We start from the raw sequence: 72089 nt of genomic DNA, 5'->3' as shown, positions 1-72089 counted from the left end.
AATGACTATACTCTTTTGCTGGGTAGGCAATTCTTGGACGCAATCCTAGCTCTTTTGCTCTCTGATCCCTTTAACATAGAAATCACTAAATCTTGTCTTATTCTGACAGTGGCTCCATAATATCTGAATTGTTTCTGACTGCTTGCAATATTTTCTCCTTGACTTGAAAGCTCTAGAATTTGGCTATAATATTCCTGGGAGTTTTCATTTTGGGATCTCTTTCAGGAGGTGATCAGCGTATTCTTTTGATTTCTATTTAACCCTTTAGTTCCAGAATATCAGGGCAGTTTTTTTTTTAATAACTTCTCAAAATAGGATACTCAGGCTTTTTTTTTTCCCAATGATATATTTCACATTTTCTTCTATTTTTTTTTCACTCTTTTGATTGTGCTTGTTTCTTGACTTCTAAGTCACTAGCTTCCACTTGCCCAATTTTAATTTTTAAGGAATTATTTTCTTAAGTAGCTTTTGTATATCCTTTTCCATTGGGCCAATTATGCTTTCAAGGGACTCTTTTCTTTATTGGATTTTTGTGCCTTTTTATCATTTGGCCTGTTCTGTTTTTTAAGGTCTTATTTTCTTCATTATTTTTTTGTGCCTCTTTTACCAAGCTGTTAACTTTTTTCATTATTTTCTTACATCACTCTCATTTCTCTTCCCAAGTTTCCCTCTACCTTTTTAAAATTTGATTTTTAAAATCTTTTTTTTTTTGTAAGTTCTTCTAGGGCCTGAGAGCAATTCATATTTTTCTTTGAGACTTTGCAAATAGCAGTTTTGCCTTTGTTGTCTTCCTCAGAATTTGTTTTGATCTTGTCACCACAGCAACTTTTTTTTATAGTCAGGTTCTTTTTCTGCTCATTTTTCCAGCCTATTTCTTGACTTTTAATTCTATGCTTAAAGTAAGGCTCTGCTTCCAGAGTAGAGGGGGCACTGTCCCAAGATTTAGGTTTTTGGTACAGCTATTTTCAGAGATAATTCCGGGGATCTGCAAGTTTGATTCTTCTAAGGTGGTATGCTCTAGAAAGAGGTGTGTTTACTCCTCTCCTAGTCTGTGCTCTGGTCTGTGAGTGACCACAAACACTTTTTGCCATCCTAGAACTGTGACCAGGGTCCCAGATTCCTTGTGGCCACAAACTCTGGTGTGCAAACTCCTACTTGCCCTGGGACTGTGACCCAGATCCAAATGTAGAGTCCTGTCCTGTCCTCCGTGCTAGCAAAGAGACCTTTGTAATCTCCTAACTAGTCTGACTACCTTACTTTTTGTGGGCTGCAAGGTCTACAAATTGCTACTGACTCAATCATCCCTAAGGTCTACTGTTGATTTGCAGAAGCACAGCCTATGTTGGACTGTGCTTCACGCTCACTCTGGTACAATACACCTTCCTGCCAAACTTCTAAGTTGTCTTGGGCTGGAGAATTGTTTCACTCCATTCTTTTGTGGGTTCTGCCAATCCAGAATTTGTTTTGAGGCATTATCTGAAGTTGTTTGGAGGGGTTTTAGGGAAAGTTCAGATGAGTTCATGCCTTTTCCCTGACATTTTGACTCCCCCCTCTCCTTTACTTTCAAAACACTGCTTAGTGAATTTCCCATGCAGGAACTACCTACAACTCTCTCCCAAGCAGATGAAAATTAAAAGTCTATCAACTGGTAGATAGGAGCACATACACACAAAGATTAGGTATCTTGTCACTCAGCTATTTAGTGTCACTGGCATCATTTGAACCAGGCATTCCTGACTCCCAAATCCAATTTTTTTTCAACTACCAATAATTCACATTTTCTATCTAATCTAGGAAAGCAATTAGGAAATGAAACATTTAACATTGTGTACTTAATCATATCTATTACTTAATACATTTTCCAAACAGAACAGAAAGTATGTGCTCATTATAACTTTCATATCTGCAGAACTCTGAGTGGTTTGTGCATGGAAACACATTATTAAATATATTATTACCAGTAATATCACAGCAGGAATGTTAGTGACATTCCCCCTCATATTCTCCAGGAGTTGAAAATGAATCTGGAAGGAACAGGCAGCCTTGTACTAACAGAGTTGCTTTGTTCAGAAAAATTAAGTTGATTGATTCACAGCAATTAGCCAGCCTTAACCCACATCCAACCACTTTGAAAAGGTTAATATTGGAATTCTCAAGCTTTTTCTTACCATAAATTTTTTAAAATGCCTCACTCATCTTATGTATCTGTAGACAAATAAGACAGGGAGACAATAAAGTTCTTTCATATCCTTTTAGCTACCATTGCTGTTGTTCAATCATGTCTGACTCTTCATGATCCCATGGAATATAATGCATCAATGCTGTCGGTGAGGTTTTGACAAAGATACTGGAGTGGTTTGCCATTTCCTTCTCTAAGGGATTAAGGCAAAAAGAGGTTAAGTGCCAGGGTCACATAGGTATTAAGTGTTTAAAACTTAAGGTCTTCTCAATTCCAGGCCCAGCGGTCTATCCACTAAGCCACTAGCTACCTCTTCAGCAACCAAAAATATACAGACTACAATTGATCAATATTAAGATATATGTTGCAAACAATTATCAGAAAGGGCCTTAAGACCTAGTGACTGGTAAAATCAATATAGTACACTTCATTTCTAGTTTTCTATTAATTTTGGAGTTATTTAATGCTATTTTAATGTTTGGTCTAGATGTCATCTGACGACATAAGCACTTCTATTATCAAGTTTTATTTTTGTGATGTTCCCAACAGTAATATTTTACCAGTAGGTTGCACCAACTTGTATACCTTTGGAGAAAAAAAGAAATTTCTCCAGAATTAAAGTTAATTTTACTTTAAATTCCAGGTATACTTAATTGTTAATACAGAGACTTTCAAAAGAAATTTCAATGTACGAAGCTAGGAGGACACTGAAGAGAATTACAATTTAATATATTTATATTATCATTTCAGAATGCATATTTGCCCAATCATTTCCAATTGCTACATCAACATCTTTAATAATTGCTATTTCACACCAAGTTTTAAAATAAGTTTATTAAAGAATGTTCATAAGAAGGCAACAACTTTTGATTTGTCATTTAAAAAAGGTATTTTTCTTCATGCTATATAATAAAGGTGATGTAAAACACTACAGAAATATGCTTTCTACTAGTATTTTCAGAGATAGTCTAGCACAGTGTAGTCGTATCTGCATTGCTAGAATAAATTAAACAGTCTCTTCCTTGCTTCTCTTCACAAGTGCTGCATATTAACAGAAAACAGCAGACAAACCATTTTTCTATTCATTCTGCAGTATTGGAGCCAGTGTCTAAAAAAAAAAACAGAGGGGGGTAGGGTAGAAAGTACAAATAGGATATTTTTAGAATAAGAATTAACAGAGCAACTTGATTTTCATGTTTAAATGTTTAACTAAGTACAAAAAAGCTTTCTTGAAAGAAACAGGTGCTATTAAGGAAAAAAGCCTCAAAGCAGTAAGAGATGATTTATATAATTTGTCAAAAACAACATTCATTGCTAGAGGTGGATAAAAGCATTTCAATGAAGTCTAATGTGAACATTTCAGAGAATAGCAGTTTTACATTTGTGAAGAACAAGTTCTTTTACCTTCTCCTTCCAAAATTGTGTACTATTTACATTTTTTAGGTTCTCTTCCCCATTATTTTTTTTTAACCATGAAAGGCTATAATTGGGGATAAATTTTGTTAAGATATCATACATATATAAAAATAAGTCTACTAACAATTCAATTAACATTTATTAAGCACCTATTTTGTGTAAGACACTGGGAATATAAGCATGAGTGACTATTCTGGTCATGAGGGAGCTTATAGACTAGTACAGACTAATAGGAGAGAATATATATAACTGAAAAAAACAGGAATAGAAATAATACATAGTCAAGGAATAGACAAAAGTGCTGAGAGATCTGAGGAGGGAAACAACACTTTGAGATGCAAAAATTCAGGGAAGAATAGCATCAGGAAGGTAGGAATTAGAACATGACAGGTAAAAAGAGTGTAGCTAGAATTTAATAGGGTTAACTGGGAGGCATTACACTGGAAAGTAGGTTGGAATCAGATTGTGGAGGCAGAATGTCAACCTAAAGAATTAAGACTTTATTCAGGGGTAATTAAAGGTTTATGAGCAGGACTGATACATTTTTCTTTTAGCCAGATTTTTTTTTTTTAAACGGAGATATATTTCACAGTAATGCTTCATTTATCTTGTTCTGTCAAGGAAAGAAGTATTCTACACAAGATAATTAAAAACACTAACCTGTTTTTATTTAATTTGGATGGAATTCTTTCTAAAATGTATCACATACTTCCTTACCTTCTAAAAAGGGCTATGTTAATCAAAACTTTTCTTAAGTACTTAGGATCATTATGAATATTACTTCATTACACTGTTATATGTTAACAGTGAGATCCTCAGGGGCTATGTTAGTGTATGATGCTCTTTAATCCTACAAGAAATAGGCTCAAACTATTTTCTAAAATGTTGTCTTTCCTTTTATATTTGTGTCTCTTCCCCTGCTACCTACTATCACATATTGAGTTCAGTGTAACCCTAAGCAACCCATCCTAACTTGTTGTTTCTAATTAGAAAAGTGAGAATGTGTCTAAGAATCAACAGGCTCTAGGTGAGAAGAAGAGAAGGCAAGCTATGAACAAAGTACATAATCTTGAGTACATAGGTTTTGGCTGGGTTTTTTTTTTTTGCTTATTTTTTGATTCTTGGATATTTTCAAAATAGTTGGAAATTGATTGACAAGTCAGCTTTTAAAAAATGAGATCTTACTCTACCTATGTCAATATTGTTAAGTCACTTTTGTTATAATAGACTACAACAGTAAAGTTATTGTACAAGAGAAACTTGATGAAGGAAGAGTTATAGGCCTAAATCTTATATAAGAACCTATATAAAATACCCTCTATAAATTCAGAAATTCTCTGATCCATCAACTATAAGTGTTTACTCTATGCCAGGCACCATGCAAGGCACTGAGGCTACAAAAACAAAAATGAAACAACCCTCAAGAAGTCTACTTTCCATTAAGGGGCCTATGTGTGTCATCAAAGTAAAACAAGGAATAAATATTTTGTTAAAAAATATTATTACCAAAGCAAACTGTTTCTTATAATAGCTACAACATGTCAAAGATATTAAAACCAGAAATTAAAGGAAAGCTACATGCTCCTAGGACTATTGAAGTAAAAGAACATAAATGTTCTTTCCTGTAATGCCAATGAGGTCAGAAAGACCTCAGAAGGTAATCTGTTCTTTGAAGACTGGGAACTTTATTCCTCTCTTCCTTTTGCTATTTGATTATGTACTTACAGGAAGACCACATTCTCCACAATAAAATTATGAGTCACATTTTAGCTCCTCTTCCCCTGTACCCAAAAGATTCAGACAAATAAAAATAAATATTGAATACAGTAGGAGAGGAAAACTGACTAAATGGAGAATGTAAAGCAACCTACAGAACATTTAATTACTAAGTTTGCTACTAGGAGTAAATCTACGATGATGGAACAGATTAAATAAACAACTTTTATTATATAGGGAATTTTACAGTAATACAGTAATTACCTGGCTCTAACCAAATGTCATAAATTTTTTCTTTTCTCGTTTATGGGTTTCAATTGCCCTTAACAACCACTTACAAAAGGAAACTATATTTGCAATTCAACAGTTTTTCCTTTCATACAAGGGAGTTAAGTATCATCAACTCCAAAATATATTGTCAGATAGGAAACAAAAACAAGATAAAAGAACATTAAATCACTGGAACTGAAGCAGAAATGGAATTCAGTAACAACAATGTGGTTCATGTAAACAATACACATTTAAAGTAGATATAAAAGATTTTTGGTGAAGAACAATATAGACATTTAGGCTGAATAGAAATGAAGGCTCAGTTATAGTGAAGAGTAGACATTCCAGCTCTGAACATTAAATACATTTTATGTTCATTATTTTTCTCCACTCTTTTCTGGACAGATAGCTGCCTCAATGTGTGTGACAAAGGGCAAGCTGCATTTTTTAGAGCAATAGTGCTCTCTAAAGACATATATTTAATATGGCATTGATAAGTTAGTCATTACTGATAAAATATGAAAGGGTTTTTTTTTTTTTAAGATGTTTGAACACTTACTTTTACCATCACAGGCGACAATTTTCACTTTATCCACTTTAATAAGCTCTGTCACCTCTCTGAATTCAACATCATTCAATACAAAAGTCCATACATTATCGCAGAATCTGTATGTATTTAGAGAGCCCTTAAAAAGAAAACATTTACATTCACCATGAAAAGATTCACCTTCCTTTCATGAATGCCATTTAGACAAAATTAACAATAAAGTACGTTCAAATATAAGGCCACTTTTTTCCCACCAATCTAACTTGTATGAAATTGTAATACAGCTTATAACTGTGTATAATCATGCAGATGACACATACCGAAATAAATTTTTTCTTTTCAAAAAAAACTCTTAACTTTAGGGTATAGCTTACATTCTGATCAATGGGATCCTTAAAATATAAAGCTAAGTATCTAAGAAACTAAACATTAACTGATGACCTTTCAAGTTTAATATGTATTGCTTTTTAAACTTCAGATAAAAATCTATCAAACAATGTTAACAGTTCTGAAACCTAGTCCTCAAGAACAGGAGTTTAAACATTTTCTAACTTGTAGACATCTTCAGGAGACCATAAGACCCAGCCAACCACTGACCTGATTCACTTATCCTACCTGATTCCATTCTGACTGATCCATCACATTTCATGTTGTAGTGGGAAAGAAGACAATGGCACCTGGGGATTTAGTGAATTAGGGTGGAGAAAGAGCAGGGAAGTAAATCAGAATTTCCTCCAGTCCTATATTCTTCTTTGTGACTGTTCTTTCAAATGAACTACCTTTCTGGGCTAGAAGTTTAAGAGCCCAAGTAGAAGGATTTTTAACTTCTTATTTTAGCTACTACTAGCCTATCTTTGTTTGATACTAAAATTTTGAATAATTAATGTAATACTCAAAATAAACAGTCCCTAACAATTCTATTTTCTAGATGGAATCTGTACCTATATAAAAACCTGAGATTCAATGCAGAATAGAAGAGAGAGGGAAAGAGTAGAAATATGGGAAGAACATTTCATAGTAATTTAATTCAGTTAGATATAAAACAAAAATTTGTGTCAATTACTAAAAGCAGCCAGCTATAATTCAAGAGCATGAAACAGCAGAATTGTAGTTCCAAAATACTAAGTATAGACAAGACTTAAAAAGTACTAGATTTAAATGTGTATCTTGATTGCCCACGTGTGGCTGAAATATGTAAGTTCACCTAAGCAGTTAAGGGTCTTTCACTCACTTTAACCTAAGAAAACCACAGATATAAATTGTGAATACCTGGTTTCTGCAAGGGAGGGATAGGTTCTAATGGAAATAAGAGTTAATCTGAATGTAGTTAAGTCAGATCAAAATGCACCTTGACATACTACCTTGCAGAGAGTAGGATTGCTTTTTTAATGTCTTATACAAGTTGTACTTAATTTCATCATTACAATTTTTTTTAATACTTAAAAAAGGATTTTAGTGGACAATTTTTGATGTATGGTGCTAAGATATGAAAACAATCATACCTTTCATTTAACTTGACAAATTTTCATTTTTCATTTTTGTGACAAATAAATTCTCATACTGTATTTACCAAGAAAAATTTAACATTCATTGGTTCCACTTTGTAAGGCAACTGGTATAATTATAATACAAGAAACATTTTTTTTTTTTAATTGAAAGGTAGATATATAACTGGGCCGACTGTGGAATGAATCATAGTAAAGATAAGGAACTATAGTTGGTGGTTCTGAAGGGAAACTGCGCCAGGGATTATGGACCCTTATTCAAAATTTCAGAAGAATTATTACTCATGAAATGTTTTGTGATTTTTAGTACATTAATTTGTATATTCAAAATTCTTCCCCTTTTAAATGTCTTACTAAAAGTTGGACTTCATGTTCAAATTAAGTACTTTTTAAACTTTAAATAATTTTAATGGATAATTTTTTTTTAAAGCAATCAGGGTTAAGTAACTTGCTCAAGGTTACACGGCCAGGTGTTTCGGGTGGGTGCTAAGTGTCTGAGCCCGGGATTCGATCTCCAGGTCATCCAACACTGGAGCCGGTGTTCTTACTCGCTGTGCTACCTGGCCACCCAATAATGGATAATTTTTAAAGCAGTGTTAAATATGCAAACATAATCATCCCTTTAATTTTATCTACTGACAGAACATTTTAACAAGGCATTGCAGTGGTTTTGTTCTAAAGCAAGACACTAAGGTATTATTATCACATCATTTTTTTTTCTCTAAAAAACAACAGTTCAGTTCCAGGCACTTTGTAGAAAAGATTTCACCTTAGAGTATCTACTTTCAGCAATTTTGACATATAAATTATGAAAATGAACTCTAATTCAAGAGGAATAAAACCAATCCTGTTCTAACAGCCAAATGACTTCATTCATGGAAAATTCATAAAATTGGAGGTTAAATCCGCCTCCCACCCAAAACAGCCTAAATTCTAGTCAAAAGTATTGCAATAGAAAAGTTATGCCTACACATAGCTAACAATATAGGTGTTAAAGTGGAATTTTAACAATAATGACTGAAACTGCTGAAATTACCCAGATACTAATGCCACCTCTACCTGTCTCCCTTCCAGAGGAGACAGAGAGGCATATATGCAAACACCCTAAACTAAAAACTGATTAGGTTCTGTGGCTATAAGAACACAACTATTTTAGATTTGTCTTTTGTGTGCTTGTGGAATACCAAGTGAGACTAAGAGGCAACGTGGTACAGGAGTAAGGGAACCAAGGAAGATACAACATAGGTTCAAACCTCTTGTGACAATTACTACTTGAGTGACCATAGACCAGTGACTCTGAGCCTCAGTTTCCCCACTTATAAAACAGAAGTCATGATATCTGTGGTACCTAAGTCTGCATAGGGTTACTGTAAGACTCAAATGAGGTTAACAGATAGGAAAGTGCTTTAGGATCTTTTGAAGTACCACATCACCGTTAGCTATAAGGTGGATATTTCATTTCACTTTCTCTGTGGTCCACTTAGTTGGTCACAAGGAATATTTATAAGGACTTAATAATCTCTCTGAGCTTCAAGTAATACCCTAAGACTTATCAACGAAGTTATCAACTCCTTGTGATCTGCATATGGCCACGCCGAAGAAAACAAAGATACCTGCTATAGTGACATTTACATTCAAACAACATGTATGTAGCTTTTAGGATAACATTCACATGGGGAGGGGGTGAACTTGGCATACTTTCATCATCAACAAATATTTACTGAATATTCATGTGTAGGCTGCTGTGCTTAGGCACCTTTTTACTCAATGGGCTGGGTTTTTTTACATTATTTACCCTTTATAACACCATAACCACAATTCAGACAATTAGGTAAAATATAAAGAATCCTTAAACCTAATAGATAAGCAAATTCTATAGTCATATTAGCTTTATCTATCAATACTATCTAATATATTGCTTTGACAATATTACATTGTAGCAAAATGAAGAAATATTTCCCCATTTGTTCTTCATTTTGAATCTAGTCAAAATGAATAGGACCATCTCTATTAACATCAGCATAAAAGATTTAAAGGACTAAACTGATTATAGGGCCACCTCTACCATCTATCTGGGTCCCACAAGGTAGATAAGGAAGACAGACAAAAACAGCAGAGTTTCTAGAAGCCACATTGCGACTCTCAGTCCTCTTGTAATACACAGTGTCTATGTTTGAGAATTACAATTTTTTTTCTTAATCAAACATGAAGTAGCTTTGATTCTGCAGCCATTGAAAGATTTCTGGGTGAATGGTAACTCAGCTACAAAAAGACAAATATGGCCCCACCACACACAGAACAAGGCCTAAAGAATTGCACCTTGTGTACAATGGATCAGTCTACTATGCAAGCTCATCTAAAAAGTAACAACAGTCAGAAATATTTCTAGGTGTTACACAAGAGTTTTCAAATGTTATACAGCCATCATTCTGTCCGTGCTATGGATACATAAGTGATTAAGGGCCTTAAAAATACTCCGTGTAACAATATGCAAGAGTCTAGGTTTAGATAAGTATCCTTACCCTGAAATTGACTCTGTTCCTGACTCGCTGAGCCAATGCTGAATTTATAGCCTTGTCAAACTGAAGTAGGACTTGAAGGGCAAGCTGGGGGGTGATCTGTTGAGACTAAGTAAAAAGGCCACAATTCATTTCCTTCATTATGGATTCCAAATAAATCAAAGTATAGGAATTAATGCTCAAGGCTCACCTGAAGTCTTAAGTCAAAAATTCTACTACAGTGACAGCCTCCCACTGTCCCTCCTGACCACCACCCCAAGTACATTTAAGTTCCTCGTTTCCATGACAACAGTTAAGAAAAAAGTGAAATTTGGGAATAGTTGTACAGTATCTTCTGACAAAATATAGACATTTAGATGCAACTATCAATTTGAGAAGAAAACATACAAATACAAGGTTATAAATATAAAAATTTTCCCTGCCTCTCCTTTCCTCAAATTTTTTTAATTCACATTAATTACCCAATTATCATGGTTAGTTATCAATATTGTCATACACATTAATCAAAAAGCATTTATTAAGTGGTTACTATATGCTAGATGCCAAAGATACAAAAACAAAAATAAAAGTTACTGCCCTCAAGGAGCTTACATTCTACCAGGGAAGACAATAAGTTACATGTTTTTAAAAAGACAATGATTTTGAAGAGGAAGACATCAAGTAGTTGGAAAGGTGGGGAAGGGGTGTCAGGGAAGGCTGAAGGGGTAAGTTGAGCTGACTTCTGAAGTGATTAGGGATTTTAAAAGGTAGAAATGCTGAGCAGCATATTCTAACCAAGGGGCATGGCCAATAGAAAAGTTTGGAGATGGGATGGTATGTAGGAGAAACAATAACAAGGCTAACTTGACTTGCAAACTGACTTTACAATTTGACATTGCCAAAAAAGGGGAGTGATACATAAGAAAGTTGGAAAGCTAGATGAGGATCAAGTTGTTAAAGGATTTAATATCAAACAGAGGTGTTCATACTTGATCCTAGAGGTCTATGGGGAGTTAGTGGAGTGTTATAGTAAAACCTACATTTAGGAAAATCAAATTGCCAACTGTATGGAGACTGTATTAGACAGGAAGATGTGATACACTGAAAGGGGAATTGATTCTAGAGTAAGAGGACCTAGATTCAAATCCTACTTCTGTACTTAATACTTGTGTAAACTTAGTTGAATTATTTAACTTCCCTGGGTTTCGGTTTCCTCATCCATAAAACACGGGGGGCAGAGGGGGTGGTGAGGATGGGGAACAAAGGGGGTAGGGGAGGGGAGCGAGGCAGTATTGTTGAACTATATCAGATGGCCCTTGAGTCTCTTACAGCTCTAGATCTATGGTCCTATGACTGAGTAGTCATCTACTTCAACAGTCCAGGCTAGAGATGGTAAGGACCTGAACTAGGGCAGTGGCTGTATGAGAAGAAAAGGACTGAAAGTTATGGAGGTAGAAACAAGATCTCACAACAGAATGTGGGGTGTGGGGTGGGGAAGTAAAAAGTTAACAACTACTATGAGGTTGAGAAGCTCAGTAACTAGAAGGATGGTGGTGTCTTCAACAGAAATAGGGAAGTTCTGAAGAAAGGTGGGTGTGAAAGGAAAGGCAATGAGTCCAATTTTATATGTTTCAAATATTAATGGGTCATTCTGTTTGAAATATCCAATCAACAACAGGTGATATAAGATTGGAGCTCATGAGACTACAGCTATAATCATCTAAGAGTTGTCTGCACAGTCATGATAATTAAATCCATGGGAATTGCTGAGGTCATCGATTGAGGGAATTAGAACATCAAGATTCCAGTCTTCCGTGGGTCACTGGTAGCTTATGTAAATTACTGAACTTCTTTGGGCCTCAGTTTGTTAACTTATAAGAGGATTATGATATTTCTAATATTACTGCTAATTCTATGATAGTGATTCTAAGTATATATCACTTAAAGGATATACAATTTAGGGACAATCAGATTTATATAAAAAAAAAAAGGTTATATCAGATTATGATTGTTCACCTTAGGGATTCCACATGGGATTCCTTTAAATGAAAAAAAAATCCCATAGAAAGCTTCACCTTCAGCAGTTAAGGTTTTTAAAATATCCACCATAATTCAGCTCTGTAAATTTGATTTATACCAAATTTTTCTACAACACATTTGCTCTAAATTGATACTCATATCTGCTACTACCTGCAAGCTCACATCAATGTTACAGATGAAATCGGGGTCAACATTTGATAAGCTTGCATCAAAATCCAAAATAAAGTCTCAAGTACATAAAGAACATATATTTTACCATGTATATATCATCTAGGCTAAGAATAAACTTTTCATTTTACAGATGAAGAAACTGAAGCCCAGGGAGGTGAAGTGACTTGCTCAGGGTCACAAAGCTTACTAGTAAATATCTAAGTCAAAATCTGAACTGAGGTCTTCCTGACTCCAACTCCAGCACTCTAGCTACTATGATACCTAGCTATCTATTAAAAATCAATCCTACTGACATAAGTTGGTGATACAAAGCTGAAGTGTTACAGAGACAACTTGCATGCAAAAAATGGAATAAAAGGTATCACCTACAAAATGTATGGCTAGAAAAGGAGCTGTGCTAATCTTTTAATGAAAGCCCAGGTTAACTGATGGATGATCCATGGACTGCACTTGGTACCTATAGAATGTTGAAAGATTTCACAGGAAGAACTCTATGTAAGGTCAATACTCTTTGCCGAATTTAGGGATGACAAGAATTGCACAGGATAGAAAGGCATGGATGGGTTAGGACCAGCATATAGCTAGAGGGAATACACACATCGATGAGATCAAAGATGCATTAAAATAATGAAGCTACTGACTTGCTAGATAAAGCTGTGCCAGAAGCTTTACCAATGAAATGAGATGATGTAAAACTATCTGAATAAAAGTGCTCCATACTTGTTTCTCACCTGTATGAGCTCATCTAGGCTTTCCTGAAGGCTATTTCCCAGAGTGGTATTTCTATATAATTGATATGCCATGGCTTAAGAAGAAGAGTTCAGTTTTTCTTATCATTCAGCTGTGAAAGTGTCCACAGATTTCAGGTTTTCATGGATGTCCTAAACAACATAAAAATTAGCATTAATTATAAAGAATAAAAGACATATAACAGTAAAATAGCATAGCTTAGTGAATTAGAAGCATCAGATCATGAAGCTTTGAGTCCACGAGTGCCTCTGACAAATACAATCATTTTAAAAATCTGTTTTTTTGAGACTGGTCTCTATCTTGCTCACCAGCTAATCCTACTGCTGATCAGCAGGTGTGCTGCTCCTTAAGTAGCCTGGTCCCCACCATCCCAACCCCTCCGTGTACTGGACTTCATGTGGACACTGGATCAACATTAGGCCTACTGGGGGTCAGAACATCTAAGGTCATCCAATCTACCAGCTTCAGCCTCCCCTAAAAGCAAGGATTACAGGCATCTCCCATTATGCCTAGCACATCAGGTAACACATCAGGAGTTTCCCACACCAACAAAATTGTAGGACAGGAAATATAACTAAACAAAATAAAACACCACAAATAATAAGCAGTATACATTTCAATAAGTATTTTAGTACTTACTAAACCCAAGGTACTAAAGATACAATGACCTCATGCTTTGGGTATACTGGTTACCTAAATGTTTTGAGTTTTGGTGGAGTTTTTTAAGCATTTGATAACAGATTCAGAGCTGGATGGGATCTTGGATATCCATCAGATTCAATCCAACTAATTTTACAGAAGACGTAACGGAGGCTTTAAGAGTATGACTCACACCAAATCACACAAGTAATAAATGCAGGTTTCAAATTCAAGTCACCAAATTCTATGTCCCGTTCTTTATCCATTTTACCACATTGTTTCCTGCTCCAAATTTTTAAATTTCAGGGAGTGTGGGAAGAGGCGACACATACACACAAATAATGTGATACAGAGGAGTCCGAGAGCCAGTGTCAAGCATATAGTAAGCACTTAAATGTCTACAAAATTCATGTTAAATAGAACACTGAACTGAAAAAGTAAACACAACGTGTTTAGAAGTTCTGAGTCATTTTTGAGGACTATGCAGAACTATATCTAGAAATTATTCTAGCAGCTAAAGCAAACTGTGGGGTGGGGGTGGAAGGAAGGTACTGAGGTAACCTAGAGACAGAACTTATGGGAGCTAAGTAAGAAGATAATCTAGGAAGCTAGGGTGTTCCAGCTGGGAAGGGTTTAGGGTAGAAAAGTTGACTCAAATGAAATAAGCATTTATTAAGTGCCTACTCTGGGCCAGGCACGTGCTAAATACCTTACAAATATTATCTCATTAGACTCTCACAATCTAGTGAAGTAGGTACTATTATTATTCTCATTTTTGAGTTGAGAAAACTGAGGCTAAGAGAGGTTAAATCATGTGCCCTGACTCACAGAAGTAGGAAGTGTCTGAGGATGGATTTGAACTCAAAGTCTTCCTGACTGCAGGCCTAGCACTCTATCCACCATATCATCTAGCTGTCTCTGACTCTAAACCAGACACTAAATTTATTAGGGAGGAGAAAGACTGAACTAGAGATCTACATATAAGGCTCTGGACAAGATGAAGTAAACTCTAAAGAGAGACGTTGTTGATAAGTAACAGTAGGAAGAGAATAATGGAGAAAATAGTAGGAGAGTAGCAGCATGGAACAAGGACCATACCAACTTTTTTCCTAGCCCTATGTATCTATCTAAAGTAAAAGAAGCTCCAGGTAGCCTTGAAAAGGGTGCCAATAAGGTAGAAGAAATAAAGAGGAAAAAATCCCAGATGAAATGGAATTTGTTAAAAATAAATTTTAGTAAGGTGGGGCGGCCAGGTAGCAGAGCGAGTAAGAGCACCAGCTCCACTGTCAGGATGACTTGTGGATCGAATCCGGGCTCAGACACTTAGCACCCACCCAGAAACACCTAGCCGTGTAACCTTGAGCAAGTTACTTGACCCCAATTCCTTTAAAAAAAATAATAATAAAGTAAGGTACCAGAAGACAGTGAAAAGGATTAATGATGGAATATAAGGAGTGGGAAAGGCTAGGCCAAAGTTTAATATTTGGATAGGGGGGAAGGAGGGTGACAGAGGCTGGTGAGTGCCATTCTTGTTGATCCCCACTCTCCTCCTCCATCTGCACCGAGATTCTGAGTGTTCTTCAAGGTATAGGCTCCCCAGGTCAGGAGTTAGAGCCCATCCATCTAGGCTGGAAAACAGACCTAGCAAAAGAACATAACAGCTATGGCATCCTAAAGGGTAGCAGCCTGGGTGCCAGGCAAAAGAGTGCCCTGTCAAGATTTCTTAAAAGAAGAGATAACTTCATTCTATGGCCCTCTGATTTAAAAAATTAAACAAGACATAACATGGAGAAATGCTCACCAAAGATGTCTTTTTCATTGAAGATATTCCCTACAAAGTCCAAAGTGAATTCCCTATATATGGTGAGCTGATTCACTTTGTAAATGACATTGTGCCTATTACATCAAGCTCAGCATACAGTATAAGGTCTCCTAAATGACATCAATGATTTCTTAAGAATTGTGCCTATCTGGCCTGGAAGAAAACCAAGCAAATAAAAAATGCCTGTGGTTCAAACTAAAGTATGCAGCTGATGGACAGTCCATTGAAATGATGCATAAGGATACCATCTTGGACAGACATTTCAGATGGAAAATGAACTGAGTCAAGAATAGAGGAGGGAGAGGATTGGACTGCACCTGGAAAGTTACAATGTTTTTAATGACTGCAAACTTCTTGAAAGACCCATCTTTTTAATACCAATATTCTTTTGAGAGAATTTGCTGAAATGAAATGTTGCACTATTGGAATCCTTAAGATTGGAGTTGCTTTTGCCATATGCTGTTTGTGTGATCTCTGGCAACTCAATCTCACAGTGGCCCAGCAGCTAAGACTATAAATTTACAAATGAGTTGTTAATTAGCAGTGGTGGGCACTTCTCTCACAGCTGGACAGGGATCTTCCTACCCATGAAATCACAAGTTTAGAGGGTTCCCTTCTCCTCCACTTCCCCCCCCCCCCCGGAAAAAATTCTTTTTGTGATGCTATATGGTTCAAAGCATGGTATCAACTAGCCTCCAAAGAAATAAAATTTCAGGTCACCCAAAAAGTCACAGGAGATACATAAGTGTGTATGAGAAATACATAGAAGTAAAAAACTCTCAGAAAAAAGAATGATATATGAATAGGTCATGTATTCTAATGGTACCCTGCCTGCTCCCCTTAACCTCTCCCCCAAACAGGAAATCTAAAAAGGTCTCTTGGGTGGAGGATCTGGTAAGGAACATGAACAAAAAGTAACACAGGATCAGAAGACTGGGGGGATGGCAATTTGCAACACTGTAGAGTGCATCTACATCATTAAGATCTCAGTTTCATGCAAGTATTCTGAGTGCTTTATACGCTGTAATTTTGTTCTTTCCATTAAATTATAAGCTCCACCTTGCCTAAACAAAACTTTGCATCTTCCCCAAAGCCTGGCTCAGTACTAGTTCTTAATGCCTGTTGAATTGTATCTTGCAAACTTCCTTCTCAAACAGCTCACTTATGCCATTTGCTTGCAAATAAATCTAGGAAAAAATCTTTTGGGGATGATGCCCTTCCCAGCACAGAGGAGGAGGAAGATGACAAAGGCGACACATCAACTCGTCCAAACTGCAAGGTCAGAACAGTAGAAAAGAGCAAGATCCCCCTCAGCCTCAGCTTAAGAATGAGAAGTTCTACGACTGAATCTATATCCACAAGAGAAAAAAAAAATCTATGCCGGGTAAGTGAGGACTCGGGGGAAATACCAGCAGTTGGGGCGCTTTATTGTCAGGTGACACACTCTTTACCAAAGTTGCCGTCCAGTACTTTCAAGAAAGAATGGACGGCGCTTGGGGGCTCACGGGGCCGGGCCGGACGGGTCCAGAACACCCAGGCTGAAGGAGCCCACACACGCCCAGGTGGCCAACACTGGCCGGAGAGGTTACACCACCCATGCTTGGCAAGGTGTCGGGCTAACGGGCCGGGCCAGGCCTGGGCGGCGGTGGCGGGGCCACAGAGCCGAGCCCAGAGGAAAAGCCGCGCCGCCGGGACGTCGGGCCCCCTGCGGGGGAGGTGGGGTAGAGCGAGTTGGGCCGCGCTGTTCCCTCTCCTCTACTCTCCTCGCCCCGACCCAGCTCCTCCGGTACCTGCGGGGAAATCGCCTTCCACCGCTGAGCGCTGGGAGCCGAAGAGGCGCAGAGCCTGGGTGAAGTTCCTTGGTCGTCTTCGCCGCCTCTTCGCGGCCCGTCACCAGAAACCCGGCCGCGCGATCCGGATGTGCTCATGGAACCGCCTCCCGGCGGAAGTGACGCAAGCGCGCCAGAGCGTCAAGTTGCCTTGGCTTTCAGAGCATTCTTGGAGCTCTCATCCGCGGCTTGCTCCGCTCTCCTTTTTTGTTGCACTCTGTGCTCTGTCCCGGCCCACGTTAGCTCGCACTTCCCGGATCCAAGGACTCAGTGTTGGGAAGGATAAGGGGCAGTGTGGGACCGTGACGGTGTAGAAGAAGGCTGGCAAAGGAAGGACCTACCAGGCAGCTCGTTGCGCTTGAGGAACCCTAATTGCCTAGGAAGTTTTCCCCTACACACGGAACCATTCCGTGAATCAACAGAGTCCTGGGGTTGGAGTCAGGAAGACCCGAGTTCAGATTCTGCCCCAGACGCTTTCGAACTATGTGACCCTGGCGAAGAATGAGGATAATAGAACCAACTTCCCAGGTTTGTTGTGAGGAACAAATGAGATCGTTGGAAAGCGCTTAGCACTGTGTGCCTGGCTATATTATTTATATGCAATTAAAGATCTCTGCTTTTGGAGTTAGGAGACCTGGGTTCGAATCCAGAATCTGCTATTCACCACCAGTGTGGATTTTGGGCAAATATTCTCTCCTTAGGGATCCAAAAAATTAGTAAAGAAAACATATGCAAATAGGAGACCATTCACCAAGAGAGCCTTATCTCATCGGACAATGTAAGATGCCTTCTGCCACGCCCTCCTTCACCCCAAAGTATGGACTCGTCTCCTGGTCTGGGCAAACCCTTCTATGTGCAAAATTCAAACCCTTCTATGTGCAAAATTCATCCCACTCCGTTCTGTCTTCTCCAACAGACTGACCCCTCTGTCTTTACCACTCTCAATCTTCAATTTTTCCTCATTCCTACCTACAAATACGCCCATTCTGACCCCCTCTACACTGTTTCACTTGATCTTATGAGCTCAAATGGAAGAAAAGAAACAAGCATTCATTAAGCTATATACCAGTTACTTGTGCATGTTATGTATAGTATCCGGTACCACAGGAATTGTGGTAAGCATTTTACAAATATTTCATTTGATCAGTACAACCTTGGGAGGCAAGTGTTAGTATTGTCCCCATTGCAGAATTGAGATAACCGAGGTTAAGCGATTTTCCTCAGGGTCACACAACTAGGAAGTGTCAAGCTGAATTTGAAATTAGTCACTCTCATCTTTCCTAACTCCAGGGCCAGCACTTTATCCACTGCACCACGTCCTGCCATGGATTCAGTTACCTCCATGCAGATGTTTCTCAGATGTAGTTATCCAAGTAATCTATCCTCTTCTCCAGCTTCCCAGAGTATTTCAAACTGGGTGTCCAGCAGACATCTTAAATCCAACATGTCCACAACAGAAATTATTACATATTCTCTCAAATTCTCCCTTCTTCTAACCTTCCTTATTCCAGTACTACCATCCTCCCAGTCATCCAAGGCTCACCACCTAGTTGTCATTCTTTACTCCTCACTTTTTCAAATCCCCTCTCCTTCCCCCACCTTGCAATCTCTTGCCAAGTCTTTTTAACACCCTTCATCTGTGCCTGGAACTGTCCCTCTCCTCCTCTGGCTTCCTTCACTTCCCTGCTGTAACGGCACTTTAAGAAGCCTTTCCTGATGCCTTACCTCTGTTGGTGATCTAGTTTTTACTATTTATCTTGTCTCCCCCATTAGACTGAGCTCCTTGAGAAGACGGATTACCTTTTGCTTTTCTTCTTATCTTGACACATAATGGATATTTAAATGCTTGACTCCATTTTCTCATGATCATTTTAAACTGTTCTTCTTTGTGCTGGATCCTTTCTCTACACTTTCTCCTTTGACCATCTCATTCATTCCCACTACTACTCAGCTATCATCTGTATGCAGATGATTCAAAAAATATTTCTGCTGCTGACCTTTCTGTCCTCCAGACCACAACAGTACCATCGAAACTCGTTTTAAATTCAGCTGTGACTCACTAAATAGGGTATCTTGCCCTACAGGAGAGTCGGAGGGAAGGGGATAAGAGGGGGGATGATGAAGGGGAGGGCAGGTTAGGGGGGAGGGTAGTTAGAAGCACACACTTTTGAAAAGGGACAAGGTCAAAGTAGAAAATAGAACGGGGGGGGCGGGATAGGATGGAAGGAAATACAGTCTTTCACAATATATCCACTATGTAAATATTTTGCATAGCTACACCTGTACGACCTATATTGAATTACTTATCTTCCCAGTAAGGGTAGGTGATGAAGGAGGAAGGGAAAGGATCTGGAATTCAAAGTTTTAAAATCAAATGTTTTATATATGTGTGTGTGTGTGTGTGTGTGTATGTATACATATATATATTCACATGCAACTGGGAAATCAGATATACAGGCATTGCAGTATAGACATCCATCTTGCCCTACCAGAAAGTCAGAGGGGGTATAGGGGAAGATATAGCAGAGATAAGGTTGGGGGAGGGGGTATACAGTGGGATTGCTGTTTTGGGGTGGTGGGTAGGGGAAAGGGGAGAAAATTTGTAACTCAAAATCTTGTGGAAATGATGTAAACTAAAAATAAACATAAAATTTAATTAAAAAAAATTCAACTGACTCCACAAAAGTACGTGACACATCAAAATTCAAACGCAATCCTCATTTTATTAAATCTGCCCTACTTCACTGTACCATGGCACCTATCTGATATTCCCTTGGCACTTTTAAATCTGACTCGTTTCTCCCCTACACCTGCTTTTCATTTTGAAGTTCTATGGAGTTCTAGGGGGAAAAGACTGCATTATATGGCAAGCTAATAGTTATTGGTTAAGCTTTTGTGGAAATGGACTCAAAGGACACAAAGGACACATTTGTTCTTGGGTAAATTTCCAATGCTGATCAGTAGGAGGGTTATTTGAACCATATGATGACCAACAAGTCTGACTAGGAAACTCCCTTGGCTTTCGATTGCCAATTGCTTGCTCAGGCTACCTTCTGGCAAATCTGACCATGGGGAAAGGAACAAATTCTAAAAATTTGCTGACAAAACCATACAATCTCAAAATTTGAAGGAACCTTGAAAGTAATTCAGTTCAACCCACACACAAGTAGAAATCTCATTTACAGCATTCCTGGCAAATGGTCATCCAACCTTGACTTAACATGTCCAATCATCAAGAACTGTCTTTCTTTCAAGGTAACCTCATTTCACTTTGGGATAGTATTAGGTTTATCAAGTTTTTCTCCAACAGCAAACCAAGATCTGCTTCTCTGTAATTTCCATTCCTTTTTCTAGTTTCCCTTTCCAGGTTGGGTGAAACAAATCTTCCTTCTACCAATTCTTTTTAATGTAAATCTACATTATTAATATTTAATCACTTTATTAAGACTAGACCATAAACAAAACAAACAACAAACAAACTTTGATTTGTAGCATTTGCAGAATTGTAAGGTGTAAATGCTGACATGGGAAATTTAACTATTAGCTCTTAAGCTGTTTTTTTTTTTTCAAATCAAAATGCTTTGATAACTTCTGATTTACATCATTCATTTCCGCCAGATTTTGAGTTACAAATTTTCTCCCCATTTTTCCCCTACCCACTGACCCAAAATAGCGATCCCACTGTATAACCCCTCCTCCAATCTACTTTCTCCCATATCTTCTCCCATACCCCCTTCAACTTTCCAGTAGGGCATGGGGAATCTTTATGCACCAGTGCCTGTACTTCTTATTTCCCAGTTACATGTAAAACAATATTAACAGTGTATATATATATATATATATATATATATATAAACATTTGATTTTAAAACTTTGAATTCCAGATTCATTCCCTTCCTCCCTTATCACCCATACTTTACTGGGAAAATAAGCAATTCAATATAGGTTGTACATGTGTAGCTATGCAAAACGTTTCCATAGTGGATATATTGTAAGACTGACTGTATTTCCTTCCCTCCTATCCCACCTCCCACTTGTTCTATTCTCTCCTTTGATCCTGTCCATTTGCAAAAGTGGGTGCTTCCAGCCTGCCTGCCCTCCCTTCCATCATCCCCCCTCTCATCCCCTTCCCCCCTACTCTCCTGTTGGGTGCAATACCCTATTTAGTGTGTATGTCATTCCCTCCCTAAGCCAAATTCAATGAGAACATCATTGACCCATTCCCCTTTGCCTTCCTGTTCTTCCCCTCCATTGTAAGTTTTCCCTTGCCTCTTCTATATGAGATAGTTTACCCCATTCTGTCTCTTTCGTCTCCTCTCATTATATTCCTCTCTCACCTCTTAATTTCACCTTTTAAGTATCATCCCTTCCTATTATATTGGTCCTGTGCACTCTATGTATACCTGTACATATATACACGCATTCACATATGTATTCATGCACCCATATATGCTCCTAGATATGTGTGTGTATATATATATGTATATATATTCCCTTTTAACTATTTTCATACTGAAAAAAGTTTCATCTGTTACAATTATTGTTTTTCCATGTAGGAATGTAAATAGTTCAACTTTGATAAGTTCCTTATGATTTCTTTTCCCTGTTTACCTTCTCTTGCCTTTCTTGCTTCTTATATCTGAATGTCAAATTTTCTATTCAACTCTGAGTTTTTCATCACGAATATTTGAGAGTGGGACAGCCAGGTAGCACAGCGAGTAAGAGCACCAGCCCCAGTGTTGGGATTACCTGGGGGAATGAATCCAGGCTCAGATACTTAGCACCACACCCAGAAATAACTGGCTATGTAACCTTGAGCAAGTTACTTAACCCCAATTGCTTAAAAAAAAATGCTTTAAAGTCTTCTATTCCACTGAATGACCATATTTTCCCCTGAAACATGATACTCAGTTTTCCTGGGTAGGTGATTCTTGGTTTTAATCCCAGTTCCTTTGACCTCTGGAATATCATCTTCTAAGCCCTTTGATCCCTCAGTGTAGAAGCTGCCAGATGCTGTGTTATCCTGATTGTTTCCACAATGTTGAAATTGTTTCTTCCTGGCTGCTTGTAATATTCTCTCCTTGATCTGGGAATTCCGGAACCTGGTTATAATATTCCTACGAGTTTTCTTTTTCAGGAGGTGATCAGTGGATTCTTTCAATCTCTATTTTGCCCTCTGGTTCTAAAACATCAGGACATTTTTCCTTGAGAATTTCTTGGATGATGATTTCTAGGTTCTTTTTTTTTGTAGTAGTCCAATAATTTTTAAATTATCTCTCCTGATCTATTTTCCAGGTCAGTAGTTTTTCCAATGAGATATTTCACATTGCCTTCTATTTTTTTCATTTTTTTGGATCTGTTTAATAGTATCTTGATTTCTCATAAAGTCACTAGCTTCCATTTGCTCCAATCTAATTCTGAAGAAATGATTCTCTTCAGTGAGCTTTTGAGATTCTTTTTCCATCTGGCAAATTTGACTCTTTAAGGCATTCTTCTCACTGGCTTTTTGAGCCTCTTTTACCATTTGAGTTAGTCTCTTTTTTAAGATATTATTTTCTTCAGTCAGATTGTTGACTCTCATTTCATAATTTTCTTGCATTGTTCTCATTTCTTTTCCCAATTTTTCCTCCACTTCTCTTATTTGCTTTTCAAAATCCTTCTTAAGGTCCTCTATGGCCTGTAACCAGCTTGTATTTTTCTTTGAAGCTTTTGGTGCGGGAGTTCTGACTTCACTCTCTTCCTCCTGTTCCTTGCTTTGATCCTTTTTGTCCCCAAAATAGGAATCCAATGTTGGATTCCTCTGTTTGCATCGCTTCCCTTGTTTACTCATGTTGCCACTCAATTACTTGACTTTTGGGCTTTTTGCCACAGTAAGACTCTGGTACCAGACAGGGGAGCTTTGTACCAAATGCTGCGGTTTTCTTAGCCGCCGAAGGTATTAGTTGGGTGCCCTCTCTGAAGCCTCCACATGCTCTGGCCAGACACATGCCCCGGCCAAACATACACCCCAAGACCACAATCCAGATCCAAGCAAGTTAAAGCAAGAGTGATTACCCCACAGACTGGTTGCTTGGTCCCCATACAATCTGCAGGCCAGGAGCTGAAGCAGCCACGTGTGGCTGTGGCTACAGGACTGTGGCACCTCAGCTGCTTCTTTGCCTGGGTGCAAAAGCCGATGCACTCCCAACTACTGGATCCCAAAGTCCACACTGCACTGACCTCTCACTTTGTCCTTAGCATCTATGTGTTGGTAATTCTGGAAACTACCACAGCTGCTGGTGATCTGAAGTCCCTCCAGCCTGCAGCTGGTCAGGCCCGCCCTGGGGCTAAAACCTCAGGCTCGAGGTGGGGCTGGGGTCGGTCACTGTGTTGGCCGATTCCTGCTGGCCTGCCGGGCTGTCCTCAGCGGGAGGTTAGCTTCTCTGTGTCATTTTGTGGCTTCTGTAGTTCCAAAGTTTCTTCAGAGTCACCTTTTACATGAATTGGGGGAGGTGGAAGCCAGAGCCCCGTGGAAGTCCTGTTTCTACTCCGCCATCTTGACTCCCTCCCCCTTCTACCAAATTCTGAAAGACAACTATCCTATTTGGGGTTTTCTTAGCCAAGATACTGGAGTGGTTTGCCATTTTTTTCTCCAGCTCATTCATTTCCACCCTCCCTCCCCCTCTCACTTTTAAGTATTTGCTTCTTCAGCTTAATTATCTTCTAGGCAGGCTGGAACATATTAAGATCCTTCCTAAAATGTATATCTAGACCAAAACACAATACTACAAACTCTCTGACCACAATTCCACAGCTCCATCACCTCCCTTTTCCTGAACCACGACATCTACCAACAGCCTAAGATAATTTGCGGCGGGGGGAGGGCAGTTGAGGGGGGTTCCATAACATGACTCATACTGAGTTTATAGCCCACTAAAACTTATAGGTCTCTTTCAGATGTACTGTTTCCACATGTACATCTTCTATGCTATATTTCTATAATTTCTTCTGAACCAGAATGTAGGACTTTACCTTTATATCTAGTCATCCTATCATTCTAAACTGTAGAAATGTCTGAATTCTGATTATATCATGAAAAATGCTACACATCCTTTGAAAACTTCATGGCTGTACAAATGGAATAAACACCTTCAATACCTTCATTGAGATCCCTGTAGATTGACATTAATCCATGCTTGTTCCTTTTCAAGTTTTGGCAGTGGAACTGGGGTTTTGAACCACAGCTACCCAAAGAACTATCATGACAGGCACCCTAACTCCAATGGGGGAGGCCACAAGGTAGAAAGCTATCTGAAACTCAACAGTTATAACAAGTTTACAGATTAGTAGGGGAGATAATTGTGCATGTGCTTTTCCTAACATATTATTTGCTAGAATTCACCTGCTTACATGACTCCATCTACTAGTTGTAAATAGTGGTCCCATTAAAAAACCTGCTCAATTGGCAGCTAGGTGGTGCAATTAATAGAGCATCAATCCTGAAGTCAGGAGGACCTGAGTTCAAATGCTGAATAAGACACTTAACACTTACTGGCCATGTGACCTTGGGCAAGTCACTTAACCCCAATTGCCTTGCCTCCCTCCCCCTCCAAAAAACAAAACCAAAAAACCCTGCTGTAACCACTGCAAGCAGACTTGGGTTTGAATCTCAGCTCTGCTACTTGCTATTTACTATTATCTTGAGCTTGGTCACAACCTTGCTATATACCCTGCTAGACCCATTTCTTTATCTGTAAAACTGAAAGGTTGTAGCAAGTCAGGTGTCTTAACATGTGATCCCCACACAACACTGGCTTGAACCAGATTATTTAATAAAAGAAACATGTAAACATGTGGTCTTCCAAGTCAATATGTAGCCCACAGGAATTACAGTTTAGTGGCCTGTTTCTTTTTGACATCCATTGTACTAGACAATCTCAAAGGACTTGTCCAGCTCTAAGCCCTATCAACTAATCTACAATAGAACAATGAGTGCCCAGGAGAGGAATAAATTCCTGAGAGGTGAGGAAAGTTTTACTTTCAGTTAATGAAATAACATAGCTATAGTGGCTACATCTATCTATCTAACACTTTATAAATACCTCATTTTATCTTCAAATCAACTGCTGGAGGTAGCTGCTATTGTCGTACCTATTTTACAATGAGGTTTTGTCCATGAAGAGATGAAAAAGCACTGTATTTTAAGCTTTGAAACTTGGATTCAAGTCTCATCTCCATTACCTATTAACTGTCTTTAGCAAAATGACTTCACTGGCAATTTTCTTGTACGTAAAATGAGACAGTAAGATTAGTTTTCTCAAGTTCTATTCCACTCTAACAGCCCCTGAGGATCTAAAATTCCTCTGACAACAAAGATTAGATTGGAGTAGAGGGAAAATAAGGGGAGGGAAACCATTTAGAAACCTTATGTAATAGACTGGCAACTAGGAAGTATCACATTTGGGAGTCAGAAGACCTAGGTCAAAGTTCTAGCTCCTCCTTTTGGGAGCTCCCCCTTTTATTCCCTCAAATCAACTTTGTGAGATAAAGATAATAACCAAGCGCCTATTTTGGAAAAAATTGTCTTGGAGAAGCGACTTGCCCCGTGTTGTTTTAAGTTAAATGCTTTTAAACCTGTAGAGAATTGTATAAAAAGGTGCTACAGATAAAGCAATATATAAAGGAACCTAAATGATGGTGCTGGCAATGGGTGCAGAAGGAAAACAGATGTGAAACTAAAGAGAGAAGTCAAAGGACTTGGCAATAGAGGGACTGGGAATGGAGGAAGAGAGGAATCAAAGATGATTATAAAATTCTGAGGCTACGGTATGGCACCAATAGTTGAAGCATGAAGCTATGGTAACAGATGAGCAACTTGTGGTACACCTTATCCACCTGATCATGAGTTTCAGAGATGAAACATAGTTCAGAGGTCATCTAATTCCAAATCCCACATTTTACAAATAACGGAACATGACTCCTTAGAGGACTAGGTATCTATTTGCAATATTTACAACAATTTCCAATCCCTAGTTGACAAATATTAAAGATCCATCATACTGACTTTAAGTGAAAAGCAGCCTGAGGGCCAATAGCAATTTAACATTAAGCTAGTTGGAAAGTCAAGGAGAGTTATGTGTGGAACAAATGGGGAAAAAAAAAGGCAGCCCACAAACACATAAAAACCACACTACCTCTGAAAATATAACATCCTTTAGAATCTTTAAGGGTAAGTTATGTTTTCAATTGTGTATGCTATTTGGTCACTTATTGAAACATATTAGGAAATCTTCAGACAGAATTCTAATTATCCCATGTTGTAAGAATACAAGTTTGTGGGGCGGCTAGGTAGTACAGTTAATAGAGCACCGGCCCTGGAGTCAGGAGCACCTGAGTTCAAATCCAGCCTCAGACACTTAACACAAAAACTAGCCATGTGACCTTGGGCAAGTCACTTAACCCCAAATTGCCCTCCAAAAAAAAAAGAAGCAAAAAAGAATACAAGTTTGTTAGTAGATTTTTAAAACGTTTAAAATAAAAGGTGAGCTTTACCTTTCTGCAAACAGGATAACATTTCTTAGGAATAGAGATGTAGAGAAAGTGAGGATGTAAGAAAGGTTTCAAGATCATTTGAAAAAAACTGGTTAATTGACATGCAGCAGAATAAATTAATTAGCTTAATGGATCAGGTAAATGAGGTAAAATGAGTCAAATAACATTAATTTTCCAATTAATTTATTTAAGGTTCATTAAATCTGTAATAGAATGAAGTGCAACAGACTGCAAATTACCATATTCCTGACATGCCAAAAGAAAACCAAAGCCCAAAAAGGTTTCCTTGGCTGAAAGACTCCTCTATTACTCTTAATACAAAAATTACACACTCAAATCGAATTTCTTAAAACTATACAATGACAGTACTTTTTCTACGCATTCATCCCTATACTAAGGAACAACATCTAGATAAGTTAACTATTACAGTGCATTAAGTATTAAGTTTTTGGACCTTGTAGTAAAAAAAATCAAAGTGCTTTAAAGTCAAGCTAGGTCATAAAATGAATACCAGCAATACTGAAGAGATTACATAAGCAAATATATTTTCCTCTATATAAATGTGACCACCACAAATCTAAGAAAGGAAGCAAAAAAAAAAAAATGGGGAGGGGGGAGAGGGGAAGGTTACAAGACTAGGTGTGTAGATAGCGTCAAGAAACTTAGAAATATTTGGGTTTTTGGCCAGTAAATGAGATCTATTTTTGAGGTATTTCTAGGTATGTTCTCAATCCATCTGTATATTAAATACCAAAACAGCTTCAAATGCAAATATGCCATAATTCCAAAACTCCATGTCTTACAGCATAGAATCATAAGTTTACCTATTTTTAAAAAGCACCTAATATAATTTTGTGAATTTGAAATTTTCGTAGTTTTCATCTTATGCTTGACTGGATACAGCATCCTTTACCTGTGAGAATATTCCTCAGTATTAAAAAATATATATGTATGCAATACATACGCAGTAAATTAAGCAGGGAGCTTATTATATAATAAATAAAGCTATATGAATATCACTGTAATGCTGAAATTCGTTGCAATTATATTTGCTATTAAACAAAGTGGAATATTTCCTATTAATATTTAAGAACCTTAGGGATAAAACTGTAAAGAACTACATACATACCTGTTGTACACACCAAATTTAAAATTACAGAAAATAATGAGGCAGTATAGGGCATCCCTTTTGGGACAATGCTTCTTAAAGAAATACACAGAACACTTAGTAGTACATAAAAATGAATCACATAGACATCTTCCTTGCTTTCCTCTCAGTGACCTAAATGTTATCAGGGCCTTGTGAATGCATGTTTCCTTATCGGCAGGCCTTCCAGCAGAGCTAGTTTCTAGATTTCTTCCAATTATTCTACCCTAAGGTCTGTCAAAGAATTTCTGCTCCTTTCAACACAATAGGACATTCTGATTATTTTGTTAAAGTTGATTCACTACCACCATATTCATCCTTTTCACTACTTCTAAAATATGTACTCTTCCAAGTTTTGCTTTGCTCAACTTTACAAATAGTTCTGTGGGGAAAAATATGAATTAGTACGGGAGGGAACCATTTCTTTCTGTCTGCCATAACCTATACACTTCTGACTAGGACTTGTCTCTGTGGGGAATTATGCATTAATACATCCATTCCATGGGAAAAAAGGGCATTGGTGAGAGATTAAGTAAAACCCCTAGCCACTCAGTCTTAGCTGTGCCATGCTATTCTATATATATTAGCACTAAGTGTAGAAGTGATCAGATTTTGAAAAGCCAATGCAGGATGTGTGGTTGGCAGAAAGGGGTGAACAAACATCAGAATTAAGTCACTGAGTATTAGAAACAGAAGTATGACTGCTACCCCTCATTTCCCAATACCAACTTGCCTCCAGAAGTAAAAGAGATATATGAGAGGACAAATGTTAAAGGAAAATAACAAACCCAAATAGGTTTCTCATCATTGTTATTACTTGTGTGTGAATGTCTCTTATTTCACTGTGTATGACTGCTTGTGCTCCTCCGTTTCATATATTCTGTATACTGACTGCAGTAAGTAAATGCAGCTTAATAACACCCTCCACCCCCCACTTCCTTAGAGTTGCTGGCTGGACAGAAGAAAGAGCTTGGTTAATATCACTTGCACCTTATTACCTTTATGGATAAGCTTGTCCTATACGACACCGGCCACTGAGTAATACTGGAGGTAAATTGGTCATGGTAACCTATCATTCATTCTCCTTCTTCATCTGTCTTAATTCATTTTCTCTTTCACAAACACTAGTCCATAGGATAGGGAATCAAAGTCTTCTGCTCATATAAGCAAATTTATGCTGAAATCCAAACTGAGCCCAGATATTAGTCTTGCAAAATAAAATAATTAAAATCTTGCAAAATAAAAGATGCAAACAGAATACATCACAACCACCAAGACAAACAGAACCAAAACACTATACAACATAAGAATCCATATGCCTACATGGAAAAAATTACTCACATTTCTTATCTATGTATGGACTAAATGACAAAATGCTACATGTATATACAGCTGTAGCCCAAATTAAGAACTAAAGACCAAAAGAATTGAATTGGTTTTATATAGATCATTACAATCCTCTAACATACTTAAAAGAAAAATGCTTACAGAAATAGCATTAAAAGGCATATCACTGTACTAAAGATTCAATTATACTCTGGGTCAAATTTGATTTCCTGTACATGAGGATGATGTAAATGTTTTCAGTAAAATTCTGGTGTTATTGTTTCCCCACATAATTGTAACAAGAGTTCTGGTGTATTTTCTTTCAGAAATTTAGCATTTTTTATATTATGGGGAAGTCCCTTGTCATTTCTGGAATGACTACCTGCTTTCAGCTTGGAATGCTGAGTAAAAAATGAAGAAACAAATATTTACATAAAGCTACAGTTGAATTTTTTTTGGGGGGGGGGGGGGCATTTGGGGAGTCCAGAATAAGGAGAAAAACAAACACATTTTTTAAAACAAACAATTCATTTGCAGTGACTATAGAGGAATGAGGAAGTTTAACTCTAAATAAGACAACTTTCTGTGACACAAAGAAAAGACCCTATTAATTTCTCTGCATTAAAAAAAAAGGTCAATCACATCTATAATCTCATCCATATCCTTAAGAGTTTATGAATCTGTCTTACAATAAATATTAAAGCATTGCCATGATCTTGAGACACTGACATAACTTAAATGACTCATATGATCATGAATCTTAGATATTTAATCCTGGTAATTCAGAAGATTACTTTGGAATTTTTCGTCTTGGATAGCCCTTTCATGTGAATCTATGACCAACAAAAAGACAAAGGTAGAGAAGAAAAATCATCCTTTGCAAAATAAATATCTGCTATAGGAGTCTCACAAATGCCTCACACAAGCATTTGAGAGTTAAAAACCTCCATTCAAAATCCAATTGAGGCAGTCTATGAAGAAATGATTTTACAGTAAAGATGGAGAAATTACAAAAGTCAGATACATTAGGAATTATTCTGATGGAGATATTTCCTTAAATTCATCATCAGACAATCTCAACAAAATAGTATTTTGTTTTTCTAGTTAATTTCCAAGTTCTGTGTGTACCATTTCTCATAAGTGGAGTAAATGTACTTACCAAATTGAACAAGAAGTTTACACATTTTCATCAAATGATTAATTGACAACAACACAATTTAATATTACTTAGATTTACAGGCAACTTCTATTATGATATTGTAAAATATGATTGAGCATGAAAAAAACCATCTTCATGGACCAAGTGAAAAGCTTAGTTTTAAAAATGACATAAGTAAATAGCCCTATTTTTTTTTTCTTAAAAGTGCCTACTTTGATGGTACAGGATAAAAAGAGTAAGCTTTTGCTCTCTATGGAACAAAGAGCGACAGTGTACAATGTGCCACATTTTCTGCAGTGCTATCTAGTACTTAGCAGTCCAGTAAAATGCTATCCTGGACAAGCAATTCATTTCACATTTGTGAACAATCCTGATGTGAAAAATTCTTGTCTGTGGCCAGAAGTTGAAAGGTTATATATATATATATATATATATATGCACACAAGCATAACTAACAATTCCTTGTCCCTTCAATTATCCAGTTCACAAAATGGCTTTTTGACTTGTTAAAAACATTTATAATGAATCGTGTAGTTGAATTTTCATAATGAGGGGAAAAAATGTACACCAAAGGGGGAGAGTTTGTCATGAATTGTAATTCTACATGAATTACATTACATGAACAAAAATAGTCTTCATGTATTTGTGACAACTGGTCTAACCAGCCCTCAAAACATAAAAACACCCCAGTTTTCGAAAATCATAAGAAATATGTTTAACCCTTTATAAAAACAAAAATTCCATCATGCATTTTACAAAATAATGACTTCAGAGTCATTTATATGGCCTTATTCACCTGCACATTGTTTTATATTGCAGGTATACAATATTATAAAATATTGTTCAAAAAAATCATAAAAATATATATTATCTCTTTCCTTTAACATTTTATGCATATAAATAGTTTACTGAAGAACATGCATCACTTAGATAAAACAATGCAAAAACGCCTCATAAAAAAGTGTGGTTCTTTTACATTTAGCAATATAAAACACAAAATGATTATAATATAATATTAAAGTAGCTATTAAAGAATTAAATTCAAAAGATTTGCAAACCAATACAGCAGTGAACAGTCCCTTATACAAAAGTCCATTAAGTAAAATCAAGTCAATGTTGTAACAGTCACACAGAAATAAGGGCCAATAAACGCATTATAATGCAAAAGGGCATCACATCATTCTGTCTGCACATTCTCAGGTCTTTTGTTTGGACTCCAAGTTTACTGTTCACTCTTCTGTTCTTCTTGTTTTCCATTCAATTCCTGGTCAACTCTGCTTAATGAAAAATGAAATACAAAATCAGTAGGGACAGACTTATTAAACAAGTTACTTTCCAAAGCAAATGCTTTTATTTTAATCTTAATAGTTCAGATTGAGAGCTACAAAGAATATTTTAGTATAAGGATTATACTGTTAAGAACAAAAATTTGCAAAGAAATAGATGCAGTTACAATACAAAGTTTTATCTAACAACACTATTTCCCAAACCAAGAGAGTCCTTTAAATAACAAGAGAAAATCAGTTGAGAGAAGATGAAAGAAACAACACAATATCTTAGACCATGACTGTTTTTTTCTTAAAAAATAAAAAGTTAGAGGTTATCTATTTAAAAAGCAAAATAGCCAAAGCCAGCGTGAGCATCTTAAAATTAGAAACTGTGGCTCACTGAATCCTGGATCATATGTGTAATTGGAAGGAACCTCAGATTTCGGTCCAAACACCTTCTTCTTCCAGGATCAAAGATGTAAAAAAGGAATAGACCTCGGAGGTCATCTAGTCCAAACCACTCATTTTATTAATGAGGGAACCAAGGCTCAGAGTGATGGACCTAAGGTTAGATATGTATTAAGTAAAAGAGGCAAGACTAGATCCTGGAGCTTCTGACTCCAAATCAAGTATCTTCTGATGGTGGAAGTGAAGTAGCTGGCCCATTGCACACAGGTAAAAGGCTAGGATGAGAAGTCAGGACCTATGACTCTAAGTAAGTACACCATGCTACCTAGTCAAAGAGCAGAGCCATATTGAGTAGAGGGCTTAAAAGCTAGCACTACTGATAAATCAGCAGAAAATGTTCTGACTGGATCTATGATTACATTATAATTTATAGAACTAGGACTGCTTCCCACTAAATAAAATACCTAATACACTAAAATAAAAGTTACAATAGGTTTATAAAGAAAAAAAAATTGGCACTTTTTTCCTATGGTATCCAAATTATACCTTGCTATGAAGGTATTAGCATTGCCAAACACTGCTGTAAATGTTGCTGTATAACTATACTCTTAAAAAAAGGGAGGGTCAGTGGCTAGGTGAATAGAGCACCGGCCCTGAAGTCAGGAGGACCTGAGTTCAAATCCGGTCTCAGACACTTAACACTTGCTAGCCATGTGACATTGGGCAGGTCACTTAACCCCAATTGCCCTGCCTTCCCCCTTCCAAAAAGGGGAAAATAAAAAAGGGAAAATTTTACCGGGAAAATTCCAACCATATACAGTACTGGTAACATGATTATGACACCATCTTTGCATATAAAATTAGCTCAAGTCACTGCTAGTCAATAATTTAGGAAATAGAAAAAATATTAGCTTTAAATTATATTACATGAAGAAACACACTCACAGAAAGAAAGAGAACTAAAATTATGAGCTCGAAATTAGGAAAAGTCTCCAACAGAAAGAGTTTAAAACTGTTTAAAAGCACATTATTTAGGACCTGTTTTTTCCACACTTTCAACCATTATTAAAAAAAAAAAAACCAAACCCACATACAAACACCAAATTTTACTGATAAAAATGCGTCTCACTAGAACTCCAGGCTAATTCAAATGCTCTATACTGAATCATATCAGTACACTATTCTTAGACTAGAACTCCATCTATGGTTTGTATAGCAAAAATATGCCCATCACTTCATGTTTGTGCCTTTTCTCTCCTATGACAAAACACTGACAGAAAAGTTTCTGTTATGCTCAAAGCAAAAATCAAACTTAAAAGGAAAAGCGGGAACTTTGTTAAATGGTACAGTGGCTAAGCAGTGACTATTGAACTTAAAGGTAGCTTATCACATGTATGATTTACTTGACTGGTTAGCAGGCCATTTAATTTTAAGCATACAAAAGAATTTAACATATTGGTTAGCAAAGGAAAATACACATTGCAAATATAAATCACTGACCCCAGGGGAAAATGTATAAATAATATCTAAATGTACAATTCAGAGCTCTAAAATAGGATATTTGAAAATAATCTGACATTTGGGGATTATTGTACAAATGGTTTTCCAAAATAAACTCAATCCCAATAACTATAATGAATAATTTTTTAATTGGGAATATAGTAACAATTTACTTATAAAACATGGTCCCTAAAATTAAGACCATATATTGGTAATACAAGATGAGTCCTATGTCATTTTCAGCACAGATACACAAGAACTCTTAAGATCACAAAGTATTTGTGTACTTGTATATTTGTACAATGTATCTGACTAGTATTAGTAGTACAAAGTACTAATGTATTTGACACCATGAGACTACCTAAGGTTAAGGGCAGTAAAAAGATCCTGTATTAACTTCTGGGGAATATTTATATTTACAAATGCTATATCCTTGTCTGCAAGCTAACCAATCAGGAAAGAGTTAGTGTGTGCAATGCAAATGGACTAGTCTAGATGCAACCCAGTCAAGGTGTGCATATACCTTTTTTGTTTCTTTTTTAACTTTTCTTCTTCATACCTTGGTAGGGAAAAGTTATTTCAGTAAATACATACAAGTTATGAGGACCAATAAAAACTGAGAACAACAAAAACTATAAAAATAAATGTTGATATAAAAAGGCTTGCAGACAAAATTTAAAAGAGCTTTGAAATATGGATGTCAAAAGCATAAGTTCTTTAGTAGCTAAACTACATTAGTTTAACAAACATCAAAACTGACTGCAAAAAAGTGCAACTTTTTTAACTGTTTAAAAAAACTTTTAAATAATAAATACTTATAATAAAAAGGCTCAAAAATGACATATTGCAGAGAATGAAAGGACTTTTCTATTATGGCATAATACTGTCTGATTTCCTGAACTGTCATCAAGTCCTCTGCCAAACTTTTTACAAAAAGTCAATGAATTCTGTGGTCAAAAGCATAAAGATACAAGATTGTTAGTTTACTTAACAAATCATTTTAGACTTCCCTAATGATATGGCTGCTCAATGTCTTTAACAGGTTTGCAGATGAAGTTAATTTTAGGACCCAGAGATTGCTCAAAACTCCTTAGTTCTTCAACATTTATTTGTCAAAGAACAAGGATAAAAATTCTACCATCCAGATCATTATGCATTTTCAGCAATGAAAGGCAGAGGGCAGAGTCATCTGTTTATCTATCTAGCTTGTCAAATACAAATGGTTTGGAAGACAGGAAAGTACAAACCCATATGGAGGGAAGCCCTCTGCATGCTTCAGAAGCTATGGGTAGAATGTAGCTCTCCCTCTGCCACAATTTCCTTTCCTTCCCAAACAAAAGACCACCAAGGGGGTTTTCCCTTCTATACAATTTTTGCTGGAATACTGTCATACCACACAGACCTGGGAAAATGGGGCTAAAAATGGTCTGGGGAGCAGCAAACAGGATGGAGAAGCAATATTCACTATCCATCACAAAGTATAAAAAGGCAAGATGAAAACATACTGTTTTATGCATTCTGGTATGCCAACATATTCCATGGGGACAAGTTCTGCTAGTTCTGCCAGGTTAAAGACGTATTTAATTTTCTGGCTGAATTTTGAGCTATGAAAGAACAAAGACATAAAAATATAATTACTTATTGATTGTGATCACTTGGGTTAATAAAAAAATTGGTAACAAGGGTAAACAAAGTGACTTCTAAAACATTACCTAATAAAAGGCCTTGTAATTGCTAGAAGTGTTCTGATAAACCAAGAAGGGTGAACTATTATTAAAGACTTTAGGTTTTTCCGTAACCTAAAAAAAAAACCAAACAAATGAAATGTCAAATTTTCATGTTAGAGAAAAATTCTAAAATGTGTACTAATAAACAAAAGTATAAATAAACTATTCCATAATGACTATAGCTTAAAACATTTCAATTTGGAGAAATTTCTCTCTCAAAATTATTTAAGGGTATTGCTTTTAAAGTCAACGAAAATGCCATTACAGGCTTGAAAAACTGAATCCCAGTGCTTTGCTCCCTAACTACCCATATGACATTAGGCAAATCACTTAATCTTGGAGTTTAACTCAGTCTCTAGTCTATAGATGAGTGAGTAGGTATAGATGACCACTAAGCTTTATTATATCTGATCCTATGTCTTCTTACAAAGTTAACAAATAAAATAAACACAAAGGGATTGAAGGTAATGCCCAAAATAGACCTGCTTCTTTAGAGTACTGCATGTATTCATTATACATACACCCTCGGCCACATTTTAAACCACATTTATGGTCATGTCAATCAATCATCAGTAAATACCAGAAGGTATAGTTAACCTTTTAAGTCCCACTCCCCTACCTCCAAATTTGTGGGGACTACAAATAAAACATTAAAAATAAAAGAATTAGTTTATATTGGCAAAAGTAACAGATGCTACAAATAGATCTATTTTCCTCATTAGAAGCAACAATTATAAATAAAACTACAGTGAAAAGCATTTAATGCCACTTTGCATAATTCCTTCTAAGTATACACTAAGGACTTAAGCACTCATAAGAAAATTTTCAAGAATAGCTCAACAGTGAATAATGAATACTTACTAAGCAATGAGAGAGTATAAGCACTAGAAAGGCAAGATGGTATTGACCACTTCCATCCCCCCCCCCAAAAAAAAACCAGTATAAATTTTGCACAGTATTGATAAAACTTTATTTTAAGAACCTCATTAGGAAGAATTACACTTAATATTTTTCAACTACTTATGTTGTGAATTATCATTTTTGAGAAATAAGAGAACCCTGGTATGTGATTAATGATTTTTTTTAAACAAATATATTTAGTTCCTTTCTGAGGTACTCTAAAAAGCAAATTTAACCAAATGAGACACTATTAAGGTATCTTTGAAGCTTAAATTACCTTCTGTCAATTTGCTGATAACATTTCCTGAGCCATCCCAGACTTGGCATTTTTCTCCGTGTTGTAGCACCATTTAAATAAACTATCATGTAGTTCTCTGCTACTAATAACTCCAAAGTGCCAATAACATATCTGCCAAAACAGAGTGAGGAGAAAATTTTAAAAAATACACTATGCAGGAGAACTGTGCTACTACTTTTGAGTTGTTTTTAAAAAAAGAAAAAAAAAAACCTTAAAGTATGGAAACCAGATCCAACACTGATCTTGAAAAAAGGTAGTAGTTTAAATAAAATGAATAATGTGGAAAGCATATTCAAAGGAGTTTAGAGAACTGGAATCTCTCTAGCCTATTCTCCACGACTAACTGGCTCTATGACTGTGAGAAAGGATTCTCATTTCAGTAGACTTCAATTTCTCCTAAGTAAAATGAAGAGGCTAGACTGGATTTTAGATTCAGAATGGAAAAGAAGCTGAAAGGTCATCTACTGCAGTCCCCCTTACCTTAATGTATAGGAAATTGAGGCCTGGAGGGGCCAAGTTATTTGGTAAGTAAGCAGCGGAGCAAGGGCTTGAGACAGGTCCCCTGATTGTGGGGCCAATTCTATTCTAGCCCCCAAATTCTATACTTTTATGGTTGGTGTGAAAATGTTCCTTTTATGAAAGAAAAACAAGAAAGAAAAAGGTAGAAAATTGGGAGGGTACACTCTTTATAATGACTATATTCTTTAGAAGGTTTTGGAAATGAGGGGTAAAATCTGATTACCCTTTATATGAACCTAAATATTACTTACTTAAACAGATTGTCCATTAAATAGCGATAATTAGGTTGACCGCTTTCAGGCATAAAGCAGACAGCAAACACAACAATTGCATTTAATCCATCTCCATAATAACCTGAAATTGAAAAAAAAAATCCACCAATATCCTATTCATCCTCACAAACATCACAGATGATAAGCCCCAAGTCTAAAAAATGTAACTCAATTCAGTTTAAGTTTTATTTATATAGTTTACCATGCATTAGAGTTTCAATGCTGAGAATGAGCCCTGTATACTCTGACCAGAAGTTTTTAAAACTTTGATGAAACAAAAAAGATTAAGCAGGACAGCCAGGTAGGATATAGTTAATGTTTCTTCTTTTCTCCTCTGAAAAATGAAATAAAAGGCCATTTCTAAAAGAGAAGCTTTTTTAAAAAAGGGAACACAGGTTTTAAAACTTCCTTCTCAAGAACAAATTGTTTCAATTAATGTTTCTGAACTTTCTGATCCAGATTATCCAGTTTTTGGCATTTGCAAAAGATCTAATTAAGTAGAAAAATGTGATTGAATACATATTCAAGTGATTTGCTTTCAGAGAGGCCTACAGAGCAAGAGGATCTGCATTAAACAGTGAACAAATTCAACAAAATGACAACATAGGAAAATTTTTCAAGGAACAGTGGTAGGGAGGAAGAGACCCATCAGCCACCACTTTCCACTCTGCCATCCCCCAGGTTCAGAACATACTACCTCTTTCTTGGACTAGCTAAATAGCTTTCTAATTAGTCTATCTCTGTTTTGAAACTATAACTAAAGAGCCTCACTCCACTAAAAAAAAAAAGGCCAATATCCTCACAATTTTCAATATGCTTTCTTTGGCTGTTATTATTTCTTATGTTCACCTTTTGTTTCTGTTCAAGCCATTCTTCTTACTGTAATGACCTCTCCCCTTATCACTCCCCCAACCCCAGTCTCTCTCTAAAAAATCTCAGAATATTGACATCTTATACATATTTCAAGGATCAAATATCCCCCTAAAATCATACCTGAGGTTGTATAGCCACAAGTGATCTCTCTCAGCCCCTAGAGCGCCTTATTCAGAATTCCCTCATAACACTCATTCCATTTGTAAAAATGTCTTATTTCCCCTGACAGGTAGTTCTGCTCTTAAGGAGCTTACAATGTCATGGCTCACCTCTGTATTCCCTACAACACAGGGCATCCTGTTTTGTGCATATATAGTGGACATCCAAGTATTCAATGAACTGAATTCACTTTGCAATCACTTTCCCTCATGACCAACAACATATTTATAAATCAGGTGGCTGAGGATAGGGTATCTTTTCTAGAAGACAGCTTTTCCTCTATGCTAAATAAAAGGACGCTTCCAAGGAGGAAACTGATCTTCTTGGGTGGGCCTCACTGTTACCCTTACTTAATGATGAGAAATAAAATGGACTTGGATAAACAATTTTTGTTTCTAAAAATTTTGTTTCACTAAGTAAATTTAAAAAAGTATAAGTAATAGGGGAAAGGGAATAATAACAAAGATGTTACGTGAAGTGAAAAGGACCCCTGAATTTTAAAAATATATTAACCTCCCCCAAATTAAAAATGTTCACCTAGACATGCTATTTTAATTAACCTATGCCTTCTTTATCCTCCATAGAGGCCAATAACACCCCACCCCCACCCCCCAAACCCCATTAGGTGATTATTCTTTCACAAAACTAATCAATAAATGCCAAATTCAAACTCTTGGTACCCAAGACATGTCTCACTCCCAAACTGCCTTTCCAGCATAATCTCCTACTACCCTTCTACCTATAAACTAGCTAAATTAGAATGTTGATATCTGGATTACATTTTCTTATCTCTACATCTTTGCTAATTTTATTTCCTTTGCCTATGACGTCTTCCTCCTCATACCATCCTAATTTATTCTTACTTCCTAAATTTTAACCAGACTTCAAAACATACCTCAAATGATACTTCCTCAATGAATCTTTTTCTACATATCCTTTCTCAAGGTAGAGAGAAGCCAGTTCTCTTACCTTTAAATTGTGCTAATTTGTGTCCAAATTTTCATTTGTTTCCAAAAATTCATTTTTATGGTCCTTATCATATGCTTCCTTTGTGTGTTATATCTCATTTCTCTTTGCCTATTTCCCCCAACACTATGCCCCATATATCCTAGACGTTAAAATCAGTATTTTCTGAATGAACATACTCAATAGACTTTGTTTCTGTTCTCTGACAGTTGAGTTATAAATCTAGGGCTGTAGGGAAAGTTAAAAACCATAATCAGAGAAGATGGTGGAGTAGCAATAACCCAATGAACTCTTTCAACATTCCTCTTCAAACAACTTTTAAAATAATACCTTGAATCAAATTTTGGAGTGGCAGAGCCAAGAAAGTCAGGATGAGACATTTTTCCAGCCTAAGGAAACTTAGGTCAGGAGAGGTCAATAATGCCACACTGGGGGCTGGTCCAAGGTGCACATTGCCACAGGACTAATGGTGGGCTTTGGAGGTGGGATGCAGGACCTTCCAGAGTTTTCAGCCCAGAGGAGGTAAGCGCAGGGTATGTGTGGGTTGAACAACCGTTAAGAAAGAGATTACAAGAGACCCTTGACTGATACTGGGTACAGCTGCTGCTGATTGGCACCTCTAATGCCAAGATGCAGTTCTGATTTGCACTACAATGATCCAAGACAATTCCAAAAGACTCATGATGTAAAATGCTATCCACCTCTAGAGAGAGAACTGATGGACTCTGAATGCAAAATGGAAGTATAATTTCTTAAATAAATAATAAACTTCTTAAAAAATCTATTTCAACGTTACTAGATTCTGTTCTCAATATTAATGATATATGAAAGTCTATTATTCCTTTGAGATCACAGACTCTTTACTAAAAAGAGGCTTTCTACATTGAATTTCTAATACGCCAATGTTTAATAACCTTTAACCCTTACCTCCATGACTGATAACTTTTTTATAGGGTTCAATTGCCTTCATGTCAACCCTATGATCTTGTTCTCCAATTCTGAACATACGCCAGCGTCGTCCATCCTCCTTTTCCTCTGCTGCTGTGTATTCAGTAATTGATCCTTTCCTAATTACTTCAGTAGTTTTGGGTTTTGGAAGATCATCTGCCAAAGTAAATTTATTGATACATAAATTTTTATTTTTGTAATAATAACGAATTTATAAGTTAACCACTTTACTATCTATTAGGATTATTTGGGTAAATTCTTTGTAATACAATATGCAGAAACTTTAAGTTTAACTCAATTGTAGAATGTGATTATTTTTTTAAAATGTGGAGGGCTTTGATTTGATCTAATTTCATGTTTTTCTCTGAGATGTCAATATTCCTTAGGTATATTTTTATTATTCTTTGTAGTTTCTAATCAGAGTGCACACACCCACAAGTTTAGTAAGAATAGAGAAAATTGTAATGACCACCAAAATTTTATACTAGCATTGGTCCTATGTACATTTTATAGATTCTAGTCACAGGGGAAAAAAAATGTCCCATTATCCTTGATAGTTCCTGTAGGTTATGCAAAATGTCTGACAGCCAATTTCCTTTTTCTAGATCATGCAAATTATTCCTCAAATGTTAATCCATTAGATGAAAAGTGGTTAACTCAGTTGTTTCTCATTTGATCACAGGTTTATGGGAAAGCAGCAATTAACATATTAATGATATTCTGAAATATACATGCAAATAAATCTATTTAAAATTACATTAACCAGAGCACAAGCACCAATCACATTCAATGAAATTTATATTTCTAGATTACATTTTGGTTGATTTTTTAATAAAGTAATGATTTTTAAAATTTTAATATCATAGTCCTTACCGAAAAAATTGAGTGGGTTAAGAAGGGGAAGGGTAGAAAGGAAAAACCTACTGCGTGTTAGTTGTCTGTTTCCAAGACAAAGTTGTTAACGGAAAATATCCTTCCAGGAAATGAATGCAGCAGCATTAAAGGAAGAAAAGACAAAACAAATAGGCAGAAACCTGTTTCAGCATCTTTGTAAAATACTGCAAATGGTGAAGTGCCCACCAGAAATTATACATCAGAGCCCCCTTAAACCTGCTAGAGGGGACCCCTACTGGGTTCCTTGGAAACCACCTAATAGGCTCCGATAGTAAAGAAATGTTTCACCTGTGTTGCTAAAAACATACCACAGATTCCCACGGATTCAGGTCTGTTTCGCTTCAGTAGAAATAATACTAAGGCTTTGTTTCAATAAGAATAATACTGAGAATGTTTTGCTTCAATAAGAATAAAACTGAGAAAGCTTCGCTTCAATGGAAACAATGCTAACCCCTTAGAAACATATTCTGTTGCCAGCCATCACATTGTCTATAACATTACGTCTAACAGAAAGCTTGCGGCTGTCTTTCGGTCTGAGAGGCAGTCCTGGCCAGTTAATAAACACTCCTATCAAATTATAATTGGCCTAGCTGTCCTGTTATGTCTCAGTGTCCATTACAATGGGAATACTTCCTGAACCAAGTGGCAAATGTGAAAACAAGCAGGTTCAAGACCAGACAAATTTAACTGAATTTCTATCGACCCAAGTGTTTTTGCTCTCTACCATAAAGATCTAAAATCCTTTCTTTCCTACACTACAGCATGAGGCGCTCTCTCTCTCTCTCACTCATCCAAATCACTCACACACACATACACACTCCCCCCCCCCAAAAAAACAGCATTTATAAAATTTTATTTTTGCACAAGATGGTTACCCAAGGTAGTTAACTGGTGGAAAGAAAGTCATCAAATAGCACATAGCTTGTTTTTTTGTTTATGTGAAATTCATTATAAGATTAAAAAGGAGATTACTCATTACCGCCCCCCCCCCAAGGCAATAATCTAACAAACTAGTCTTCCCTAAAGAAAGCCTCTTTCATAACTCTTAGCTGGCTCACCTGCTAAGATCAACAGGGGTGGGGTGGAATCAATATTACAACACACCAACCTCCCCCAAAGGGTAAACTCTATTATTAAATATAAAATGACCAGTCGTGAGAAAACAAACACACTATATTCAGAAAGTAAAAATGAAACCACCTAGGCCAATTGTTAACAAAGTTCTAATATGTAATATTTTATGCCACACAACAGATTTTCTATTATTAAATAGTAAGCCAAAAGGGCTTTTGGTAAATTAAATATATAGGTACAAAGAGGTGCATATTCAAGGGAAATGAGTAACTTTAAAATATGTCAACCAAAAAATGGTAGAAATATATGTGGTGTGTAAATTTATCTTCTAACTTCCTTAATTACTTCATTATTTATACATAAAGAATACAAAAGATAATAAAATATTTACCTTCCCATTCAAACTCATTACTGTTCTCAGATGGAGTATCTAAACCATCCAAGTCAATCTCTCCACTTTCATCCAAATCATCTGACAAAATGGAACCATCACTCCGATCCAGTGTTAAACTAATATCTGGAGCCATCAATTTTTTTCTTACTTTATTTCCATTTACTTCTAGTGGGCCTGCAAAAAAAAAAAAAAAACGAAAAAGCAAAGTACATTAATGTTAGCTTAGATGCACATAACAGAGACAATGAGTTTATACTTCATTAAAGAAAACTGTTGATTGAAAGCTATAGCATACAAGTGTTAAATGTTTTTCATGACTGTTTTTATAAAATGATTAGCTTTAACTTTATGCCTTAGTTCTGTCAATATGAGTCAATAAGATTTCTATTCCTACACTGGGTTTCTTCTTCCTGAGTTCAAATCTGGCCTTAGACAATTACTAGCTGTGTAGCCCTGACTCTCTAGGGTTCTCGAAGTATATCACTTAACTCTTTGCCTCAGTTTTCTCATCTGTAAAATGAGCTGAAAAAGGAACAGGTATCTTTGCCTAAAGTCATGAAGAGCTGAATGAAATGGCTCAACAACAAAAAACAAAAGTACTATGGTACCTCTATGATTCTTCATTATCTTTCATGGAATGATTCAGAAACCTCACCTGACAGTTTTTTTCAGTACCCAAGGAGGTAGGTTCAATTGGCCCAAGGAACCTAACCTTATCAAAGGCAATGAGGTATTATCCTCCTTACTTAGTAATCAACAACCTTTACCCATTTTCCCCCTATCCTTTCCAGTCGGAAAATCATTCTCCTTCAAGGAGAAAACAAACTGTTGCCAATGCCTCATCTAAGAGTGGATCTACTCTTTGACATACTCTCTACTGTCAACACTCAGCTACCTCTCTTATTTTGGTACACATTCAATCTATTATTACTGTCATGGTAATGGGAATTTGAAGATCTTCCCTGACCCGTAATAGGCTGAATGTAATCACATGGAGTCTGTGGTGGGAGGAGTTTACTGAAGGGTAGAATAGAGCTGAGAGGAAGAGTAGTTAGTATGGTGGGAGAAGTGGAGAAGAGAGGATGCAGGCAAGGAGACAGCTAGGCTTGTGAGTATGGGATGGTGTTGTACTCTACAATGTTACTGTGTATAGATTTCTTTGTTGCTATGATAAATTCATTTTTCAGGTGTTGGGATTTGGCTTTCTGGTATCTGAATAAATGTTTTGCTTCTGTCTTCTACATAGAGAATCTATTTTGTGATTCAGAATTACACAGGCATAGTCATACTGACTGTTGGTGCTATGAATACTGCACTGGCGCTACAATTACCCAATCCAGATCTCGGCTGCTCTCCTGACACCTTTTCACCAAAAGCCAAATGTTCGATATTTGAGCCCTTTATATCTCTGTGCCCTCACCTTTCAAGTTTCTTCTAAATCTTTATCCACCCCCCCCCATCTTCTAGATCCTTCCAAATATTCTCAGGTTGCACCCCTCCCCTGTCTTAAGAAGAAACCCTTCACTTGACACTGCTAATTCCTCAAGTCAGTATTCCCCATCCGTGCCCCTCTCTTTCATAGCCAAGAGCCTACTAAAAAAATTAAATTCAATGCTTCTACTTCTTCATCAACCTATAATATGGATCCTCTCTTCAATGCAGCAAAGGTTTTTTAACTTCTAAACTCAATGACCTTTTCTCATTCCACATTGTACTGGCTTTTGCACAGGTTGTAATCCATGGCCTCTCTTCCCCTCCACTTAACTGAAAACCTTTAATTTCTTCACCTGGCTCAGTTGTCAACCTGTTCCATTAGAGAGAGCCTTTCCTCATCTCACATACACTCACCTGTTTTTATGTTGGATACCACTAGTGAAGCTTGTTGAAGGCCGAGACTGTTTCTCATTGTGTCTTTTAATGTCCAGGACCGGTACCATGCTAAGGAAACCAAAATTACCTAACTAATGCTTACTGGATTGAATTGTGAACTGACTGAGCAGTTTCTCTTAGGGAAAATGAGGTGAGCAGGTAATTTCACATAAATCCCCAGATCCTTACCTGGCTGGTGTTCTGGTCCTGATAATACATCTGCTTCAATGTTGTCATCCTCTGGTAAGGGTCTGAAAGACACAGATACCATAATTATTCCTTCTTCCATCACAAGGGAGCACATAAAGTGGTTTATTGAAATAAAAATGACTATGAAACTAAATAAAGGCTATATATAATGTGGACTGAGCTTAATTGTAAATTTAGCCAATAATTGAAAAAATATCTTAGTTGAAATTATCAGAGGTTAAATGAAAGCAATGAATCTGTGTGTAGATCATATATTTGAATGGCAAAAAGGCAGAGATGAAGTATCTTTTTTCATCAATAGGAAGAACCATTTACAATAAGCAGACAGCTACAGCAAAGTGGAACAGACACTATATTTAGCAAGAAGGCCCAAGTTCCAGTCCAGCACATAACTTCTCAGAGCACATTTCCTCATCTATAAAACAGGGATAATGACACTTGGAACATCTACCAAAGGACTGTAAGATCAAATAATGCATGCAAAAATACATAATAAACTATGAAGCACTTACACCTTGATTCTACCATAAATGTAGATGGCAGATACAAGCAATTACGAAAACCAATTAAGTATCTTTTTTTAAATTAAATTTTGTTTATTTTTAGTTTACATGATTCATTTCGAGATTTTGAGTTACAAATTTTCTCCCCGTCTTTCCCCTACTCCCCACCCCAAAACAGCAATCCCACTCTATGCCCCTTACCCCAATTTGCTCTCTCCTATATCCTCCTCCATATCCCTTCCAACTTTCCAGTAGGGCAAGATGGATCTCTATATGCAAGTGCCTGTTTATCTTATTTCCCACTTGCATGTAAAAAAAAAAAATATATATATATATGTATATATTTAAGCATTTGATTTTAAAACTTTTAAATCCAAATTCTTTCCCTGTCTCCCTCATCACCCACCCTTACTGGGAAGATAGGCAATTCAATATAGGTTGTACATGTGTAGCTATGCAAAACATTTCCATAGTGAATATATTGTGAAAGACTGACTATATTTCCCTCCATCCTATCCTGCCCCCGACTTGTTCTATACTCTACTTTGACCCTGTCCCTTTTCAAAAGTGTGTGCTTCTAACTTCCCTCCCCGCCAACCTGCCCTCCCCTCCAACATCCCCCTCTCATCCCCTTCCCCACTACTATCCTATAGGATGAAATACACTATTTAGTGTGTATGTCATTCCCTCCCTAAGCCAAATTTAAAGAGAATAAAGTTGACCCATTCCCTTTTGCCTTCCTGTTGTCCCCCTCCACTGTAGCAGTTTTTCCTTACCTCTTCTATATGACAATTTACCCCATTCTATCTCTCCCCATCTCCTCTCATTATATTCCTCTCTCACCTCTCAATTTCACCTTTTAAGTATCATCCCTTCCTAATTCAATTGGTCTGTGCCCTCTATGTATACCTATACACATATATACACACACTCACATATGTATTCATATGCCCATATAGACTCCTATAGACATATGTATGTATGTATACATACATACATTTATATTCCCTTCAACTATTCTTATACTGAGAAAAGTGATTCTTTTTCCATCAGGCAAATTCGGCTTTTTAAAGCATTCTTCTCATTGGCTTTTTGAGCCTCTTTTGCCATTTGAGTTAGTCTATCTGTTAAGGTGTTATTTTCTTCAGTCAGGTTGTTGACTTGCTTTTCCTGATTTTCTTGCATCATTCTCATTTCTCTTCCCAATTTTTCCTCCACTTCTCTTATTTGGTTTTCAAAATCCTTCTTAAGCTCCTCTATGGCCTGTTCATATTTTTCTTGGAAACTTTTGATGCAGGAATTCTGACTTTGTTGTCTTCCTGCCATTCCATGCTTTGCTCCTTTTTGTCCCCAAAAAAGGAATCTAACGTTGGATTGCTGTGCTTGATTTGCTTCCTTTTGCTTGCTCATGTTGCCACTCAATTATTTTTGAGCTTTTTGCCACAGTAGAACTCTGCCTCCAGAGTTCTAAAATGCTGTTTTGTCCCAAAACACTGGGGTTTTTGCAGCTGCCGGAGCTATTATGTGGCTGCCCTCTCTGAAGCCTCCAAAGGCTCTGGCTCACCGGTCACACACCCCAAGACCTCCACCTGTAATGGGAATGCAAATTTGGAAGATCTTCCCTGCCCCTAGGCTAAAGTGCACCTGAAGCCTGGGGTGGGAGGCTTGTTTTTCAGTAGATACTTTTTGATTGGCCAGTGGGTCCAAAAGGTTGTTACATTCTCTGAGCCAGGAGAAGGCTATATAAGCCCTGATGTGTAGCTTTGTTTTGGGGGCTCACTTTGAGAAGCGTTCTGTGATTTGATCTGTATTCTGAAAAGCCGTTGTCCAGAGGCGCCCCCCCCCCCGCTTTGAAAAACCCAGACGTTGACTGGGTATGGATGTAATGGTTGGACAGTTTGGAAATCTGTCTACTTGATCTGTTTCTGTCTTGATAATTCTGCCTGTATGCTTTGAAGTTCGGGGTGCTGACCTTTTTCCCCTGAACAAGGTAAACGATATATGTCTGACTGATTAAAGTAAGCTTGTTAACCCATTTTGAGTTGCTTTCCTTTATCAAAGCAGATCCAAGAACCTGTATGGGCGGCAAACCCTGAGGACGCTTGGGGTGCTTGCTGCTACACCACCCTAGACAGCAATCCAATCCAAGCAGGTTAAAACAAGAGCAATTACCCCTCAGCCTGGTTGCTTGGTCTCCCTACAATCTGTAGGCCAGGGCCTCTAAAGCAGCCACGTGGCTGTGGCCACTGCGACTCAGCCGCTTCTCCTTCTGGGGGCAGAGGCCAGACCTCACTCCTGGACTTCCTGTTCCCAAAGTCTAAACTGACCTCTCACTTTGTCTTTGGCATTTATGGGTTGATAATTCTGGAAACCACCACAGCTGCTGGTGATCTACTCTCCCAAAGTCCCTCTAGCTGCAGCTGGTCAGGCCACCCTGAGGCTAAAACCAGGGGCTCATGGGTGGTTATGGGGGGAGTGCAAGGAGTTTTCCTGCTTCTACGCCACCCTGGCTCTACCCCTGAGACAAATCTATCTCTTCCCTTCTTAAAAAAAAAGTCACAGGATGCCTGTCTTGCAAACTCTAGCTAAAGAAATTCAACATTTATTAAGTTAATTTTTAGGCCAGAAGTCATGTTATAACAATTGTTAAAAATTTCTGTTTTATCTTGAAGTACTGCTTACATTGGGAAGTCTTCATCTTGCCATTCTTCCTTAAGTTCCACACCTTCCATCCTTAGCCTGGCCTCAATATCAACTACAAATTCCTGGCAATCCAGAGAACCACTGACCTATGAGAAAAAAATATTATAGTTAGGATAATCATTTCGTTTTTTCTCTATTCTCCCTTTCTGTCTGCTAAAATGCTACACCTAATTAAAAATGGATTTTTAAAAACAGGTTATCTCTAATGTGTTAAGATGTGACCATCACAGCAAATTACTCAGGAGAAAAGATTCATATTTACAGATTCTAACTTACAAAAGTAATACCAATCATCTCCTGGAAAGTTTTCTTCTTACAGTATTCCAATGCCCTTCCCTGGTTTCTCTTCCTCTTTCCACCCCATAAATGCAGACAACTCCTAAGGTTGTTTCTGTCTTTAGGACATTTCAACAAGTCATATGACTAACTGAAGAAATTTATTAAGTGCATTGAGAAAACAAAGACAAAAAAAGCCTATGATTTGTGTATACCTCAAGCTTCTATTTTATGGGTTCCAATCACCATCTTTTTTTTTTTTTTTAGAGCAATCGGGGTTAAGTAACTTGCTCAAGGTTACACGGCCAGTTATTTCTGGGTGTGGTGCTGAGTATCTGAGCCCGGATTTGATCCAGGTCATCCCGACACTGGAGCCGGTGCTCTTACTCGCTGAGCCACCTGGCCGCCCCAATCACCATCTTTACATAGATAATTCCTCCAATTTCAACATGCCTACCTGCAGAACCTCTCCATCTGGATGTCCTGCTGGTAACTTGAACTCAACATGCCTATAACAGAACACCTATTTTCTCTTAAAAACCTACCCCTCTTAACTTTCCTACTTTAGCAACTCAAAACTGACTTTTTTCTACTTCAGCCCCTGAAATTCAGTTTCCATGTCCTGTACATTTTCTAAAATCCTTTATCAGTCCCCTAATTTAGGCCTCTTGAACACAATCACCTAATAACTTGGTGGCAATTAACTTTATTGTCTCCTGCTTTATTATAAAATTCTTCAAGACAAGGTCTATTGATTTATCTCTGTATTCTCACACCCAACTAGAGAGCCCCACTCACAGAAAGCACTGAATAACTATTTGCTGAACTGAACATGGACAGGCTTCTTTAGAATTATCATACAGAACAAAAACCAATATTCAGAATTATAACCTTGTGTCAAAATTAGGCAACTGAAAGACTTTTCTTAAAGTTCTATACCCACAGTATATTTCTTTTTTTTTTTTTTAAAGCAATTGGGGTTAAGTAACTTGCTCAAGGTTACACGGCCAGTTATTTCTGGGTGTGGTGCTGAGTATCTGAGCCCAGATTTGATCCCCAGGTCATCCCGACACTGCAGCCGGTACTCTTACTCGCTGTGCTACCTGGCCACCCCAACAGTATATTTCTTAATGTGGTGGAGTTTTTGTTTATTTTTGTAGTTGGTAAAAACCTGAGAGGACAAAAGAAAAATTTAGTATTTTTGCTCTCACTAAAAATCTTCAAATAAGGAAGCAGACTAGTCAGCCAAGATTAGCCAATTCAGTCAGAGTTCTGTACTTGGAAATATTAGCATCTAAAAGATTTTAAGAACAGGAAGTTAACAAGAAAGGCATAGTATAAGCACAGCAGAAATCAAAGTACAACTGACTCATAAATTTAACTATTGCCACTAGCTACTTTTTTCTTCAAAACAATTACAAATTAGAAAAAAGGCCGGACAGCAACAATCAAGAATATTAACATGATTAACTGATTTATTAACCTATATATTGGTAGCTGGTATTGGCATGATTCACTTAGGTAAACACTGAAGATTTATGTTAAGGGGACAGCTGAGAAAAATGTGGCTCCTTCTGCCCAAACAAGAGATACATAGAAACAAAAAAATTAGAAATGTCCTTAAGTTTACAATCCAGCAAATTAAGGATTTCCTCCCAGACAGTTTCTTTAGATAACAAATTGATGAATTCAGTGGAGATGAAGAAGAAATCAGTGTGAGGACTACCAGGCCATTCCCACTAAAGTTTTTGGCTCAATACCTTTCTAGACTTATTTCATACATTTTCTTCATATAAACTACGTTCTAGACAAACTGGACTAAGAGTGGTTTCCCAAACTTGACATTCAACCTTTTTTTTCTTTTTTACTTTAACAGATGCTATCCTGTCCCTGTACCCCTCTGCCATCTTCTGAAATGCACTCTCCTCCCTGCCCCCTCAAGTACCTCTTAGAATAACTCACTTCTTACAAAGGTCTGCTCCAGAGTCACTTATTTTACATAACCTTTTCTCAACCTATTTCTTCTTCTGTGGTGGTGTGTTGTTAAGCCATTTCAGTCATGCCTAATTCTTCATGACTCCATTTGGAGTTTTCTTGGCAAAGATACTGGAGTGGTTTGCCATTTCCTTCTCCAGATTATTTGACGGATGAGAAACTGATGCAAACTGGGTTAAAAAGTCACTTGCTCAAGGACACATAGCTACTAAGTGTCTAAGGTCAAATTTCAACTCATGGCAGGTCTTCAACTCCAGGACCAGTTTCTCATCTGTAAAATCAGGATAATGATAGCACCTACCTTACAGGGTAATATTTGTAAAGTGCTTTGTAAATGCTGTTATCTATTATTACCTACTTATTTTTTATCACCTGAGCAGAATGTACAATCCTTGAAGAAAAACTGGTTTTTATTTTGTCTATCTCCAGTGTCTTGCACACAGTAGGTGTTGAGGCAGTCCTTTCTATTTTTGAATATCAGTAACTAAAAATGTTCTTCATATCAAGTCAAAATATGCCTTCTTTACCTCTCACTGGATGATTCTAACTATGCTCTCTAAAACCTGAGTAGGTACTGAAAAGGAAGGCACAGAATAGTGTTCTGGGGAAAAAATAAGAAAAGGATGAGGATCCAGCAAAAGAGACTTGAGAGAATATTTTAGTAGAGTGGTGAGGGTCAAAAGTTAGACTACAAGAATATGTGGGAAAAAAGTGGAGGCAAAGAATACAACTTTTTCCTAGATTAAAAGGTAGATAAAGATACAGAATGAAAATAAGTAAATAAATAAAAATTAAAAAATAAAATAACAAAACAAACAAATATATACAGAATGGCAGCCTTGAGAGGATTCATGAAGATTTTTTTAAGAAAGGGGAAAACCTGGGGAAGGAGAGAGGAGGCAATACATAAGAACAGAATGATGGCTGGAATCTGAGAGGAAATGATAGATTCTATCAGCACATATGGGTCATACAAAGCAAAATTAAGCACCTCATGGGTGTAGAGTATGGTGCTTCAAACTAGAGGAAAGTAAAATGTTTGGATAAGACCTGGTCCTTCCCCTCTCATGTGGTTTGTAGTCTAGCAAGAAAATAAAACTACAAAATAGCTGTGATTAAATTTTTACATCAAATATCTTTGAAAAAATTATTTGTTCTATGAGATGGTTCTCTGGGAGGGTAAAAGGAAGTAATATAGGAAAATTTGGTTGCTGTAAAATATAAGGGAAATTTAGGTGCTGTAAAAATTAAAGATGGCAGGTGGCTCAATGAGTAAGAGTGTTGGCCCCAAAGTCAGGACGACCTGGGATCAGTTCCGGACTCAGATACTTAACACCCACACAAAATAACTGGCTGTGTAACCTTGGGCAAGTTACTTAACCCCAACTGCTTTAAAAAAATTAAAGATGTCAATAATATTTTTTAAAAAACCTCTTTCACATGGGGGTCCAATATTCAAGATATTTGGAAACTACCACAAATATGTAGGACAAATCAGTCAATACTAATAATTAAATGCTTACTATGTGCCAGGCACTATGCTAAGTGCTGTGGATACAAAAGGAGGCAAAATGGGGAGACAACATGCCAACAAGCAAGCTATATGTGGGATAAATAAGAAATAACAAAGGAAAAGCACTGGAATTAAGAAAGGTTGTGAAAGGCTTCCCGTAAAGGATGGGATTTTTAATATGACTTAAAAGAAGTCAAGAAAGTTAGTAGACAAGAGGTGAGGAACACAGTGGAACAGAGAAAATGCCCAGAGCTAAGAGATGGAATGTCTCTTGTTCTTTCAACAGCAAGAAGGCTAGTGTCACTGGATAGAAGACTATATGGTAGGGAAGATGGTGTAAGAAGACAGGAAAAGGTAGAAAGGAGCTAGGTTATAAAAGGTTTTGAAAGCCAGAAGATTTTATGTTTGATCCTGGAGGTGATGAGGCCACTGGACGGTTTTGGGCTTTTTTTTTTTTGTGTGGTCTGTTTGTTTTTTAAGCAGAGGGGTGACACTGTAAGATCTGGGCTTTGGGAAAATCACTCTGGTAGCTGAATGGAAGACAGATTTGAAGTATGGAGGAGAGACCTGAGGCAGGCAGACCTACTAGTAGGCTACTGTAACAGTCCAGTCATGAAGTAAAGAGGGTCTGTACTACAGTGGTGGCAGGGTCAGAGGAGAGGAGGGGAGGTGAAATCAACAGGCCTTGGCAACAGATTAGATATGGAGGAGGGGGTAAGAGTTGGTGAAGAGTAGAGGATGACAAAGGTTATGAAGCTGAGGGGACTGAGAAAAGGACACTGGAATTGGCAACTAAGAGATCACTGGTAACTTTGGAGAGAGAAGTTTCCATGAAGTTTATCATTAAGGTTAGTAGTATAAAGGGTTAAGAAGAGAGTGAGAAGATATGGGAGAAAACAGATTGGGGGAGGGGATATTCAGTGGGATTGCTATTTTGGGGTGGTGGGTAGGGGAAAAATGGGGAGAAAATTTGTAACTAAAAAATTTTGTGGAAATGAATGATGTAAACAAAAAAATAAGAGAGAAAATTAAAAAAAAAAGAGAGAGGAGAGAAAATGAGGCCCCTCTTGCAGGCCTTTCAAGTTTATCTACACAAAGGACAGAAAACATAGAGGATGATGGTTAGTGTGGTGGAAGGATCAAAGTGAAGGTCTTTTCAGGAAAAAGGAAGACATGAGAATGTTTGTAGGCAGCAAAGATTGAACCAGTAAATGGAGAAAAACTGAAAATAAGTGAAAAAGTGGGGATGACCATGGGGACAACCTGCTGGAGCAGACAGGATTAGACAGAATGGGACTGTCTGACCAGATAGAGGAGTAAGGCAACTTCATTATGTGAGATGGGGTGAAGGAGCAGAAGGCATCTGCGTGACAGGAGATGAGGAAGAGAGAAGAGGGGGCTCAAGGGACCAAGAGTCATTCTTAAATGGTTAAGTGGTCAAACAAATTAAGTTATTCTCACAAGAATTGTAAACCATTAACAAACATGAAACACGGCTCCAAATGGGTAATTGAAAGGCAATCAACATAACTGTGAGGTTTTCCTTTGTACAGCAAACTGGCAAAGATGATAATGGAAACTGTCACTCTTAAAGTGGTTCTATAAAGATAGGTAAATTGACATGCTGTTTTTAAAAATATATATTTTTTTAGTTTTCAACATTTATTTTTACAAGATTGTGAGTTTCAAATTTTTTTCCCTTCCCTCTTTCCCGAAGAGGTCAAGCAATCTGATGTAGGTGATATATATATATATACAATCATATTAAAAATATTTCCACAGTAGTTAAGTGAAAATATTATGCTTCAGTTTGCATTCAGATTTCATAGTTCTTTCTTTGAACGTGGATAGCATTTTTCATTGAGTCTTTTAGATCACTGTATTGCTCAGAAGAGTCAAGTCTATCAAACCTGATCATCACACAATGTTGCTGTTAACTGTATACAATGTTTTCTCCTGGTTCTGCTCACTTCACTCAGCATCAGGACATGTAAGTCTTTCCAGATTTTTCTAAAATCCATTTGCTCAGCATTTCTTATAGCACAATAGTATTCCATTATATTCACAATACCACAAATTGTTCTGCCATTCCCCATCAGTTGGTGGGGTTGTGGTATTATGAATATAATCCCCTCAATTTCAAATTCTTTGCTATCACAAAAAGAGCTGCTATATTTTTGTATATGTGAATCCTTTCCCCTTCTTTACGATCTCTTTGGGATACAGACCTAGCAGTGGTATTACGGTATCAAAAGATTTGTAATTTTATAACTCTTGCTGCTCTCTAGAATGGTTGGGACAGTTCACAACTCCACCAACAATGCATTAGTGTTTCAATTTTCCCCACATAGATGTACTGTTGATGGAGGGTTTTTTTGACCAATTGTTAATGCAACTTTGATTTATACTTAAAAAAAAAGTGACTTAAAGATCTTCTTATCATATATCTCAAGGAGGTCAAATCCTGAAAGGTTTCAAACATACCAGAATAGTCATAGTAGTCCTTTTTGTAGTAGTAAAGGACTATAAACCAAGTTAGTGCCAATGGGTGGGTAATGGATAAACAAACTGGTATGTAATATGATCTAACATTACTATGCCACAAGAAATTGTAGATATGAAGAATTCAAAGAAGTTTGGGAAGACTGATGAAGCTTGGCCCCATAGAGAACTGAGAAAATGTTTCTCCCTTTATGCAGAAATGAGGGACTATACATATGGAATAGTACATATTCCAATAGTACATCAGTCCATTTTTTTGGTTGGCTTTGTGAAACTTGTTTTCAAAATCTATTACATGAGAAGACTTACTTGGCAAGAGAGGGATATCTGGAAATAAGTATGATTTTAAAACAAAAAAGGCATCACTTTAAAAATAGCCAAGGTGCATACTATACTCACTGCATTAGGTAATATGGGAGAACTAGAGGTAATTTTTGACCAGGAGAATCGAGAAAGGCTTTCTGAAGGAGACACATTGTTTAGCACATGTGTGAGTGGCAAGGATTTAAAAAAAAAAAAAGAAAACAAGTTTGGATGGACCATAACCTACACAAATGGGTAACACCAAACTAAACCTATTATTAATGATAAGGTCTGACCAATTCAGACTACTGTAATAATATCTAGCATTTATATGGTGTTGTAAGGTTTGCAAAGTGCTTTACAAATATTTCCTTTTAATCCTAACAACCCTGAAAGGTAGATGCTATTATTATCCTTATTTTACAAATTACAAAACTGAGGCAGACAGGTTAAGTGGTTTTCCCAGGATCACACAGTAAGACCTTAAACAACCTATTTACAAACCACTCCCCCACCAAAAAGTGCTTTTTAAGTGTGTGTTCCTATACTGTGCTAGGTAGGCAAAGACAAATGAAACTCTTTGCTCCCAAGGAGTTTACATTCTAGTGAAGAGAATAAAATGGACATATATAAATATATACAAGATAATCTGGTGGCACCCTAATAGCTGGGATGATCAGGAAAAGTTTCATGAAAGAGGTGGAATAAGAGGGGACCATCGAAGGAAACTAGAAATTCTAAGAGGCAAAAGTCAAGAAGAAGTACATTCAGGAATAGCTATGAAGGTCAGTATGACTACAGTACAATGCAAGAAGAGTACAATAAAGCCTGGAAAGGCAGCTTAGAGAAAGGTTACAAAGGGCTTAAAATGACAGAAGATATTTAATTTGATTCTGGAGGTAATAGGGAACTACTGGATTTTACTGAGGAGAAGAGTAACTTGGCTAGATTAGTACTTTAGGAATATCATTTTGGCAATTGTGTGGTGGATGGACTGGAGTGGGGAAACAAGGAGATCATTTAGGAAGCTACTGAAAGTCAAAGCAAGAAATGATAAGTACCTGAACTGGGGTTGTAGCAGGAGTGAAGGTGATAGATGAAAGAAATTGTGGAAAAATTGCGACAAATTTCAAGAGCTCCCTTTTCTCCCCTCCTCTATTCAAACTGCTCAAAAATGCCTTCCCCCACTACCTTCTTCACACTCTCAAATGAAGAGTTGACCCTTTTATTTGCCAAGTCTACCACTTTTACATGCACCCATGATCTCAGACCATACTCTCCATCAGACTAACTCCACTATCATCCCACTAATCTTCAACCTCTCCCTGTTTACTTCCTGCTTCCCTGTTGCATAAAAACACTAAACATATTTGCCCCTATTAAAAAACTCACTTGATAACATTTACTTCCCATTAGCTCTCTTTCCATATCTTTCTCCTAAGTGTCAAATCTAATGGTGTACATTCCCCCTCAATTCTCATCCTTTTTTACCTCTGTGCAGCAGATGACACTGTCAATGACCCTCTTATCTCTACATTTCCATGACTTTACTCTAGCCTAGTTCTTTTCCTACTTGTCTGACTGCTCCTTCTGGGTCTCATTAATTGGGTCTTTGTAGGTGATACCCACTAACCATGGGTGTCGCTCAGAGGTCTGTCCTGGGTCCTCTCCTCTCCTCTTCCCCATTTATACTATTTCACTTGGTGATCTCATTAGCTCCCATAGTTTCAGTTATAATCTCTATGCTGATGATTCTCATGTATACTTAGCCAACCCTAATCTTTCTTCAAACCTCCACTCTCACATCTCCAACTGCCTATTATATATCTCAAAGAGGATGTCCATAATAGACATCTTAAATTCAATATATCCAAAACTGAATTAATCATCTTTACCCTCAAATCCTCCCTCCTTTCAAACGTCTATTAATATTGAGGATACCACCATCCTCCCAGTCATCCAGGGTGGAAACCTAGGTGTTATCCTCAACTCCTAGCTCTTTCTTACCCCTCCCGTCTTAACATAACTAAATTACTGCCAAAGTCTGTTAGTATGCCTCCCCACCTTCCCCCTCACCCCCCCTTTATCCTCTGACACTATCACTATTCTGGTCCAGGTCCTAAGGCCTCTCACCCTCCATTCAAATTGTCAAAAATGTCTTTCTAAAATGTATATTTGATCATGTCAACAACCCCTCCCCACCTCATTTAAAAACTCCAGGGCCTATCACCTCCAGTATCAAATATAAATTCCCGTTGGTCATTCAACTCCCTTCAAAACCTCAGCCCCTCCAACTCCTTTTACTTTCCAGCCTCAGAGTTTTTCACAGAAGACATTCCCTCCATTCACCAACTCAGGAATTTTCACTGACTATGCCTCATGACAGGTACAGAGAATACTTTCTTTATCTTGGTCTTTTTCTTTACCTCGGTCAAAAGTCTTCAAATTCCAGCTAAAATCCCATCTTCTGTGACAAGTCTTTCTTGATGCTTTCCCTCTATCATCTCTCTCCAACATATCTTGTTTGTACATAGTCTCCATGTACATTAAACTGAGTTCTCATTCTCAACTCTGAAAAATTTAATCTCATCATTCAATTGAAATTTCTCTCCAATGAGGAATTAGCAACAATCTCTTAATTGCCAACTCTAATGGCAGTCTTTGGACACCAGCTTCTCCTTTCACCCTCTTCTTGATTCTTTCTTTGGTCATTGTGATGCGGCTCTCCTGGTTTTCCTCCTACCTGTCTGACTGCTCCTTCTTAGGTCCCAGATGTCCTGTCCCTCAAGGATCAGACCTGAGTCCTCTTTGCCTGGATTTTACTCTTTCACTTGCTGATCTCATTAGCCTCCAAGGATTATCAACTCTAGGCAGCCGGTCCTACATCAACAAAGGCTTTGGACATCTTGAAATGGATGTCCTATGGACTAGACATGTACAATCCTCCAGGTACAGCCTGAATCAGATTAAAATGTAGTTCCTTTCTGACTTGAGTTTGACACTACTGATGTAGATTAAACTCAGTATGTCAAAGACTATCACCTTTCAGTTCAAATTTTCCCTTCTTCCTAGTCATCCACACGCAAAACCTTCAATCATTCAAATACACCCCCCACCCCCACCACAGAGATATGAAGGGAAAGTTTTGTGCAAAAATGGGTATGACACAAAAATGATAGAGATTTAATAGAAGCAGAAGAGAATAAGAAGAGATAGCAGGAATAGACAAAAACAACTATACAAGAAAGATTTTAACATTTACCTTCAACCACAATGATGCGGTTACTGATCCACAGCCATACAGCCTGGAGAATGAAGTCAAGTGAGTTTCAGGAAGCATAGCCAACAATAAGGCTAGTGGAGGTGATGGAATTTCTGATGAGTTATTTAAAACTCTCAAAGATGATTCTTTTAAAGTACTGCACTTAATATACCAGCAAATTTGGAAAACACAATAGCAACTACTAAATTAGAAAAGATCAGCTAATGGCCCAATCCTAAAAAAAGAATGTTCAAATTACTGAACAACTACACTCACTTCGCATGCCAGAAAGGTTGTTCTTAAGATTCCTCAAGCTAGGCTTCAGCAATATGGGATCAGAGAATTACCTACCAGATGAACAGGCTGGTTTTCAAAGAGGCAGAGCAACTAAAGACCAAATTGCCAACATTCATTGTATTATGGAGAAGGCAAGGGAGGAGTTCCAGAAAAACATCTACTTCTATTTTCTTGCCTAAACTAAAGCCTTTGACTGTGTGGATCACAACAAAATGTGGCAAGTCCTCAAAGAGATGGGAATATTAGATTACCTTGTTTCCTAAGGAACTTGTATTCAGTTCAAGAAGTAACAGTTAGAACTGAACATGGAACTAACTGATTTGAGCCTAGAAAAATACAACAAGGTTGTATGTTATCACTTTACTTAACTTACATGTAGAGTACATCATGGAAAATGCCAGGCTGGATGAATCAAATGCCAGAATTAAGACTGGTAGGAGAAATATCAACAGCCTCAGAGATACAGATTAATACCACTCCGATGGAAGAAAATGAAGAGGAATTAAGAAGCTTCTTGATGGGGGTGAAAGAAGACAGTATAAAAGGTGGTTTGAAGCTTAATACCAAACTAAGATCTTGGCAACTGGTCCCATCATTTCCTGGCAAACAGAGGGAGAAGAAATGGAAGCAGATTTTATATTCTTGGACTCAAAGATCATTGTAGACAGCAACTGCAACCAAGAAATTAAAACACAGCTTGCTTCTTGAAAAGAAAGTTATGCCAAATATGAACGGCATACTAAAAAGCAGACACATCTTGCTGACAAAGATCTGTATAGCCGAAGCTATGATTTTCCCAGTAGAATTTTTTTTTCCAGAAGCACAGGCTGGTTTTCAAAGAGGCAGAGGAACTAAAGACCAAATTGCCAACATTCACTCTATCATGTGGGAGTAGGAAAACAGTGCACAGAATTGATGTTTTTGAATTGTGGTGCTCAAGAAGACTTTTGAGAGTCCTTTGGTCAGTAAGATCAAGTCAGTAATGCTTAAAAGAAATTAATTCAGTGAATAGAGCACCGGCTCTGGAGTCAGGAGGACCTGAGTTCAAATCTGGCCTCAGACACTTAACACAAGAACTAGCTGTGTGACCTTGGGCAAGTCACTTAACCTCAATAGCCCTCCAAAAAAAAGGCAAAAAAAAATTAATTCAGGTTATTCATTGGAAGGTTAAATACTGAAGCTGAAGCTTAAATACTTTGGCCAGATGAGAAGTTAGGACTCATTGGAAAAATACCCTGATGTTGGGAAAGAATGAAGATGAAAGGAAAAGGGGATGGCAGAGGATGAGATGGATAGAAAATATTATGGAAACAATGAACATGAACTTGGACAGACTTTGAGATACAGTGGAGGATAAAAGGGCCTGGCATGGACCATGGGATCATGAAGAGTCAGGACAAGGCTGAACAAACAAGCCCACACATAGCAAAGTCCTGTTGATTCTACCTTCACAAAATCTCTTGGCTACAGATCTTGGCTAAAATCCCCTTGGATACAGCTACCAGTGAAATAGGCTCTTATTACTTCAGTCCTGGGCTACTTCAATAGTCTTCTGGATTGGTCTCCCTGCTTCAAGTCTCTTATTACTCCAGTCCAGCCTCCATTCAGTTGCCAAAGTTATCTTCCTAAATGCAGGTTTAATCACGTCATCCCCTACTCAGTAAACTCCACTGGCTCCTTATTACTTTTAGAAACAAATATAAGATCCTATTTGACTTTTAAAGTCCTTTACAACCTGGCCCTTTCTTCCTGTCCCCGTTCTCCACTCTTCTTATAATTTATGCCCCTCAAGGTACTCTACAATCTATTAATGCTGCCCTTAATGCCTTTCCACTGGATGTCTCCCATACTTAGCAGTATCAGGTCAAATCCCACCTCCCAAGATGCCTTTCCTTGTCCCTTTTAATACCAATGTCTTTTCCTCAGAGTTTATCTCCATTACTGAATACATACCTTGTACTTACATATTTATTTGCATGTAATATCCCCTATTAGAATTCATGCTCCTCAAGGGTAGGAACTGTTTTTGCCTTTCTTTGTATTCCTAGTACTTAACATAGTGCTCAGCACCCAGTAAGTGCTGGTAAGGGCCAATAAGTGAAGGGGCTGAAGGGGAGGTAGAATCAAGACTTTTCAAATAATCTGGATATGTGGGCTGAGGGAAAGGTAGGAATAACTTCTACAATTTCATTGTAGTTCTGAACTATATTGTAATTGCTACAGGTTAGCACCATTAGCAAAACTGACAAAAGTGTAAGCTTGTATATTCAGGATTGCTCAAACTGAAATCCATTCTTACCAAGGTCTAGTCAACTGCTAGAATAGGGTTTGATAATAGTACTGTATGTTTAAATAAATTATATGGTGGGCAGACAGGATATGTTCAGACAAGAGTGTCATTATCTTCTTTTAAATCTTTTCAGATTTCCCCACCTTAAAGTCAGCAATTTTGGTAACATTATAGGACGTTTTAAATTAGTTCCCAAATTGTTATCACATAATCACCAAGATAAATATTAAATGCTTGCCTGTCACGATGCCCACTTATATGGCAAGGGAAAAGTAGTAAAAAATTCCAATGATTTGAAAAGGATATCAGGGAGTCTAATCAGACACTTTAAAGTCAAAGATGTTGCTTAATTATTGGAAATCTTAAATATTCTAAATATAATACAAGTAAAAGAAAAAATGTATAATATCTAAGAAAAAGTAGGAGTTAAAAACCCTACTGCTGGCATGCATTAAAAACAATGGCTAATAACTTTTAGCAATTACTTTTCTAACATTTGGTTGTGTAATAGTAAATGTAAACATTCTGGCTGTAAAATAAAATGCCAATGTTGTATATTGGAAATTTTAAAAGAAATGTACTAGAAGAAATAAAATTGCAGGTTTATGTTCATTATAGGCCACGTAATGTTTAATCACTATAATAGGTAGAAATAAAGATAGAAATAAGTTTTGCCATCTGTAAAACTGAATTACCAGGATTCTCTGGGGGTTTCAACTTACTAGACTAGGGAGAGAAAGAATAAAACTTTATATATAGTACCTACTACATGCCAGGCAATGGACTAAGCACTTTTTACAAATATTATCTCATTAGACCCTCCGGAAAATTGTTGGAGGTAGGTGCTTTTATTATCCCTATTTTACAGTTAAAGAAACTGAGGCAAACAGAAGTTTGCCTTCCCCAAGAACTTCCCCACGGTCACATACAGCTAGTAAATGTCTGAATGCGAATTTGAATTCAGGTCTTTCTAACTGTAAGCCCAGTTCCATCCACTGTGCCACCAGATGCCATATAATAACAGGAGGAAAAGAGGTGTAAGACTTAAAATACACATAAAAAACTACATGGTAGCTTTGGTTGTAACTGTAATTTACTAACAGTTTAAAATTTAATCTTACAAAAACTAAGATTCTGACATGAAAAGGACAGAAAAGGTGATTCAGTGTCTAAGCCTTCCGGCACAGATGAGTCTCTACTTGAGTCAATTTTACATTTTTGAAAAGGTCTGTCTATTCCTAATGCACTTTCTCAAAGAGCAAAGTTACTCATTTTGGGCCATCATTTTATCGGGAAGTTTTCCATAAAGTTATGGAGGCCACAAAGGCGGCGGCTATGTAAGCTCCTAGAAATGGCCTCTTTTCAATTTTTCGAATTATCCTGTGCATCTCATGTTTGTCTGACATAAGCTAGGTAAGTCACCGATGATCACACCTCTTCAGAAGCTATTCCCTAAGGCTACAAGGTTCCTAGGAAACTTGGGAAATTGCTTTGTGAAGCAAAACCATCCCGTTAATATGAGACGCGGTTCAGCTACAGCAGGAGAGTCAGATGCAGACACAACGTGCTCCTCCCTCTGAAGCGGCCCCCAACCCCCAGCCCACCAGCAAACAGGGGAAGAAAGAGATAACAACCTGAGAGAGTTTGGGCTGCAATTATCCAGCCCCTTAGCCTCCTTGAGCAGAGAGGTAGCACCGAGCCAGTCCGGCCCCGCCCGCCCCACCGCCCAGGCTGCGGGTGTGGGCAGCTCCCGGGCCCGGCCCGGCCCGGCCCGTCCGGAGCTGCTGAAGTGGGCAGCTCCTCCCCGCCCTGCCCAGCCCAGATCCTGCACTCCCGATCCGGCCCAGCCCGCACCAACCCGAGAGGAAGCCTCCTCTTCGTTCTCCTCGCCCCTCCAGGCCGGCGAAGTTGGGCCGACCGGCCCGGAGCTGGGCCCTGAGCGGGGCTCCACCGGGGCCCCTACGTCGGCGGCGGAGACCCCAGCCAGGTTCCCCAGCCGCAGCGGCAGCGGCAAGAGCGCTGACCTGGATGTAGATGGGGGCCCCAACGGAAGTGACAACATCGCTCCACTTCCCTCGCCTGGGGCGGGGTGAGCCGAGCTAGGCGAGAGAGGCAGAGGCGCCCAGTTTAAAGGAAGGAAGGAAGGAAGGAAGGAAGGGGAAACTCCACCTCTGCAACGCCCGCCGGGATTTGCGCGTGCGCTCTTGACACTGAGGATCGGCTTTCATGTCCCGTAGCCAGGGTAGCGGCTGAGAAGGCTTGCGCACGCGCAATCTCTGAAGGTGCTTTTGTCAGGGGATTCTCCAAAGCAGCAGGTGGTCAGCTGAAAGTGGAAATTGTGACGGCTTGACCAAATTTCCCCTAATTTCCCATTCCTGCAAACTTGAGCCCAGACTTCTTGGATTCCTAGAAGGCTAAAACTCTACCCCTCTGAGGCTTCCCCTTGGACATTAAATCAAATTACCACCATTATCACTAAAGTCTGTAAAATGAGCGTGACAAAGTTTTGAATTAATTAATTTGAATTAATACCAACAACAACAATGTTCTGCATTAAAGCAGCACTTTAAGATTTGTGAAGCATTTTACAAAAGGTGCTTTTAAAAAAAATGTTTTCTCAACAACCCAGGGAGTTAGGTGCTATTAATCTAACCATTTTACAGATGAGAAAACAGGCAGGAAGAGGTTAAGTGGCTTGCCCAAGGTCACACAGTAAGTGTCTGTGGTCCGATTTGTACTCAGGACTTCTGACTCCAGGCCCAGAGCACTATAAAATGTCAAGACACATCACTTGCTTTCCTTTTCCATTATTTTGTAAGCTCCTTCAGTTCACCAAGGGACTTTTTGTACCCCAGCCCATAACACCATGCCTGGCACATAGTTGTTGTTTGTCCTTCCTTCTGGAAGAAGACCATGACCTCACAAAGGTGATGCTAGGACTTTTAAGTGAATTGGATTTAAGTGAGGGAGGGCTGTGCAAAGTCACCAGCCTCACTCTCTCCTCTGGAGCCATCTGGGTCCAGTAGTAAGATATAGATCAGGAAAACAGGAGATAGCCCCAGATGAAATAGGAGACCTTGACCTTTTTTCCCAGCACATAGTAGTAGATGAATATGTTTATTTATTGATTGACTTCCTTAATTCAATCTCATTCTTCAAAGCCCATTTTAAATGCCATCTGCTTCTGGAAGACTTTCTAGTTATCACTTATCCCTAGGTGTAAGGGGATTGGGAATTTGAAGATCTTCCCTGCCCATTAATAGATCTAGGGGGGAGTTTGAAGACCTCCCCTGCTTTGAAAGTGAATTCTGCCCCCTGATAGGCTGAATGTGGTCACATGGAGCCTGTGGTGGGAGGAGTTTGCTGAGGAGAAGCAGAACCCACTGGAAGCTGGTTTAGAACTAGACAGTTGGGGACAGAGGAGCTTAGGCAAGGACATAGAGAGTTTTGTGAGTAAATATTGATCTCATATTGGTTTGTGGGAAGGCTAAAGGATGGTATGTTTCTCAGCATTATTATGGCTTCTAAATATCTTTGGTATTATGATGACATCAGCTTACTGGTTTTGGGATTCGGTTTTCTGGTGTCTTAATAAATCCTTCAGTTTTATCTATTATCTGGAGCATCTGGCATATTTTGTGATTGAAAATTATGTGATAGTTGTAGTCATGGTCTCTATTGTGATTGTGGGCTCTGTAAATATTGCTTTGGCACTACATTTGTCGTCAGGGATGGGAGGGTGAAATATCAGACCTCTATTTGGAGGCAGAAGAGATTTAAAAGAAGAAATGGCTATCCCAGGATGGGAGGATTTTCCTTATGCTTCCCTAGCAAGAGAGTGGTCTAAAAGTACAGGGCTCTGTAAAAACTGGGAATAGAGGCTGCAGCAGGGAGAGCCTAGAGATTAGAAACATGTTTGCAAAGAATACCAATAAAATCTGTGAGAGAGCTTGAGGCAGTGAGTAGAAAAGGCTGGGTTTGCTACCGTATCGTATATAAAAGTAGAGACAAGCTGTTACAAGAATTGGCCAAGTGCTAGCATTTGCACCCTCCTTTAGAAGAGAGTACTGGAGAGTCTCTGGAAGCAAAGAGGGCTGTTGTAAATTTGGTTTAGAAAAAGAAGCAACAAAGTAACAGGAGGAAAATTCATACAATTTTGGTACCCTAGAAAGTCCATGTGTTGTACAGAATGGTGATGCAATGTTACTGGTTATTACATTGTTTCATGGTGAAGCTTTTACAGGGGCAGAAGCATGCCCCATAATGAGACGAAGACCAGAGAGTCAGGGAGAGCAAGCAGAGTTTAAGGAGATACTTGAGGATTTCAGTCAACAGGATGACTGATATTTTGAGCAGATTCACCCAAATTATGGGAGAATCCTTAGTGTCTTGGATGGTAAGAATTACTGACAATAGAGCTGCTGGAAGAGTGCTAGATAAACTGGACTGATTGAAATTTATAAGTATTTGCCAGAATCCTTTTGTCCAGCAAGCTTTTAGAGATTTTCATTTGGCAGGAGGTAACAATACAACCAATCTGTTAGCTTTAGCTGCTGCTGGATGCAATAGAATGCATCCTGCTGATTCTATATGGCCTAGTACAGACAGACCCTGGTACTCACTTAGAGACTGCATGAGAAATTTGGAAGAGGAAATAATGAAAACTGCTATCATGGCTGGAGATGCAGATACATATCATGAAATCCCCTTTGCAGTTGCTCATAGAAATATCATGGTGAAGACAGCTCTTCTTGCTTATAAGCACCTACTTCTGACTCTACTAATTGGCAAAATAGGGAACCCTCTATCAGAGGTGCTGGATAAGAGTTCACAGCCAAGTGACTTAGGAGAATGGGAAAAAGATAAATTTCCTTGTCAGAGAAAAGTAAATGGCCAGTGGATTCAAAGTCAGAATAGATTGCCAAGAAAAGAACTGTTTACTCCTCTGTTAAGAGCATGGGTTGATTTTAGAAAAATTGATGGTATTCCAAATAACGAATTATGTAAAATGTACTGTGATAAGGGGCTTAATGTCAGATAGAATAGAGAAGTAAGGCCTGCCCCTATAGATGCTCCTGAACAATTGTATCCAAGTTTGTCACACCTTCAGGGGGAACTCAGACTAGGGGATAGGTGGAAGTGGTCAATGTGCTGAACTTGTGGCAGTGTATGAAGTCACTGGAATAGAGAAAGGAAGACAGTGTCATATATTCTTCTGTGAATGAGATTATGATGGTGAGTCCAATGGACTCCAGAAGCATGGCTACCCCTATATTTGTCTCTATTGGGGTTTTGGTCTGTTAAACTTGTTTGTTAGATTTGTTTTCTGCAGGTTTGGTACCCTCCACCTGCAGATGTCCGATTGTGTAAGCCAGATGTCATCCCCTGTCCATGACTGTGATGTGTCACTTCTGGACTTGGCATCAATCAAGTTCCAGATGACAGCTAAAGAACTGAACTCTAAAATGGGACATCTTGGGGCAGGGACAGCTGTACGTCCAATTTCAGCTTGAAGTGGCTTTAAAGAAGAGACTTTTGCCCCTTAACCCAATATTTTGAGCACCATTTGTTTGAGGGGGGAAAGGATGGGGCACTTGTACCCAAGGCCCCACACTAAGCTATTGTTTTATGTGAAAAGTTTTTCTATTATCCCTGTTATATTGTTACGAAGTTCTGTTGACACTAGTTTTTCCACCAGTTATCCCTAAACTCTCATTTATTGTTAAGGTATTTTTGCTATGAAATATCAAATGTAATGGGAATGGAAATTTGAAGATCTTCCCTGCCCATTAATAGATCTAGTGGAGAGTTTGAAGATCTCCCCTGCTTTGAAAGTAAATTCTGCCCCCTGATAGGCTGAATGTGGTCACGTGGACACAAACTCCTGGGAGGAGTTTGCTGAGGAGAAGCAGAGCCCACAGGAAGCTGGTTTAGAACTAGACAGTTTGGAGACAGTTGGGGACAGAGGAGCTTAAGCAAGGAAATAGAGAGTTTTGTGAGTAAATATTGATCTCATATTGGTTTGTGGAAAGTCTAAAGGATGGCATGGCTCTCAGCATTATTGTGGCTTCCAAATATCTTTGGTACTATGATGACATCAGCTTACTGGTTTTGGGATTCGGTTTTCTGGTGTCTTAATAAATCCTTCAGCTTTACCCTTTATCTGGATCTTGGGCAAGTTGCTTAATCTTGATGACTTTCAGTTTTCTTTTGTATTTGCCTTTTAGGGGATGGAGAGAAGATGGTAGCATAGAAGCAGGAAAACTCTGTATGCCCCCTCCATAACCACATAAAATACCTATAAAAAATTACTCTAAACAAACTTTAGGGCTACAGAACCCATAAAATGACAGAGAGAAACAAACCTCCCACTGAAAGCAGTCTGACAGGGCAGAAGAAAAGGGACATTGCAGTGCACGGGGAGCAGAGCCCAGCCCCATGTGAGCCCCTGGTTTTAGCCTCAGGGTGGCCATGACCAGCCCTGGCTGGAGGAACTTTGGAAGAGTGGATCACCAGAAGCTGTGGTGGTTTCCAGTATTATCAACCCATAAATGCCAAAGACACAGTGAGAGGTCAGTGTGGACTTTGTGGAAATAGGGGGTCCAGCAGTGGGGTCCAGCAGTGAGGTCCAGCCTCTGCCTTGTGATAGTAATGGCATTTAAAGATTCCCCTGTATTGGCTTGGTTTTCAAATTGATTGTGTTAAAACCCAGAGCTTGTTAATCCCACCTGTGGGATGGACTTGTTGATGTGAAAAGAAAGTCCTGAACTGGGAGGAGCTGGTGACGTAGATTTGGAGAGACACAAGAGAGGCAGAAGAACTTTTTGGAAGCAGCACCTCGTGGAGGCAGAGAGAGACTGAGAGAATTGCTGGGGGACACTTTGAATCGCCCTGGACTTTTGAGACCTGCCCCCAGAGCTGCCAAGGACTGAGGAGACATGGCTGTTTTGCTGGTACTTTGTCTGTTTTGATGTTGTTTTGCCAGATTTGTCCACTAGTGAAAGACAGTCCTTTTGTTGAAGAAGTCCTGGAACCTGGCTGTTGGCTAAGAGCTCCTGAGACTGTTCTGCAGACAGAGAGTGAATACTGTCCACTGGTGAAGGACAGTGCTGTTGTTGCAGGGGTCTGGGAACCTTTCTGTTGGTTCAGAGCTACTGAGACTGTCCTGCAGACAGAGAGTGAATACTGTCCACTGGTGAAGGGCGGTGCTGTTGTTGCAGGGGTCTGGGAACCTTTCTGTTGGTTCAGAAGCCCTGAAGAAAGATTTTCTTGTTGCATGTTTACAGAAATCCTGGGAGAGGGTTTTTGCTAATGTTTTCAGGGGTTCTAGGACTGTTCTACAGACAGAGGATGAATTAACGAAGAGACTGGCAATGTATCTTGTGGCCTTGCTAAGCCTTGTCTCCCCAGGAACTAAGATTGCTGAGAACTTGCCTCCTGTCAAAATGAAGAAAAGACCTCCATTTGGGTATTAAGTGCTGTGCTTAAACTTGATGTAACTCTGGGGTAGATTCAATTGTGATCCAGGGGTGGGGAACTTTTGACCTTTTTGTGTTCTGTGGTCGAACAAATGAATGTACTTTACTTAGATTGGAAACTAATCTCCATTTGAGTAGAGGGGCTTTGTGGTGGACTAAATGAAGGTACAGCCTAGGGGTGGAGTAGTATTTAGAACAGGGACTTTGTAATTGATTGAATGATTGGAAGGTCCTGGGGTGGGGTAGTACTTGGAGATTATTTAATCACACTTAGTAAATGCTGTATTTTGAATGATGTCATGTTTAGATCTTCCCTGTTCTTGGTTTGTCACTGAATAAAATGGAGAGCACCTATGCTGGTATTTTGAACCTTGGGAAGTTGCCTTTTCTTGGCATTACATTACAGCCTCCAGAGGGAGAAGTGGCTGAGGGGCGGCAGCCATAGCTGCATGGCTGCTTCAGAACTCCAGGCCTAAAATTGTAGGGGGACCAAGAAACCATTCTGAGGGGTAATTGCTCTTGCTATGACCTGCTTGAATCTAGATTGTTGTCTAGGGTGGAAGTCCTTGAGTGCATAACTAGTGTGCCAGAGCCAGTGGAGGCTTCAGAGAGGAAGCCAGCTAATAGCTCCAGCAGTTACAATAACCCCTGCATTTTGGGACACAGCTCTCCTCTCTGGAAGCAGAGTTCTCCTGTGGCAAAAAGCTCAAAAGTCAAGAAATTGAGTGGTAACATGAGCAAGCAAAGGAAGCAAAGCAAGTACAGCAATCCAACTTTGGATTCCTTTTGGGGGGACAAAAAGTATCAAAGCATGGAATGGCAGGAAGACAACCAAGTCAGAACTCCTGCACCAAAAACTTTCAAGAGAAATATGAATTGGTTACAGGCCATTGTTGCAGCAAGCACCCCAGTGTCCCCAGGGTGCCTGCTCACACAGGTTCTTGGATCTGCTTTGTTAAAGGAAGCAACTCAAAATGGGTTAACAAGCTTACTTTAATCAGTCAGACATATATCGTTTACCTTGTTCAGGAGAAAAGGTCAGCACCCTGAACCTCAAAGTATACAGGCATAATTATCAAGACAGAAACATCAAGTAGACAGATTTCCAAACTGTCCAACCATTACATCCATACCCAGTCAACATCTGGGTTTCCACATCCTGGGTTTTTCAAAGCCGAGGGACTCTCAACAACGGCTTCCCAGAATTCAGATCAAATCACAGAACACTTCTCAAAGTGAGTCCCAAAAACAAAGCTACACATCAGGGCTTATATAGCCTTCTCCTGGCTCAGAGAATGTAACAACCTTATTGACTCACTGGCCAATCAAGAAGTATCTACTGAAAAACAAGCCTCCCCCACCCCAGGCTTCAGGTGCACATTAGCCTAGGGGCAGGGAAGATCTTTAAAATTTACATTCTTATTACAGCCATAGAGGAGCTTAAGAAGGATTTTGAAAACCAAATAAGAGAAGTGGAAGAAAAGTTGGGAAATGAGAATGATGCAAGAAAATCAGGAAAAGAGAGTCAACAAACTGACTGAAGAAAATAACACCTTAAAAAATAGACTAACTGGGGGGGGGGGGGAAGGTGGTGCAGTTAGTAAAGCGCCGGCTCTGGAGTCGGGAGGACCCGAGTTCAGTTCCAGCTTCAGACACTTAACATAAAAAAACTAGCTGTGTAACCTTGGGCAAGTTGACCCCAATTGCCCTCCAAAAGGCAAAAAAATGAAAAATAGATTAACTCAAATGGCAAAAGAGGCTCAAAAAGGCAATGAGGAGAAGAATGCCTTAAAAAGCCAAATTTGCCTGATGGAAAAAGAATCTCAAAAGCTCACTGAAGAGAATCATTCCTTCAGTATTAGATTGGAACAAATGGAAGCTAGTGACTTTATGAGGAATCGAGATACTATTAAACAGATGCAAACAAATGAAAAAAGAGAAGGCAATGTGAAATATCTCATTGGAAAAACCATTGGCCTGGAAAATATATCCAGGAGAGATAATTTAAAAATTATTGCACTATCTGAAAGCCATGATCAAAAAAAGAACCTAGAAATCATCCTTCAAGAAATTCTCAGGGTGGAGTCCAGATGATGGAGCAGAAGTAGGTCCTCCCAGCAGGGCCTGGCTTCCACCTTCCCCAATTCATGTAAAAGGGGACTCTAAACAAACTTTGGAGCTACAGAACCCAAAATTACACAGAAAAGCTAACCTCCCACTGAGGACAGCCCGGCAGGCTGGCAGGAATTGTCCAGCGCAGTGCTCTGGGAGCCGAGCCCAGCTCCACTCCAAGGTTTTAGCCCCAGGCCGGGCCTGACCAGCTGCCAGCTGTGGTCATTTACAGCAGCTGTGGTCGTTTCCAGATTTATCAACACATGGATACGAAGGACAAAGTGAGAGGTCAGTGCAGTCTTGGGACCCAGTGAGTGAGAGTGCCTAGGCTTTTGCCCCCAGGGCGAGAAGCCACTGAGGGCTGCAGCACAGCCATTGCTGCCACATGGCAGCTTCCCCTCCTGGCCTGCAGAGTGTAGGGGGACCAAGTGACCAGTCTGAGGGGTAATCGCTCTTGCTTTAACCTGCTTGGATCTGGATTGCAGTCTAGGGTGGAGGTCCTGGTGTGTGTTTCCAGCTTGCCAGAGCATCTGGAGGCTTCAGCAAAGGCTCCCAACTAATACCTCCAGCAGCTGAGAAAACCCCAGTGTTTGGGACAGAAGCTCCCCTGTCTGGTAGCAGAGTCCTATTGTGGCAAAAAGCCAAAAAGTCAAGTAATAGAGTGGCAACATGCCCAGGCAAAGGAAATAAAGCAAACAGAAGATCCCAACATTAGACTCCTATTTTGGGAACAAAAAGGATCAAAGCATGGAACAGGAGGAAGACAGTGAGGTCAGAATTCCTGCAACAAAAACATCAAAGGAAAATATGAGCTGGTTACAGGCCATAGAGGACCTTAAGAAGCAAATAAGAGAATTGGAGAAAAAATTGGGAAGAGAAATGAGAACAATGCAAGAAAATTATGAAATGAGAGTCAACAGCCTGACTGAGGAAAATAACACCTTAAAGACTAACTCAAATGGCAAAAGAAGCTCAAAAAGGCAATGAGGAGAAGAATGCCTTAAAAAGCCGAATTTGCCTGATGGAAAAAGAATCTCAAAAGCTCAATGAGGAGAATCATTCCTTCAGAATTAGATTGGAGCAAATGGAAGCTAATGACTTTATGAGAAATCAAGATACTATTAAACAGATCCAAACAAATGAATGAAAAGAAGGCAATGTGAAATATCTCATTGGAAAAACCACTGACCTGGAAAATAGATCCAGGAGAGATCATTTAAAAATTATTGGACTACCTGAAAGCCATGATCAAAGAAAGAACCTAGAAATTATCCTCCAAGAAATTCTCCAGGAAAACTGCCCCAATGTTTTAGAACCAGGGGAAAAATAGAGGTTGAAAGAATCCACCTATTACCTCCTGAAAAAGATCCCAAAAAGAAAACTCCTAGGAATATTACAGCCAGGTTCTGAAATTCCCAGATCAAGGAGAGAATATTACATGCAGCCAGGAAGAAACAATTTGAATATTGTGGAAACACAATAGGATAACAGAGGATCTGGCAGCTTCTACACTGAGGGATGGAAGGGCTTGGAATATGATATTCCGGAGGGCAAAGGAGCTGGGATTAAAACCAACCTACCCAGAAAAACTGAGCATCATGTTTCAGGGGAAAATATGGTTATTCAGTGGAATAAAGGACTTTCAAGCATTCTTGATGAAAAAAACAGAGTTGAATAGAAAGTTTGACATTCAGATACAAGAAGCAAGAGAAGCATGAGAAGGTAAACAGGGAAAAGAAATCATAAGGAACTTATCAGAGTTGAACTATTTACATTCCTACAAGGAAAAACGATCATTGTAACTTATGAAACTTTTCTCAGTATGAGAGTAGTGGAAGGGAATATAAATGTTTGTATATATCTATCTATCTATGTATCATACATACATATGTGTATATAGGAGGGTATATGGGCATATGAATATATATATGAGTGTGTGTATATATGTGTTCAGGTATATGTAGACAGAGGGCATAGGACCAATTGAATAGGAAGGGATGATACTTAAAAGGTGAAATTGAGAGGTGAGGG

General features: G+C 38.2%; 2 protein-coding genes across 4 annotated transcripts; both read right to left on the bottom strand.

Moving 5' to 3' along the window:
* Positions 1-2993: 2993 nt before the first annotated feature.
* Positions 2994-17499, bottom strand: GTF2A2 (general transcription factor IIA subunit 2). Its single transcript, XM_069098400.1, has 5 exons — positions 17344-17499; positions 13074-13223; positions 10156-10260; positions 6141-6267; positions 2994-3287 (listed from the first exon to the last, which is right to left on the bottom strand). The coding sequence occupies exons 2-5, from the start codon at positions 13143-13145 to the stop codon at positions 3262-3264; spliced, it is 330 nt and encodes a 109-aa protein (XP_068954501.1). The 5' UTR covers positions 13146-13223; positions 17344-17499; the 3' UTR covers positions 2994-3261.
* A 9580-nt stretch (positions 17500-27079) lies between these two features.
* On the bottom strand, positions 27080-62552 carry BNIP2 (BCL2 interacting protein 2). 3 transcript variants are annotated; one of them, XM_069098397.1, is made up of 11 exons: positions 62327-62552; positions 48010-48116; positions 44804-44865; positions 42743-42919; positions 40363-40539; positions 37417-37519; positions 36626-36757; positions 35434-35520; positions 35227-35325; positions 34245-34280; positions 27080-31819 (listed from the first exon to the last, which is right to left on the bottom strand). In XM_069098397.1, exons 1-11 carry the CDS (start codon positions 62528-62530, stop codon positions 31768-31770), a joined length of 1236 nt encoding a protein of 411 aa, XP_068954498.1. In that variant the 5' UTR covers positions 62531-62552; the 3' UTR covers positions 27080-31767. The 3 variants fall into 3 exon arrangements, with proteins under 3 accessions (XP_068954498.1, XP_068954499.1, XP_068954500.1); XM_069098398.1 differs by lacking the exon at positions 34245-34280 and having other exon boundaries at positions 27080-31822; positions 62327-62548; XM_069098399.1 differs by lacking the exon at positions 34245-34280 and having other exon boundaries at positions 62327-62547.
* Between the last annotated feature and the right edge of the window lie 9537 nt (positions 62553-72089).

This window comes from Petaurus breviceps, unplaced genomic scaffold (assembly GCF_028583685.1).
Source record: "Petaurus breviceps papuanus isolate PSGF00001 unplaced genomic scaffold, PetGlider_PUasm1.0 37, whole genome shotgun sequence".
Lineage (NCBI taxonomy): Eukaryota > Metazoa > Chordata > Mammalia > Diprotodontia > Petauridae > Petaurus > Petaurus breviceps.
The sequence above is the reverse complement of the archived record's forward strand: the minus strand, read 5'-3'. Positions and strand labels throughout refer to the sequence as shown.

Excerpts from the sequence above, each read along its gene's own strand:
- BNIP2 (XM_069098397.1), bottom strand. The coding sequence starts at position 62,530 with ATGTTGTCACTTCCGTTGGGGCCCCCATCTACATCCAGGTCAGCGCTC. Across the intron at positions 35,521-36,625 it reads TATCAGCAAATTGACAGAAG|GTTACGGAAAAACCTAAAGT; the intron begins GTAATTTAAGCT and ends TTTTTTTTTTAG. Across the intron at positions 31,820-34,244 it reads TTAAAAAAGAAACAAAAAAG|AGTTGACCAGGAATTGAATG; the intron begins GTATATGCACAC and ends TTCATTAAGCAG.
- GTF2A2 (XM_069098400.1), bottom strand. The coding sequence starts at position 13,145 with ATGGCATATCAATTATATAGAAATACCACTCTGGGAAATAGCCTTCAG. Across the intron at positions 10,261-13,073 it reads GCCTAGATGAGCTCATACAG|TCTCAACAGATCACCCCCCA; the intron begins GTGAGAAACAAG and ends CTTTTTACTTAG. Across the intron at positions 6,268-10,155 it reads GGAACAGAGTCAATTTCAGG|GGCTCTCTAAATACATACAG; the intron begins GTAAGGATACTT and ends TTTCTTTTTAAG.